We start from the raw sequence: 72,089 nt of genomic DNA, 5'->3' as shown, positions 1-72,089 counted from the left end.
AATAAGACATCATTCTAATCTAACCAGTGGTAACACTAGGAAAAAATCAATCAAGAGAAACATATGGTCAATCAGGGGCCCAGAGAGAAGTTTGCTAGTCTGTCCTGTGTTTTTCAGAGATGGGGAATGGGGCGTAGAGAGAGGCATCAGTCATTGTTTAACAGCTCTGGGAACAGGGAGCTCTGATTTGTAATGCTTGCTGATTTCTGTGGTGCAAATACTCCCTGTGGCTGATTTCAAGCTACCAACATGACATAACTGAACATCAAGGTGGGGAGATGGGCACAGTCCACTCTCACAGGTTGGCCCAAGGCAGTTCTGGCGCACGTCTGTGGGAGGGAACACTGACGTGTGAAGACCTGAATAGTTCAGCTATCAGAACGGTGTTCTTTGTAGTGGGTGGGGATGGTGCACCTCCATAGGGTCATTGTTTCCAAAAGATGCTCTTTGAGACATAAATCTTCCAAGATCACTTGGGCAGTACTAGACTTAATTCAGCCAGAACAGCTGCATTTTTTATCTCTCTTACTCTTTGTCTAAAGAAGTTCTGAAAACCACTGTTTTTGTTGTTGTTGTTGTTGTTGTGTGTGTGTTTTTTGTTTGTTTTTTATATTTTAGGCACCCTTCCAGAATATAGTATTCACTGTGCAATTAAAAAAAAGTATTTGCTTATAATGGAGACTTTTAAAATAGGAAAAATATTTAATTCCTTGAATACAGAATGCAATTATATGATTTGTATAGATTGTTTATCCATGAAGGTCTGAAAAACTGTGAATCGATAACACATTTTATTTTTTGTTGTTGTTCTCTGAAGTCAGAAACAAAACAGTGATCCGTTGTGGTGAATGCAAGGTAAAGACACTGTAAATCTTTTCTGGGTGAGATACAGACATTAAGGCTATAAAACACTAACAACATTTTTCAATTAGAAAGAAAGAATCGTGCATTTTAGGAAGATTTTTCTACCACTGTATCTACATAAACCACCATTTCTAAATAGGACTTTCCATAAACTCGAGAAATAAAAAACATCAATTTTCTCCCTGGTCAGTTTGGCTCAGTGGTTGGAGTGTTGGCCCGTGGACTGAAGGGTCGTGGGTTCGATTATTGGTCAAGGGCACGTACCTGGGTTGCAGGTTCAATCCCCAGCCCCAATTGGGATTGTGCAGGAGGTGACCAATCTATATCTGTCTCACATTAATGTTTCTCTCTTTCTTTTTCTTCCTTCCCTCCCTCCCTTCCACTCTATCTCTAGCTAAACAGCAATGGAAAAACAACTTCTGGTGAGAATTAACAAAAGAAAAAAAGAAAGAAGGAAGGAAGGAAGAAAAGAAGGAAGTAAGGGAGGGAGGGAAAGAAAAAAAAAGAAAGGCAAGAAGACATCGATTTCTGGGCATTCTCTGGGCTATTCATTTTAATAGTGATGAGAGACATGCATTTGAACACAGTATGGATACAGTACACTTTGTCCAATGCCTACTCTCAGTATCTGACTAGCGTACTTGGAGGAGTCTATGAAATGTCTGACCATAAAATTGTCAACATTGCAAGAGGCTTTTTCTTGCCCAATTTAAGCTCACTAGATAATTGATTTGAACTTGGTTTTATGGATAAATAAGTATCTTCATCCAAATGCTAAACAATTATTTTTCTTTATTTCACATTCCACATCACCAGCAAAATCCTAATTTCTTAAATAGTCATCATAGATACAATCTAAGCTTATATGTATAGTCCAGTATGATGTTTTTTTCTTCCCCTTTCCTTCCAAGTCTCATATTTTTATTCTTCCTACCTCTTAAATCAGGGGTTTTTGAATTTCTGTTGTCCATGAGCCCCTAAAACTGCATGCAAAACCTTCTATATGTGTGCATATTCTCCTTGGAAAAGGGTGGTTTTCATAATTTTTATAAAGACTGTGCACTGCAAAACAATGAAAAACTGCTCCATTAGACGTTGCTTTCCTCTTGCCCCACTGGTGTGGCTCGTGGATTGAGCATCCTCCCGTGGACTGAGGGGTCCTGGTTCTATTTCTGGTCAGGGCATATGCCCGGGTTGCAAGCTTGATCCCCTGTAGGGGGAGTGCAAGAGGCAACTGGTAGATGTTTCACACATTGATGTTTCTTTCTCTCCCTTCCTCTCTCTCTAAAAGATCAAGAAAAAAATACGTTTTAAAAAAAGTTGCTTTCCTCTCAATATTCCCTTGCGAGCAATATTCTTTTCATTTTCTGCCGTCTCTGCTGACGCTCCACTACTATGATTTTCGGTGACCTAGAGGATCAAGTTCATATTCTTTAGCCCAGTTTGGCCTCGACTGACCTCTGAGTCCTAGTCGCCAGCATATTCCCATCTACAGTCAGCATCCAGTCAACCAAACTGCTGACTGTTCTCTCAGGACAGCATGCTCATCTCTCCCACTGCTCTGTCTTGGACATACCAGTAGCCTGGAAAGTCATTTTCCCTTTCCTTTTGTGTTGCTAAAAGAGTTTTATTTTATTTTCAAGATCTAAATGAGTTGCTCCCCATTCTCCTGCAATACGTATGCCCCTACCACAGGGCTTGAATGCAATCATAGATGAACTTATCTTTCTTCATTTCTACATAGGTGAGGGGGAGGAGCTGTGTTAGTTTTTTCCAGCACCAGTGACGGTAGTGCAATGGCAGGTATTCAATAAATGTTTATATAATGAAAAATATATCATCTTTATCTGTCTAGGAGATAGAGCATCCTTGTATAGAGGAAACCTCAACAGAACATACCTGTAATATCACCATTTTCCCTATACACATATATACTTTAAATAATGTTATGTAAATGCTCCACAACGTGAAATATTAAAAGACATTTATTCACACAGTATTGTATTTTTTTTTATCCTTACCCGAGGACATTTTTCCATTTTTTGTTCAGATAGAATGGGAGGGAGAGAGAGGAAGAGAGAGAGAGAGAAACATCGATGTGAAAGGGACACATCGAGTGGTTGCCACCCACACGACCAACCAGGGCCCGGGACAAACTGCAACTGAGGTACATGCCCTTAGCGGGAACCGAACAACCTGGGACTCTCTGGACCTCAGGCGACGCTCTAACCACTGAGCCAAACCAGCCAAGATGAGTACTGTATTTTCAAAGAGTTTGCCTTTAACTCGTTGACAAGCTGACAAAAATCCGAAGAAAAAAGGAATTGTTATAAGGGGATGTGTATAAGGTGATATTTCCTAACTTGGCATAAGAATTGGTATAAGAGTTATGTTATATTGGTATAACATAAGAGTCGTTTTATGCAAGAAATAACATTTCAGAAATGTCAAAATAAAAAAATTAGAGGAGACTTGGAAGTGATCTGAGAGACCTCATGAAACTGTTTATAAAGAAGATGAGAATGATTAATATTGCAGGAGGATACAATGCAATTCAATGGGAAAAGGATAATCTTTTCAACAAAGGTGCTGGGACACCTGGATATCCAGATGCAAAAGAACGCAGATGACCCTCACCACACATCATGCACAAAAATAACTTTGAATGGATCAAATATCCAAATGTGATAACTAAAACTACCAAATTCTTAGAAGAAAATATAGGGCCAAATCTTTATGGCCTTGGATTTGGCAGTGGTTTCTTGGATATAACATCAAATGTACAAACAACAAAAGAAAAAGTAGACTAATTGAACTAATCAAAATTTAAAACTTTTGTGCATCAGAGGACACTATCAAGGAAGTGAAAAGGGTCAGCTGGTGTGGCTCAGTGGTTGAGCATTGACCCATGCACCAAGAGGTTGCAGGTTTGATTCCTGGTCAGGGCACATGCCCAAGTTGTGGGCCCGATCCCCAGTGCAAGGCATGCAGGAGGTGGCCAATCGATGTTCTCTTTCATCGATGTTTCTATCTCTCTCTCCCTCTTCCTTCCTCTGTCTCTAAAATCAATAAAGGAAAAAAAAATTTTTTAAAAAGAAAGTGAAAAGGCCCACAGAATAGGAAAGAATATCTGCAAATCATGTATCTGATAAGAGTCTAGTAGTCAAAATATATAAAGAACTCTTATAACACAACACAAAAAATGTCATCCATGTCATAACAAAATGGCATTGAATGAAACTACGTCAATTCAAGGACCTGCTGTCTAGTAGATCACTTTTTTTTTTTTATCCTCACCCGAGGACATTTTTCCATTTTTTGTTCAGGTAGAGTGGGAGGGAGAGAGAGGAAGAGAGAGAGAGAGAAACATCGATGTGAAAGGGACACATCAAGTGGTTGCCACCCGCACGACCCAACCAGGATCGAGGACAAACTGCAACCAAGGTACGCACCTTAGCGGGAACCGAACCCGGGTCTCTCTGGACCACAGGCCAACACTCTAACCGCTGAGCCAAACGGGCCAGGGCTAGTATATCATTTCTTTATCCTCTAAATTACTTTTCTAAAATCAAAAAAACCAATAAAGTTTCATGATACACGAAGGTAGACTAGTCATTTCTACAAGTATTTTTATGTTAGAACTCAAAAGCCCTAAAAATGTAAGGAACAGGCTTCACAGCGACCTGTTGGTTTCCCACGCAGACCCCTTTACCCACGGCTACGCCCAGCTGCACGTCCCCTGGATGGTCTGAGTGTCGGCTGACCAGGCTCACTGCTTCCCTTCTCTTTAAAATGTTCCTGTGCCCTACAGAAGCCACAGAATCCATCCTGCATCCAGGAGATTATCCCCCTGCCCTCCTCCCTAATAGCACCAGACTTCCTGCCTCAGGGTGAGACCTCAACTCTGTGATGCGACTCATGCTCTGGAGACACCGGAGACACTGCGGACCAGGCTGAAGGTGGGCTCCACCCTCCTGCCGAGCTCCGCCTCCTGTCCAACCTGCTCACCTCCCCTGCTCCTCAGAGCACACCTCTGCAAAAGCTCTCAGCAACGGGACCCAAGACAGAAGGAAACCAGTTCTCCCCTCAGAAATGTTTTAGGAATAATAATAATTATTTATGAAATATTATTATTTTTTAATATTTATTTATTTTATTCTCACCCAAGGACATTTTGTTCAGATAGAGTGGGAGGGAGAGAGAGAGAGAGAAACATCGACGTGAAAGGGACACATCGAGTGGCTGCCACCCGCACGACCCAACCAGGGCCGGGACAAACTGCAACTGAGCTACGTGCCCTTAGTGGGAACCGAACCCAGGTGTCTCGGGACCGCAGGCCAATGCTCTAACTGCTGAGCCAAACTGGCCAGGGCTGAAATATTATTTTTAAAATATACTATTCCCAGCATGCTCTTTTGCTTTGAGGTAATTTTGCTAGATTTTAAGGTGTGAACTAGAATCACAGAAACTCTGAATCAGAATTAAATAGGCCAGCAGGAAAGCGTAAGTAATGAAATTCACTTGCCCTAGAATCAAACTTTTCGCATGCCAAACCAGACTTGCTGTCGCTGCCTTCAGGTCTCGCCCGGGGTTCCTCCGACCCTCTCAGGCTGTGTTTGCTGAGCTGATGCCTCTTCTTCAGAGATCAGCTGGTTACTTCAGAAACCCTGAGGTTAGATGATTAGGTTGTTCTTTTTATTGACTGTTTAGATAAAGAGGGAGAGGGAGATAAAAACATCAATGTGAGAGAGAAATGTCCATCGGGTGCGCCCTGCACGCCCCTTACTGAGGATCAAGCCCGAAACCCAGGCGTGTTCCCTGACCAGGAATCAAACTGGGACCTCTTAGTCCATGGGACGATGCTCAATCCACTGAGCCACACCAGCCCTGGGCAAGGTGTTCTTTTTATGTGTACCTTGTATTTACCATAATCCTCAAATTCACCATACTCCATGGTGATTTCCTGCTCACTCCCTTCACCCTGCATACTCTGTAGATTTTCTGAATGGGAGGCAAGGGCCTGTGGTTCTTTATGCTGTTCCCCATTGCTCAGTATTTATGTGTTGCATGAGTGCATCCTGTACGACTATCAAATGAATATGATACTGTACCATTAGTGAAATAATCTGGCTTCAGCATGTAAATTAAATGGTATAGTTCATCTTCAATTACAAGTAATATACCAAACTTGTTATTGACATCTGAAAAAAAGGGGACACTATAGCTGAAAAAACTTATGAGTGACTGAACCAACAATTAAATATCACATAAATATAATTTTCAAGGTGTTTCACTTCAACAATAAAGTGTTCAGGTTATGCTGAATAAAAAAATATACATTCAATTCAAACACATATTGATTATGCACTTAATATTTCACCAGCATGTTCTTCAATTACATGGGAAATGGGGCTTATTAATGAAAAAAATTGTAAGTAACACAAGATAAAATGCAAGTTAATGTGAAGAATACATGGCACAAGCAAGTACTTGATGGGATCGACGGGTTCGGTTGAGTGAGTGGAGAGTGGCTTTTTCAGCTAAACACGGGGATATAGGGAAGCACGAATTTGACATATTCAGGAAATCATAAGAAAACTGGTCTGGCCCTGGCCGGTGGCTCAGTCGGTTGGAACGTTGTTCCATATACCAAAAGGTTATGCATTTGAACCCAGTTGTGGGTTCGATTCTTAGGGCACATACCTCGGCTGTGGTTTGATTCCTGTTCGGGCACGTAGGGAAGGCAAGCAATGGATGTTCTCTCTCACATAGATATGTGTCTCTCTCCCTTCCTCTCTTTCTAAAAAAATAAAATAAATCAATAAAAAAACATATCCTTGGGTGAGGATTAAAAAGGAAAGTTGGTCTGATAGAAGTGGAGGGCGTGTGTTAGGGAATGGGATCCACTTAGATAGGACAGTAAAGTTAGATTACTTGATGGAGTAGCTGAGGATGGCTGTAAAATTGATTTAATGGACAAGATTCTTGAGAAAGGAAGTAGCGTGTGTATTCAGAACAAAGTGTTTTCAGAGCAAAACTTGTGGTAGCATGTCAGATGGGATGGGGAAATTCAAGGTAAATCTGAAAAGTAGGAGCTATTATATTAAGGTTAAAATTGGCCAAAAAAGAAATGATTGATGAAATTGTGAAAGTAGGGTTATATGATGAAGTTTTATATATGTGCAAGTAAATAAATAAGCTTTCGTCCACACAGCACTAGAAAATTCTGTCCAATATTTAAAATTATATAATAAATCGATGGAGACTCTGTGTAAATCTTGTGTTTTCTGAATTCTCCTCCTCAGGAGAACTACAAGGTGCTTGTCATAGTTGAGATTCAAATGAATTTAAGTCCTAAAGGCCCAAAACTAGAAAAAATAAAAGTCTCAAGGAAGAAAAGCCAGTAGAACGAGTTCTTTGAGGAAAAGCAGAACAGGTCTCCCTCGAAGTCTGAAGGCCACAGAACATGACACAACAGAAACGGGGACAGTCAGGAGCCAGGCTGAGGTCGGAGACCAGGGAAGTCACGTCAGGAAATAACTGCTCTGAAGAGCAGCAGCGTCTTGAAGGGGGCTGGGCGTGTGGGCTGGTTTAAAGGCAAAAAGTCTCTTGGCTCCACAGATCTAACAACAAATGTTTCTAGAGGGAAAAAAAAAGAGAAAAGATGATTAAAAAGGATTATGTTAGTCCTTTAGAAACAGAGAACACAGAACAAAATTTACCAGATCTGCTCAAAATCCTGATAGACGGAGTTACGTCCATCTGTCCATTTCCACTTATAGAATTAGCTTTAGTGCTTCTACATTATTACCATCATAAAAGGTGTAACAATAGTAAGAAAATATAAAATTGAAGTGAAAACTTCATTTTAATTTTAAGAAAGGTATTGTTCTCACTCACTGACAATCTTGGGAACTAGAGATTTGTAATATGTACATGTTACAAATATGCAGTTGCTTCTTTTGGGTCATTTGCCCAAAGAACCAATACGTACTTTAAATTAATGACAGGAAAATACCGTGAGGCAATTTTGACAACTGCTTGTATCAGGACCATCCATCTTTCAAAAATGAGGAAACAATATTTAATATACTTAGGTAGCAGGGTTTGGTCTTCTCGTGACCCTGGGAGGTGCGAATAAAATTTGCACATGGGTGTATCACCTGGGGTTCAGTACAAGAAACAGAATAAGCTCCAGGTACTTGAAGTAGACAGAAATGTAATACAGGCAATTAAAAGCTTACAAAATAATTGGAAAGGCTGGAGATTGAGGCTCTAGGGTGGGGATTCGGGAATGTTTTCAGAACACTACAGAAATGACATATTGGGAATTACTACTCTGCTTCAGTCGGAAAGGTGAGGAACCCAGAAGTCACTATTACAGAATGTTTTCACTGTCCTTCCTACAAGGGACCAGAGAACCCTTGAACTTGGATGCTGGAACCTATCACACAAAACTCTTATCTTCACAATCTCACTTATTAGCAAAAAACAATGCAAGCAGCAGGAAGATGACCTGCACTTGACTTCTGCTTTCCAAATCTCAGCAAGTGCACCTAATTGGCTGAACCCAATTTGCATTTGGAACTTGAGTAGCACAGGAATCTGGGAAATGCAGTTTTTAGCTTTCCAGCCTCTGCAGTGCAGAAATGCACACTCTATAGAGGCGAATGGTTGCCCGTTGGCCACATCCACCATACTGCCATTCGGAGACTAGAAATTTCTTATCCAAGGTCACAGAACTAGCGAGAGCTAGAGCAACACACTTGAATTGAACGATGTTGGCCCCTTGCCAGCGCTCTTTCCACTACATCAGTCTACAGTACTGATTACTCTCTGAAGACGTTTGCCAAAGGAGACATATTTTCAAATCTTGTGCTAATTATACTTTTCACTGAACCATTAATTCAGGCATCTGTGAATATTGTTACCTTTTAGTCTTATGTCAAATCTAGTTCTTCTTCCAAACTCAGACTTAATCTTATTTTACAGTGCTTACAGTTAAACCAACATTGCAAGGGTTTAATACCTTAGAGTATTTTTCTCAGCAGGCTTGCTGCTTAATCCATTTAATGTCAGAACAACACAAACCTTCTTATTAAAAGGGGGAAAGGACATGATTAGAGACTGCATTAGTGGCTTTCTTTCTGCTGGATAACATCTGCCAATATGGCAATATTTGTACCTTATGGTTATTTTAATTTGTGTTTTCTGCTAACCATATACAGAAAAACATTAAAAAAGGAAAGACATGGGATGTTAAATCCTGTTGAATTTAAACATACATAAAAGAAAAATAGAAGAATGAAAATTTTCTTAGAGAAATCTTCCTAAGTTTGTACTTTAATATTAAAAATATGAACTATGTAAATAAAATATTTGGATACATGAAAAAAAGTTAATGTGTCAGTAATCTCATTAATATCAATTAAGTCATAACTTTAATTCCAAATGCTTTTTAAAGATTCTTTGTGAACACATTATATGCACATTCAATTATCTAAGTACAGAAATTCCTTATCTGTACATTAAGTGAAGAACATAAATTAATGCATTTCTGCTTAGACTTATCAATACTATGTTACAATTAAAGAAGTTAAATTCATGTTACTGCATAAAAAATCCAGTTCCTGCTGATGTTAACATTTGACTCTGAACTGTTCAAGAAATCGTTAGAAAGAGTCAAAGTTTGTATTTAAATCTTTCATATACTTTTCATATACAACCTAAAGCACTCTAGCAAGATTCAGATTGGTGTTTTTCTTCAAATCGGTGTATGTTGACTCTTTGTGTTTGTTTGTGTTTGTTTGTTTGTTTTGGTGGTGGAGCGGCCGTGGTGGTGACGTGCTTCAAAGGATCATGTAAAACGTTGACATAAATCTGTGTGCTCATGAACTCTTAGTTTAAATAAATAAATATGGGGAAATACAGTAACTTACAAATATTCGAAAACCCTGAATTATTTACATTATAAAATAATCTATTTTGTATGTCTTTAAATGTCAATGCACTCCAAAGTATGTATCTGATTTCCATGCTTTTTATTCCCCCTAGAAACACACCTTAACTGATTCTTTATGTACAGACTCAGGCAGGATGGATTCAACCCAAAGAAAGAACTGAAAGAATTGAAACAAAACGGTCCAAAACCTGGGGATAAACTGAACCCTTCTAGTCCCTTTCCGCCAGGACTCCTGCCTCTGCACAGGCAGATGGGAAGTCAATCTGTTTTCAGGCAGGAAAGCAGCTCAACTGAAGCTTGAAGTTTTACAGGGGAAATTCTTCTACCCTGCTTTGGGAGGGAAGGGTGGGGAACAGGACACTCCACCCTTAGCTACATCCCCTTGATTAATTATGTAACCAGATCTCTTTTATCATTATCAACTTACCAATCCGGTAATGGCAGATTTTCCCAATGCTTAGGACAGAGTTTAATCAAAGAGGGTCCTAAGACCCTTACTTATAATACTTGTTTTGCATGGCAATGTGAACAGATTTAACTAGGGGTGCAAGTTAACATTTCCCCCAAAGATTTTTAGAAAGCTACTATTTTAGCATGTGTGCCTTACAGATATAAATCCAGGTTACGGATGCATTATAAAGTCTTATACAAGTCAAGGAGTATATGCAAGAAAGTGCATAAAGAAGAAATTTCAAATTTATAAGTATAAGAATAAGTGAAAAATGTTTGTAAGGTACTAGAAACTATTAGCATTTTAGTATATATAACTGACAGGTGAATACAACAAAATAAATATTTTGTGGTTAGCACAACCCAGCTAAATTCTTGAAATGTACTACTAATTACTCGTACATTCCTTAGCCACAGATGCTGAAAATGGGGGTTCAGGCTTCTAAGTTTGTTCTCAACCTGGAGGAGTACAGAAATTTCACTTGAGTCTTCTTTCACTTATCATCCACCTGTTTCCTGGAATGTCAAGGGTTAGAGCAAGTCCTGAAGCTTTACTGTATGCAAGGGCTGGGTGATGAACGTATCAGACCTGGCCTAGCCTCTCCCTGAAACAGTTATCAGGCTTCAGATAATTATTTTGTCTCTGAATTTTAAACTTGAGGGTAAATAGCTATTTGTTTTCGCACTTATTTTCTCTTTTTATTGGGAAAATTTTCAACATATAAAAAAGTTTAAAGAATAATACCATAAATACCTGTAAACCCTTCACAATTGTGTATGAATGTAAAAATGTACATGTGTGTGTATGTGTGTGTGTGGGTGTGTGTGTGTATCTTTTGCTAGACCATTCTTAAGTTGCCAATACCAGGATATTTCATATTTAAATGTCGCAACATGCACAGAAGATTTTTCTTCTATATGACCACAATACAATTATTACCTCCCAAAATCCTGATATCCAGGCCACAACCTATATCAACTAAATCAAAATCTCTGGAAGCCATGAGTATTTTTTAAAGCTCCCAGGTGATTACAATGTACACAAATAGTTTAGAACCACTGTCTACAGATTGACTAAATTCAAGTTAAAGATATTCAAGAATACATTGCTTTTATTGTTTAATGTGCATAAGAATGTGCTAGCTTTTTAAAGTTTAACAGATCTAAATTATAGATTTTAATGCACTGTCACAATAATGTACCTTTTCTTAAGTTTTTTTATTACATTAATATAATTTTCTTTTTACTATTTTTAGTATAAATGTATTTGATCTTTATTTCAGTTTCTTCTATATCATGATTTAAAATACATAAAATATGAATTGTTATATAGATCCCAAATACCTGTATCTCTAAAGCTAAATGGCTTTTAACAAAAATTTTATACATAAATGTTATTTGAGAAAATGTTTAATAAATCATTTTATCTTAGCATGTGAACATAAATCTTCTTCATAACATTTCTCATAATCAAATTTCACATTTATAAGAATAAAGAGTCCAGCAAGCAAAAATCAAAATCTAAGCCTAATAATGTTAATATTTTGACAGATTATATTCTCTCATATGTTAAAAATCTTTGTTTCTTACAACAAAGCACTATCGCTGAGTAAATAAATAAATATAAAAATAATTTGACTAATAACAAAGTATTCCTACATTAAAATTTTTTTTTTTTTCTGTATTGATTTTGGAGAGAGAGGAAAGGAGAGGGAGAGAGAGATAGAAACACATAGATGAGAGAGAACATCGATTGGCCACCTCCTGCATGCCCCCCACTGGGGATCAGGCCCACAACCTGGGCATGTGCCCTGACCGGGAATCGAACTGGTGACCTCTTGGTGCATGAGTTGATGCTCAATCACTAAGCCACACCAGCCAGGCCATCATTCTCACATCGTATTTATTGTAGTTTCCGTCTCAGTGTTGAGATTAGCATTAGCCTAAATGGTATTTCCAAAAGTCTTTAACACCTACTAATTACTTGTTTTTGGCTTCTGACTACAACATTGTTACAGAATATCCAAACAAAAAAAGAAGGCATTAAGCATTTAGAAATAGCCCTTAGGGATGTATGTTTGTTCTTTAAGATTAGAGTCAAAACAAATGATGTGTAAACTGACTATTTTAAAGAAATGAATCAAACCAGTCAGGGTGAGATAAATTATATACTTTTGACTGGACTAGAAGGCACAAGACCTGAATTCTAGGCAATGATGAGCAGGCCACTTGATCTCTCTGGTCTGAGGTGTCTCATCTGTTAAGGGAAGGGCTTAGCCATGCTGAACATTCCGAAGCTTTTCCAGTTCACAACACTCTTAGTGTCGCAGCAATTTTTCATGGGTCACATGCTGAAAGAAACACGTAACAGTTCTATTTATTAACTAGTTATGTCAAAACCTAGTATGTATGTCTATACTAACAACTTAGTAGCTGTTTAAAAAAATAATACACATACATGAAAAATTTCTTAAAAATTTCATTCTTAATAGTATGTGCATGTCTAGTGGGCACTTTATAACTTCTCAGACCCTGGAATTGGACTGGAAACCACTACCCTCATTTCCTGCTTCACGGTCTTTGTGTTTTACAACAGCAGCTTACAATGGCGTCACAAAGGTATGACATCTTCAAAAGGAATGAATGCGATTTAATGCTGAGGTTCTGAACTACCTGGAACTAATGGTTTGCATGGTCTTCAGCGGAGGTCATTGGGTTGGCCTTGATAAATTGAAATATCCCATGATGATGCCCCTTTGAGTCTGTTGTGGTGCCCTTGGGGCGCCTTGTACACAGTTTGTAAAGCACAGGATATACTCACTAAAATATTTGCTATGTCTATAATTTGTGATCTAAGATGTAAAAGTAGAATATGAGTGAAACAGGGCATTCTGAGGGCCTGGGGTAAGGAGCTGCAGGACTGAAGAGGAGATAGAAATTGAGATAAATGTTCTATCTGCATGGACTGCCCTTCCCTCCCCACTTCACCTACAAAATGCCTGCCCACGCCTCAGAACTCAGCCCACGCTTGTTCGGGGCAACCTCCCCTAACCAAGCCAAATTCACCTGTGACACACTCTCAGGTACTCGTTTTCAGTTGCAATTATACATTTATTTGTATACTCAATTAATTAATTCTTGTGTCCCTTATTGAAATGTAAGCTCTAAGAGGGGAGGGATATGTCTGATTCTACCACTGTTTCCAGTGTCTGGCATATTATAGTAGCAAAAAGACCTGAATAAAATGAATGAATGCATGTATGTGAAAGAATAGGTTTAGCATTCATTTTGATTATTTTTCTGCATTCTAGAACAGCTACTATTTATAATAGCATTCCTAAAACTTATTTCTTTTTCTCATAACATTTAGCATGGAAAAGAAACCCAGAGACAGAATGCATCTGAAGATTCAGAAAGTAATCTCACCTCAACTAAATAAAAGGATAGCGTGGCTTTGGATAAGTCAGTCCAGTATTCATAAAGTCTGATAGGCAAATTAATTGTTATAAGAAAAACCATGCTACTACATGAAAACGGCTAATAGAAAATGTAAAAGCCTTAGCAGTGACCACAAGGCACACTTCGAGAGCCATGCTCAATAATGGTGATATTAGGAGTAGAAAGTAACAGTTTCTAAAAGTGGCAACTCATTCTCTTTGATGACGTGATTCTACAAAGACTAATTTTATTGATATACTAAGCAAAATGGTGTCACTATTCAAATAAAATGAATTCTAAAACTCGTACCATGATTCTATTTTTAGAATACTTAACTAAGATTGGACTGTGACAAAGCGAGATATAATTCTGAATAATGAAAATAATCCTGAAGTCAAACAGAAAATAAGAGTATGGCAGACGAACAAAACAAGATAGTGATTGTACCAAGTAACTGAAAACCTTTAAAAAGGTGGACATTCAAAAAATAAAAATAAAAAAAATCACTGATTTAAGATCAATCCATGGGATTCAGTATATTTGCTATAACCTTTTTCTGAAAAGGAAGTTAAAGCTACAGAATCAATAAATTAGGTGTTGATATGCATTTTCCACTCAAAGTTCCCATGCTAGAAGGGAATAATTTGTTTACACTTTATACCTTTTAGGCAGATAGCTATGGATATGCATATAAAGATGATGAAATAAAAGAGAAGGTAAGATGGAGCTGTTTGTGACCCTGAAATTGATAATCCATAAACAGCGATCTCCTCTGTGTGCACTGACTTCCTTGGGCAGCTGCTCCATCTTTGCCTTAAACCGAAAGCTGGCTCTCTCTGGGACTACCATTTCCTAGCATTTGGGAAGTTCTCCCAAACAGTGCCTAATATTTTCCCTTACCACACATCCAGGACACCACACATTGATGTCCACCTGGTTCTCGGTTGCCACTTCCCAGATGACTATTACTTGTTAGTCTCGTAAAAGCTAAAATATAAAACAAAACCATCACCCACAAAACACACCTGTTTTTTTGTAGCTCATGCTGTAATACCCTCACATCTCCTCCATCTTTCTGATCTTCAATTACCAGTCTGCTACATTTCACCCACCACCGTCCTTTTCTCCAGCTTCAACTTTATGTACATTTGACTCACCTGGGAGATCTTGTTCAAGTTAGACTCTGACTCGGTAAGGACACTCAGAGATTCTTTTTTTTTTTTTTTGCATTATCTTCAGATAGAGCGGGAGAGAGGGAGGAAAAGAGAGAGAGAAACATCGATGTGAGAGAGACACATTGAGTGGCTGCCACTAACACAACCCCAACCGGGGCCAGGGACAAACTGCAACTGAGGTACATGCCGTTAGTGGGAACCGAACCCGGGACTCTCTGGTTCACGAGCCCACGCTCTAACCGCTGAGCCAAACCGGCCAGGGCTCAGAGATTCTTATAACTCCCATGAGAAGCTGTGGACCACTTTCAAGAGCAGAGCAGTAGATGAGCTATTTCTGCTACTATGCTTGTGCTTTGGTACCTATTCCCTCCTGTTTTTAATATCTGTGGTTCCTTTATTGCGCCTCGTCTTTCTTACACAGCAAAGCTCAATTTCTCTCCTCTCTCTCAACTGCCTAAGTATCACCCATTAAAAAAAAAAATTAAAAACAGAACAAAACAAAAAAACAGCCAATTTAACTCTTTATGCCCCCTAGCTACTATCGTAGGTCTTTCTCTTTCACAGCCAAACTTTTCAAAAAAAAGAAATTGTGTTTGCCAATGTCATTTCATTTCCACTTCAATCTGAATTGCAGGTCCATTAGCCCACCAACATAGTGTCACAAAAGCCACCAATGATGCCAGATTGAGAAGTCAAAAAAAGACATTTCCAGTTCTTATCTTATTTGAACCTCCCAACAGCATTCAATACTGTTAACTACTCCTGACATTTTTCTACCTTATCCTCTGACATTATGCTCCCCTTATTCTCCTGTCCCCATCCTAGCAACTCTTTTTTCCAGTCAGTTTTGCAGGACCATCATCTCCTATCCAGCTATTAGATATTACATATTAAAGTTCTTTGGGGCCCAGTCCTTATTTTCTAGTATATATATTCACATCCTATAACTTTCATGCTCTGGTCACCTAAATGCAAATGGCTTCTGAATTTATCTCCAGCTTATACATCTTCTTTGAGTTACAAACCTGTATATGATGTGGTCTACTTGATCTCTTCTTTTAGATGTTTCAAAGGTACCTCAAACCAAAGAGATCCAAAGCTAAAATAACCATTTCTCACCAACACGTGCCATTATCACATAGCCAGATACATAGTCCAGAAAATGTATGTTTTGGACATATTCTCTTCCTCACTCTCATATATCCACTCCATCTTCCAAGACCTCCCTAATATCTTTGGAATCTATTCAATTTTCTTCATGTCCACATTCACCTCCACCATAGTATCAATAACTGCCATCTCTTGGCTGGGTTACTGCAAATGATTTCCTAAGGAGTATTCCTTTCATCCATTCCACTCGGCTCCTCCCAGATATGGTGTTATTTTTTTAAAGACCTGTATGATCATGTGTGTCCTTCTCCCCTGATCATACTGAACTTGTTTTAGTCCCTTGTACCTGCTAGCCTCCCGCCTCCTAAAGGGCATTGTTTGTTTCTGGGGCTTGGAATGCTCTTCCCCCTTTCCTTCTAGCTAAGCCTATGTTGTCCTTCACACCTCATCTTAATCATCGATTTTGGGGGAAAGCCTCTTTTCACCTCAATGAGTAAGTCCAATTTATCTACTAGAAAAATCATATTGAATCATGTATTTCTCCATTGCAGTATTCCCCAAGAGTATGGTCAATTTCTGTGTTTGTTCACCACTGCCTCTCTAGTACTAGCACAACTCCTGGCACACTGGAGTTACCACCCAAAACATCTCTTGATTTAATTAATGTGCAGAGGTGATAATTTCGGTTGAGGAATCCCAAATGGTACGGTATTTAGCTGGGCACGCTCTCTCTGATATCATTGAAGAATAAGGCAAAAGGAGATGAATTATGAACACTGCAAAGATCAAAATTTAAAGTTTTTGCTGGAATATTTAGATATACGTTCTAGAGGAGTTGAAGATGATTCATAGGTTGATTTGGAGAATGGCGGAGCCAATGAAAAAGTTTCAGCTGAAGAAAATGAGTTTAATTTATTGATGCACTGAATCCGAGGTAACAAATGTACTAGATGGAAATGGCTTAAAGACATTTTAAAAGTTAGGAATGGATATGGTGTGAACCTGGATGCCCTTTTACTCCTGACAAGCAAACATACTCTTCTGTGTTCATTATCTTGGTTGACAGCACAGTCAGAAATCTCGGAGCCATTTAAGATCGCTCTCTTCCTCTGTTTCCTTATTCCTTCCCATCATCTATGCTTTCTGTCTTTTCTCCACCCCACTGACACTTCCGTGGACGTACACCCGCATTACTTCAACAACTCCCTAACGACTCTCCCTGCAAAGCCTTGATTTCGGTAATCCAGTTCGCACTTTCTTTCCAGAGTAACTTTTCCACGACACCAGAATGTCATTTTCCCGCTAAACATCTTTAAAAAGCTTTTGTTGCCTACAGAATAAAATCTAGGCCTTTTATCCAGGCCTTATGATGTGATCCTAAAATTCCTGAACGTCACTTCCAGTTCCTCTGTCCAGCTCTATCAGACTACTAATCCCCCAATGTCTCCTGCTTCCCTCCCTCTTTCTTGCTTCCTTCCTTCCAATCTAGTTGAAATCTAAGAAAAGCAAAAGTTATTCTGGCTGGGTGAAAATTATTATTTAGTATAAAGACAAAAAAAAAAAAAAAGCCAAGGCAACCCCTAGCCTTTAAATCCAGCTCAGATGTGGCCTTCGGAAGCCTTCCCCTCCAGGAGAAATGTGGAGCCCCTCTGGTTGTCTGCCAGCTACTGTGATGAATCCTCAGCTAAAAGTTAGGTGAGTCACTGCCTCTCACGCAGGGGAAGGTAAGGTCCCCCCTTGGCACGTCTATTAGATAGTGTAGCTAAAAGACTTTGGCTACGCACAATTTGTAGTCATACCCTTTTCTGGGCTGGAACTCTGGACATAAAAACACCCTTGACCTCAAGAAGATGGCTACTGCGGGCCGTCGTTACGTCTGTCGTCATCACGTATCGGGAGGGTGGGGCCCTCAAGGGAACTAATACAGGGCGGGGCCGACGAGGACGGGGCGGGGCTATAAGGGACTGGGCGGGGCTATAGGGAGCGGGGCGGGGCCGGAGAGGGTCGGGGGCGCTTCTGCTATTCAGCTGGTGCGCGCGGCGGTGCGAGGCGGTGCGGGAAGGTCCACTTGACGCTCGGTCCGGGAGCGTGCCCTGGACCACCATCTCGGACCAAGGGCAGCTGCATAGCCCAGCGGACGCCAGTGGCACCCGGAGTGGCGGCCAGAACCCGAGATCTACGGGCGGCAAACGCCCGAGGTTTGGGGAAGCCCCTGGAGCGGCGCAGCGGCGCCTCCCTAAACCAAGGGGCCGCGGCGACGGTCACGGGGCGCGGCGCCACCGCGCGCGACCCAGGCTGGGATTCCAAACAGGCGGCTCAGACTCCTCCTCCCCCGGGACGGCTCACCTGCGGGCAGCGCCGCTCCGCCTCCGCCGCTGTAGAAGGCACCTGCGCCGCCTCGCTCACCGGTCTCCGCCCGTCGCCGCCCTCCCCCTCCTCCGGCGCCAGGCCCGGGCAGCGCACCTGGACGCGCGGGGTTGCGGGGCCCGAGGCTCAGAGGGTGCAGCGTCTTCCCACCGCCCGGGAGGACGCCGGTAGAGTGAGCGCGGCTTCGTGGAACCCGGCGCCCGCCGCCGTCGTCCGTGCCGCCGCGGGTCCCGGAGACCGGGCGGTCGGTGCCCGCGCCCGGGGAGGAGTCGCCGGCGCCTGGGCACCATGAACGGCAGCAGCGCCAACATCACCTACGCCAGTCGCAAGCGGCGGAAGCCCGTGCAGAAAACGTGAGTGTCCGGAGCGCGTCTCCGCCGCGAGTTTGGACGCTCAGGCACGCGGGTGCGGGAGGCGCCCCCACCCTGTCCCCAAATCCCGCAGTCTGGGGATTAGGTCCATTCCTGACACAGTGGAATCGAGATTCGGGGCCGGGTCGAGACACTCAGGCCTTGGATTTTTACATTTTTAATCATTGCATTTTTAAAATCGTCCCAGTCCCGGCCACAGGCACCCTCTCACACCCCCTCCCATTTGCAGCTGTTTTCTCTCCCGTGGTCCTAATTTGTTGACAGGTCAGGTCTGCCTGCGGGGCTGGTGGATTAGTTAACATAACCCGACTTGAAATCCCCTTCCACTTTTAATACCCTCTTAGGTTAGGTTAGAGGACGGTCATAATTCTCGTTCCTGGCAGGGCAAGGTGTTTCAGAGAGCTGAGCACCACCACCTGCAAGAAGGGGCTGAGTGCCTCCGAAGGTATTTTTTGGAAGTGATTTTGTAGTACTCAACGTGACCATATCGGTAAAATATAGAGAGATGGTAGCAGGTATGAGTGAGTGCAGTGGGCAAGATAAATAGTGGGGGAATTTGTTTTTTGAGCTACCTTTTTGGAGAGCTTATCACTTTTGTGGTAGTTTTAGGCTCTGCAAGGTAAAAGATTTGAAACTGGAAATTAGTGAAATGGACATTTTCATTCTTGGTAACTTTCCCTAATTCCTTTTCCCTCCTACTCCAAAGTTTTGTCAATTCTAATAGAGTGATTACAAACAGATTTTTTGTTTGTTTGTTTGTTTGTTTTGGTGGGATATTTGAGTAAGAGGGCAAATACTTTCAAATAATTATTATTTTTTTCACAAAAACAAATCCATGCTTGAGACAGATTTACTTTGGTGAGTCTGCTGTATTCATGTGTTTATTTCTGGCCATTATCTCTGAGTTACTTTGCTTTATATTTTTCAAGTTTTCCCAGACAATTTTAAGAATACGTTAAAGGTTTATTCAGAGCCAATCAGAAGTATGCACTCTGCTTAAAACTTAATTTAGGTCACAAATTCAAATCAGAAAAATAAAAGTTCAAGATTGATATTTAAAATCACTAACTGGTTAAAAGTTTCATTGTTCTGGAGTTTTAAATTCCTTTTAGAATTTCAGTCTGAAGATCATAGTTCTTCAGATCTAGATTTAGCATTAACAGAGGATGAAGATATAAATATATATAATATAAATCGAACGATTATAATTTGGAAGTCTTACATTAGGAGTGTGTCTGACATTAGTAATACTGCCGAGTAAGCAATTTTCTGTCTTGGCAGTTCTGTGACATTGATTTGGAAACTTGGATTTTGTAGAGTGATTTTCTTATATGGAGATGTATTTGTCTACTTTGACTTTGTTCTTGAAGGGTAAAATTGAGAGGCATCCCAAATGCCCGTTTTATGTATTTATTGCACACGTAGGATAATTTATAATGTAGGTATCATAGGTTTTATGTGTATAATCATAAGTGAAGATCTCCCTAATGGATTTTTAAGTTACTGTGTTCCTGTCAGTAACATAGTAACTTAAGAACCTAAGATGACTTAAAAAGAAAAAAGGCAAATGCCATATTTTTGTATTCACTGTAAAGTTTAACATTTTGAGTTTTTAGTTAACATCTCATTAAAGATATTCCTTTTAAGCATATTATATTTTCCTTTTATTTATGTCAGATGTGCTTTTTATTATCTTAATATTTTAGTATACTTCCTAAGACTTTAATATGTTTGCATTTAATAATCTCTTGCAATACAGTGTTGCTGAAGTATTTCCACACCACCCTTGTTTTATTTTATTAAGTTAGTATAGATGTTTGTCAGATCTTTATTGAGCACCATGCATTACTTCTGGTCATATGAATGCTTTAAAATGTCACTGCATTTGGGAAGTAAGAAAAGCCTACTGCTGGCATTTACAAAATCACAGGAAATTGTTTACAAATTATTTTTACCAGAATGAAAAATGGTTAGCTTTATAGTACAGTGAATCAAAGTTCATTTTAGGAATGTGACCATTAAACCTAATACTAAGTTTAATATAGTTTTTTTAGTTAAATTAGTAGTTTGTAGCTAATGAGGTGTAAAATATGCCAACATTGTCAAAAAAAAAAAAAATACATCTTGTTTGAGCTGAAAATACTATTGAGTTTTAACTTTGATCCTTTAAGAGAAAAGCCATTTTAATTTACTTAAAGAGAAAATATGGTATAAAATTAGTATAGGATTATTGATAAGATGCCCATTTAAATATACAATTCCATAAAATTTAGGCATCAGTACATGACAATTTTAACCTGAGGCTCTTCCATTCAACCTTCAATTGAATTAATTGAACAAGATAAACTCCCTCTAGTGGCAAGTCTAACATTGAAATTTATCTTTAGTTGTAGGAAATATATCTTAAACGTGTTCATTTTAATCCCACTGAAGTAGATTGTACATAGACGATGCTCAGTAAATATTTCCTTTCTTTTCTGAGCAATGAGAGTTAGGAAATTAAAGGATCTGAAGCAATCTTGCGTCTGATCTGTGTTCCTCCCTACCTTCAGGAAGACATTTTCATGGTAACCTTAGGCATAGATTCAACTATAACATTCCTTAACATGTTGTTCCTTCTTAACCCTGCTCAAACCAAGCAAAAAAAAAATTTGTTTAACTTAAATTTTGTTCTTGTTTTATTTTTTCCGGAGGTGATGACGTGTTTGTCAATTTGTTTAGTTATGTTCTCTCATGGAGATAAATGAAAAGTGTGTACCATTAAGTAGAAGCTGTTTTTCTCTAGTGATAATAACTGGAAGTTTTTTTCATACAGAAAAAGTTTTAGTGGCATATCAATTACTGTATTTCTAGTAACTGACTGTTGGCAAAAATAGGTGCTGAGTAATGACGTCTACCCTTAAAAGTGCTGTCAGCAGTAATGGTGATCAATCCATCAAGAAGCCTCCGTACTGGAAATCACTTGTGAGCTTTAGCCAGTCCTTTTCACTTTAACAAACTTGTAATGTTAATTTAGTACAAAAGCATTGTCTTCCTTGCTGCTTTTGCTAAAATTGCTGTTCATTCTATTTAAATCTCAGGAACCTCATTTATATAATACCTACTTAGGAGAATAAAATTATGCAATGTTTTCCTGAAAGTGTTCCATGTAAATGTAGTTTGATACCATTTTCCAAAGGGCCTCTAAAAAAGGATAAGTCTTTTCAGTTACATAATTATTTCTCCACCATCATTTTTCTTTCCAATAGCTGTATTTAGATAGCTTATACATAGTGACTGTAGAGGCTCTTACACATTGGAACTGTGAAATGAATAAGTGAAAATGTTTATCAGTAACATTTATAAAGAACTGGCAAAAAGAGGAAACAGTGAGATGTAAATGAAAAGAGTACTAGGTCTAAACTAAAAGATAAGGTCTAGTTTTCTTGTTTTTGTAGATCTGGGTAAATCCTTGACTAATATATCAGGATAATCAAAACCTGCAACTAAAATGCCACTCTCACAATTAAAATGAGCAGAACTGTAAAGACGGCTAACGATAGAAATGAAACAGAAGCATAAATTCTATCCTTTAAATAATTTTAGCTTACATTATCCCAGAACAATCAATTCTCCTGTGAAACAGTAAGAGGCAGTATATGATTATGTTCTCAATTCTGGGTATGGCTGAAATGTGTTACTTCACTAGTGAATAAACTGACATAGTACATGCTTATTTATGTAAATAATTAAGACAATTACCTAGACATAAGTACCAAGCAAATCTTTAACAGTACTTTTATACTTTTACACTTTTGTAAAATTGATTTTTTTTCTATATAGTGGTTTAACATAACAAAAAACTACTGTTAGTACTTACCATGATACAAATGTGCACTGTGCTCTGTATACATAATTTTTCCCAGCTTCATGATAGTATTCTGAAAGGTAATATTTCAGTTTTATAGACAGGGAGCTGAAGTTCAGATTCAAAATTGTCTGGTAGGAAATGAAAGAGCTGAGTTTGAATATTGGTTCCCCAAACTTACATTTTTTACCTACTTCACGGTACTATGCAGGTGAATAAGTTCAATAGTACATGTGGTACATTTATATCCCAGGTATTTCCTTATTGTCCACTGTTCTCAAATAGTTAACTTGATGAATTAAGTTACTATTTCCCATACATGAGTTCCATACTTAAATTCATATTTGCAGTCTTACCCTTCCCTCTAAGAGTCTTTTCCTCCTATCTTAATGATTTGCTCCCTCCCTTGCCATCTTTAAAACATGGCTTTTAATGGCTGCATAGTACTCCATTCTCTTAGTGTTACATAATTTAACTATTTTTCTAATTGGGGAGGGTTCTGTTTTTCCCAACTTTTAAATGTTTTAGCTAGTTTTTCAGAGAACACCTTTGAGTTAAGTGACTTTGTATGTGAAATCTTAGTTATTTCCTTAGGAAAAATTCCTATACATGGAATTTTGGGGTGCAAAGGTATGCATACTCTTAAGGTTGAGCCAGATATGCTCTGAAACATAGTGTCAAGTTGCTCTGCAAAAAGTTTACATTCCCATTGGTAGTTTGTCCTTGTATTTTTGCTTAAAAATATTAATTTTGACAATTGACTTTCATAGACCAACAGTAATGGGGTCGGTAATTGTTGGGATTGTGTGTGTATAGGGTAGTAGTGTGGTGTTGGAAGATTTTTCTACTTAAGATGCTCTTTACATATTGATTTGTTTTGTCTCATGTTTTTTAGTCATTTTCACTTTGCATCTTAATTGTTTTTGATTGATTGCTTTAAAAAATATTCCTATTAAATACTACATGCACATGTATATGCTGTCTTCAGTTTAACATGCTTGGGGTCATTTGTTTATTATGATAGCTAGAATTATTAGTGCTAATTCATCTTTCCTTTACCTTTCCTCATCCTCCCAATATAATGTTATCACAGTTTTAGATTAAATCTCCTTTCAGTGTTGCATAATTTTTTAAACTAGAAGCATTGTTTACTGCTCAGCTATGTAATGTGCTATGATTACACGTTCCTTCTGTTCTGTGTTGTCACTGATTTCTTTTCTACCTTTTTTCCATCTTCATATATATTTGCATCTGGGTCTTGCTGTCTCTTAGGTTTAATGGAGACAGACTTTGTGTTTCTGTCTCTTGTTTTCCTTGTGATTCTCTAAAAGAGAAGACTACTTGCAGAAAGCTATGTACTCTGACATCGTGAAATCAGAAGTGACTCACCTGTGTTTAAGACCTGGTTGAGATGCCGTATCTCCATGACACCTCCCCTCGTTACTCTACCTGAGCTTTTACTTTCCTGGACTCTTGAGCATCACTTGTTTGGCACCTACATTGTTGAGCAATACATTAGGTTTGATTTTGTCTTGTTACAGAATGCATCTCCTCCTGGTACAAAAGATCTCCTTAAAGTTAGGCCTGTCTGCTGTGTTTGTATCTACCAGAGCGTTCCAGTATTGGGCACATAGTAGGTATTGGAGAGCTATTCATTCATTTTAGCAATTGACCACTACTTAAGACTTGTCTGCTAATGTTTCAGTGATTTTGGTATAGTAGGTACATTTTATGTGGGTGTAAAGGAAAATTGTAAAAATAAAGTACATTCATAGAAGAGGAAAGGGATACATTCTTAATAGTTTTTTTTTGTTCAGAATTATGGAAGTAACAGTGATTTCTAGGCATATTTTATGTTCCAGGTTTTCACTGTTAAAGTCCGTGCTAGAGACTACATGCTGTCTGTTTGTACCTCATCGCCTCTTCTTAGGTAAAGAGGGATCGGGACTGACCCATCACAGTTGTGGAGCCAGCAGCGGGAGGATGGCCATAGGGTTCTGACTCATTACAAGTGACGTCCCGCCAGGATTCTCAGAAGTTGTGAATGTTTTTGCCTCATATGGGGAAGCAGAATGTCCAGCTGTATTCAGCCTCACAATGAAATTTAATGTTAATTTGTGCCATAGATTACCTTTCCAATATTATAGTAAGCATGTAATTTGTGACTGTACACATTCAGCATTTATATTCAGAGGTAAACAAGTATGCACTGAGACCATGGGGAGGAAATGAGGAATGCGCAGGTTTAAGAGTTGGGCTTAATTGGGTGTAGTTGGTATGGTGGAGAGATTTATTGAGGAATACTTCAATTTCCTAGCTGTTGGATGGAGAGTGGTATCATAGTAGATGCAGAGAAGGAGGTGCCTGAATTCTCAGAAATATGAACAAGAGGACATCCAGGTACAGGCAGTGGAAATAAAGATAAACAAGTTATTGGTAAGTAGCTTGAAGCAGTGGGAGTGGATTAAATCACCCAGAGGAAAAAACTGATAAAGCAGACACAGTGCTGTGATAGGTAATCTCTCATTAGAAAACGTTACTTTATTCTCATAGGATCACTGAAACTGTATCTTTGCATGTCATTTGAGATTTTTATGATAAATGTCGTCTAAAAATATAAGTACAGTTACAGAAACTTAAACTGGGTTGCTAAATTTTTCAACTTGGTTTCAAACACTGGGCGCAAGTGATGAGCCTAACAGACATTTTAGACCGAGATATGAAAAATTAAGGCTTTAAAGATAACATTCAAGCTGGCGTTGGACACGCCATTGGGCCTGTCACCACCAGTACTTCTAGCGTGCCGGGCTCCTGAAACAGGAGGATGGCGTGCAGTCAGCCGGAGTCTTGATTTCACAACAATTTTAGTTACAGGTTGGGACAAGATTTTTGAGGTTAAGGTTTAAAAAATAATTTTTTTCTTTGCTTGATCAACATCTTGCAGTCTATTTCTGCAGACTTCTGAACGCCGGATGTCCAAATCCACTCTTACTGGGACATTTATTTATATTTCAAATATAGCCTTGTATTTAAATAGATGCTTGGCAGTATATTTTGGCATAGATTTAAAGACCAAACAAAAGTAAAAGTACTAGCATAAGCCAAGTCAGGTGTAATTGATGTAAGATTTCTATTTTTAGTTATTCTGTACATCTTCAATATGTATGGGTAAGTATGAGACATTTTCACAAAAATAGTTCTGAATATTTTTCACAAAGTCAGTGAAAAATTATGTCAGAACTACTACTTTAGCTTTAACAACATTCAGTTTGAGATGCCAAGTCCATTGGGTACTTCTCAATCCTTAACTTATTTAATTCCTCTAGTTAAATTATAGAATTGAACTTTATCCTATAATCTCCAAAATAGTCTACCCTGTTTCTTTTTCCTTCTGTCTCATCATTCCCCCTCTGTCATCTCTGCCTGCACTGCCTCCTCAACCTTACACCTCAGTGTTGGTATTACTCAGGTGTGTGCTCCAATCTCTTCTCTCTGTTTGATTCATCTTGCATTGGGAAATGTAGTTGTTATCTTCAGCTGCAAACTCTGGTCATTTGCAACCTGTCCTTCCTCAGTGTTTTCCTCTCCCTTACTTCCTATTCCTAAGTTGGTTGGCAAGTGAGTTTAATTCAGTGAACATCTGAGTCTGGGTATGTACCCTGCTTTGTGATGGGCACAAAGTACTGGGTTTACATGCCCCAGGCTAGTCTAGACTTACTATCCTTACTGTTACTACCTTCCATCAGGTTCCTATCATTTCTCTGCTGCACATTCTGATCAGCAGACATTAATTGAGAGTTCACTCTGTGCCAAGTACTATGCCGAGCAATAGGGATACAGAGATGATTTAAGTTTTCATAATAAGAGCAACAAATAAGTGTATGCAATATGGATTACATAACGCTTGACTTGGGAAATGTGAATTCACGGTAAATATTCCATTGTGTGCATAATACTACGTTAGGGCTGTGGACAAGTCTGCACTGTGTACAGAAGCAGTCTCTTCCTTGGCCTGGCCGGTTTGGCTCAGTGGTTAGAGCGTCAGCCTGCGGTCCAGAGAGACAGAAGCAGTCTCCTCTGGTGCAGGGGGAATACTGCAGGGAGCCTGCACAGGTCAGGGGGCAGTACTACTTGGAGGAAGACCTTTCAGCCTCTTTCTTTACTGTTGTTATTTCTCCCTGTGTCCTATCAGCTTGTCTTGCTTCAGTGTTTGTTTTCCTCTTCCCAATGTTTTATAATCTTAACGGAAAAGCTACAAAGAGTGCAGGGCTGGATTTGATTTTTAATTTACGGGAGATGTTATCTGCACAGAATAGACCCTAATGGAATGGTTGTGTAAAACATTTGCATAGTGGTGTGGGTGGAATCTATTGTGAGTGGGTCTGGGAAGACTTGACAAAATCAACACTAGTGATCTAACTGGGCAGGGCTTTGAAGCTGGGGAGACAGCAGGGAGTAGCAGGTCTGAAGCACCCAAGCACACGTTGGTGACTGTGGGTCATTTCTTAGCTCTGGAGTGTAATGGGCAAGGAAGGCTCTGGCTGGAAACAGTGCGGCCAGGGGAACAGTTAGGGGCCACAGAAAGAGCAAGAAGCAGTTTGTTTGCTAGAACCAGGAACGTGGACTGTGTGGAGCTACTGAAAGGTTTGAATCAGGAGTGACCTGGATTTACATTTGAGAAGGAAGTGTTAGCCTCAGTGAGACCTGCCCTGTGTTCCGTCCTCCCCATCACCAGACTCAGCCTAGGAAAAACACGAGACTGGTCCTGAGAATCCCAGCTGAAGCTTAAGGTGACTCCAGGCACCAAGGTCCAACTTCGTACCATTTCTGTGAGGAAAGTGGCTGCATCCTCTGCCTTGAACATTTTTTTCATCAGACACCCACAGGGCTCACTCTTTTGTTACATTCATGTCCGTGCGGAAGCATCACATCAGGGGGACCTACCCTGCTGTCAGACCAGCCCCCCGTCACTCCTTAGTTCCTTACCTTCTTTTCTTCGTACACTTACCAGCCCGAGAAGCTGTACGTTTTTGTCAGTATGTATCCTCCCCTGGAATGGACGCTGCATGAGAAAGGAGCTTTAGTGGGGTTGTTCACTGCTAGTGTTCTGTGCGTGGCAGGTGGCGGGTGGTCAGTTTTTGTTGGAAGAATGTGGGCCCAGCCAGCTCGCTCTTCTCCTCTCTCTACCCTGCACCCCTGCTTCAGACGGGCCTTCTGCCAGCTCACCGCTCCTCAGCCATGTCTCCCGAAACCCTGCTCCTCTTTCGGGATGCATCTCCTATACCACCTGTTCTGTAAAAGTATCCTTTCAAGTAGTTGCTCCTGGTCCTTAGCTCCCATAACCCTTTTCGAAGCTGCAGGGAAAGAGTGTTCTCCTGGCCTGCCCAGGACGTGATAGGTAAATATTTGTCAAGTAAAGATTTGTGTTAACAAGTGGTTGATGCATAGGGAATTACTCAATGAGGTAGACATGCATTATGAGTAAAAGCTGAAATTCAGTGGATTAATGGGAGAAATGTAGTAATTAGGTGCAACTTGAATTTAATTATAAATGCAGTATGATTAAGGGAAAATAGCTAGAGAAACAGTCATCATTTAATTATACAGTTACCCAAAGAGTCTGGAGATAGTATTATGGACTGATTTTGTATATATGCCATTTTACCAATTTATTAATCTTTTTTTTTTTTTTTTGTAGAGATAGCATGAATTACAATAGAAACAATATAGGCAAGTTCTGAAGGAATTACTTGTTAGGGACATTGTAAAAAACATTAAAATTCCATATTTACTTTTTATCTTCTTGCATAAAGTGTTATTGTTCCACATATAACATTGAAAACATTAGAAATGTTTTGATTGCATCAAATTAGTAGCACTAGACTCAAAACAATTCTTGCTTCTTAAGGATACTATCATTTGAATTGTTAAAAATGTCTTTGTTTTCGCAATAAAACTGGGGAAAAGTCTTTGTTATAAGAACACTCTACATAATTATTTTTCTGTCAAATGGAAAGGTGCAGAGACATGAACTAATGATTACTTTGTTTGGTTTTTGAATAACTTCTCTATTTATATTTCAGCATGAGTGTCTGATGATCTGTAAATTCACTTTACATTTCTGCTATGAGTTTCTGGCCAAGGCCTTTGTGTGAAGTAGTCCAACTTCTCATTTGTAAACTCAAGTTCCACTCCTAACCATACGTGCCTTTTCTTGCAGATGAAAATCAGACTAAATGTTGGGGTTTCATTGAATTTTCTAACTGCGGCACAAACTACGGATGCTAATAAAGTAGAATTATAAAAGCAAAATTTGCCAATAATCACAGTTAATCTCTAATATTTGTCATTCAACAAATATAAATAGCGAAAGTCAAAGGTTTTTTTGTTTTACTGTTGGAGGACCCCATTCGATGGTGTTAGGACTATCTGGAGGTGCCAGAGGGCTTTGAGAAGTTGTCACTGACAGGATGAAATTGTTCAGGATAAGAAGCTGGGGTGACAAATGTACGTTTTTTATTTCGGATTGCTCTTATTTATCTACAACATAAATTATGCCAAGATGCCTCTGGAAGGTTGAAAAGGAAGATGATTTTCACACAATTTATTACAGATTTCTCTTTTTTTCTTTCCATAGCAAATGGTTGGGTTTAAAGAGGAAAAAATCCTAGTAGATTTGTTAATTGGGAATCACTGTACCACAAATGTAAGAATTATATGACGTTTGAAGTATATAAGATGCACTTAGTGTTTTCTTATCACGGGTTCATAAGCTTTTAATAAAAACGTTATGAAGAATTTTACCCATTCCCTTGTTTTGTGTAAGATATAAAAGGCGTATTTTGAAAAGATTTATGTAAACTGAAAGATTTCAGATGTTTATGTTATGAGAGAGATATTTGAGGAGATGCTCCAAGCAGTAGACATTTTTGCTTTATATATTTTTGAGTATTTCACGGCATCTTGTTTGTTTTTTCCAGCATCAAGCCCATCCCAGCTGAAGGAATCAAGTCAAATCCTTCCAAGCGACACAGAGACCGACTCAATACAGAGCTGGACCGCTTGGCGAACCTGCTGCCTTTCCCACAAGATGTTATTAATAAGCTGGACAAACTCTCCGTCCTGAGGCTCAGCGTCAGTTACCTGAGAGCCAAGAGCTTCTTTGATGGTGAGGCAGAAGGGTTTAATTCTTCTGTAATCACTGATAAAATGCTTATGTTGAATTTAGCTGTTTCTGCTTCTGTGTTGAAAACTGCAAAAATTAGCCATATGTGAAAAAGTTTTGTTTATTGCTGGATAGTAAAACTTAAGTAGCAAAGCCAGATATCTGATACTCCCAAAAGTCACTTTTCCAGATTTTTTCATCAAACAGATGCTGCCACTGAGTGATAATGTGGTGTCATTCTTTGAAAATTACAGATTTGGAACGTGTGCTCATATGCAGTACGTCAATTTCCAGTTCCACTTCTCTTTCCAATTTACTTTTTAAAAATCTCCTTTTTTTTAAATGGAAAGAATAAAACATTAACTACTATGGGTTTCCTTCAGTATATTTTTATAGGTAATGTCATTTCATTTATCCTTTTAAAGTTATATATACTTCTGCTTTATAATTACTGTATGTTCATCTAGGAAAATGTAATTAAAATTTTTCAACTGAAAAGGGCATTTCATTCATTATAGGAGTCCATGGAATTGGACTGCAGTCTCCACTGTACTACTACAAACTATCTGACTAACTAAACCAGTTGGCATCCCTGTACCTCAGTTTACCCAGCTGTGCAGTTAGGGATTTGAGCTGGGTGATATTTGTTACCTTTTAATCATACAGTATTTCCTATTCATGAAGCATTTTTAATGGAAGTTTTTGTTTGAAAATGGCTCTGTGTGTCTTATTTAAAACCATTTCTTGATTTCTTTTTATCTGTTTATTATGTCAAATAGTTTTTTTTTTTTTTTTCAGGAAATATACAGTCTTTTTAAGTATGTTATTTTACCAGCAGTAGTAAAGAAATGATGATAATGTCTCAGTGGCCTGTGTCAGTGCTTCTCACACTTCAGATCACATGGGGGCGTGTTAAGGTGAAGGTTTTTATGCAGTAGGTTTAGGTGTGGCCAGAGATTTTGCATTTCTAACATGCTGCTCATGCTGTTGCCCTAGACACATTTAGAGATACTTGAATCTGGAATTTGTGTTTAGAATATTGGGAAACACTTATTTCCCTTTAGGTTTATATTTAGTTGGTTTGATGTGTTTAGTCTGAGCATCTTTTTATTTTTTGTGTGCTTGCTATATGTTCTTTATTTTGGATAAAAACTATATGGTTTAATAGTTGTGATCTGGGCAATAAACACTGGTTTGAGGGTAATAATTTACTAATTTCAGGGTTCATAGGAGACACTTAAATTTTCTCTGATCCAATGAAAGGTCTTTGACTTTTCAGTTTCCCATCTATATCAGATGCTTCATCTTCTAGCTGAGTTATGTGACATTCATCAGGGTGTGGGTGTGTGTGTGTTTGAGTGTTTATCAGCTACATAGCCATTTTATGATAGCACTGGAACTGGAACCCAGGTTTCTAGATTCCCTATATTGTTTTTCTGACCATGTCTCAATTACTTCTCTTTTCTGGGAACCATTTACATAGCAAAAACCTGAGAATTTTCCCCTAGGTCCATAGCACTCAAAGTATAGTCTGCAGACAAGCAGCATTAGCGTCACCTGGAAACAAATGCCAGCTCTGGGGTCCATCCCAGATCCAGGGCATCACAAACTCTGGCGTTAGGGCTAGACCAGCATGTTAAAATTCAGGAACCCCTGTGCTTGACTGCAACCCGAGGCCACACCCAGCCTCATGGAATGCTGTCCTGATCCGCAGCATTTATTCACTTGCTGTGCTTGCTGCTTGACCCTGCTTGGAGTCCCATGAGATGTAAGATGTGGTCTCTGCCCTTGGCGTTAGAGTTAACAGCTAGAAGCCATGGAGGCATTAGTCCTTGACTCTGGTAAAGATGTGCATATTCGTGTGAGTCATTTTGCCTTTGCACTTCCTGCCGCTCTAAAACAAACTGTATTAAAAAGAGAATAAAAAAATGTATAGTTTTTCCCTGTTTAGAAGTAGTGGAGCAGAACTGAAGCTGCTTAGTGAGTGTAGCCATTGTGCCATTTAATACTAATATAATTACTGCTGCTCTCTAGGCTGTGGGTGTATACGTACACATATACATACATATGCACATTAATTATATTCATATTTAGTATAAACATTTATATACATTTTTTTAATGATTAGACCTGTGTGTCCTGTTCAGCACCTCAAGTAAAGGAGTTCCAAAGAATGTTGTAGTTTAGCTGGCTCATTATGGAGTTCTTAGTTGTTACAAAGTATTTTCTTACCTCTTCCTTAATGAGTTTGTTTATTTTTTATTCTGGTCTGGTGTTTGACAGTAGGCTCTTACTCCCCTATTTGCATCATCCTTTATCATTTGTATTATCTTGAATTTTAGGTCCTTTGCAATACTGGTTTTTGAACTTCAGTGTGTTTCAGAATAACCTGAAGAACTTGATACAAATGCGTATTCCGAGGCATGCGCCTTTATGCAGATTCTGCGTGGGTTCTGGGTAGGACCCAGGAATCTGTAGTTTTAATAAAAATCCTAGGTGAGTCTGAGGCAGTGATTTAATCTGGGCTTGATTATACCCTGAATTACTTTTCCCCAAAACATTGTTTACTTTGCCTTCAGAAAGACAAATCCAAATGTACAAAATTTTAGGAAGACTGTAAATGTGTTTGCTTGGATCTCAGTGAGGTACGTTCTCCAAGTAGTTTCTTGGGTTGGGCAAATACAAGAACAAAGTTAGATGGGAAGGTGGGGAAATACACAGTGGAAAGGGCCCCTAAAGTCTTACCCAGGCCATCATTGGTCTAGAACAGCAATGCAATCTTTTGAGAACACAGAGTAAAAATTTTAAGGTAATCTTTATGACCTGAAGACATACTGAATGCAAACTGTGGACAGTAATTAGGATTTTCGTGTGCTAAAACCACTATTAGGGAAACAGTATAGTGGAGTTAAGGGAAGCGCTAAGTGAATAACAGGATGCAAACAGGGGGTGTGTGAATTCCTGCGGAAAGAACAATATAAACGAGTAATCATACAATCTTGTTAGAAAGGAAACTCAAGTTTTACTGTAACAATAGATATTTTTCCAAGAAAATACATCTATTTATTGCAAGTTTAAATAATCCAACTTGAATGGATCTTCTTAAACTTTGGAGCCATGACTATCCTGCTTAAGCAACACTTTAAAGTTTTTAAGTACAACACTAATATTTATACATATTTAATTAAAACATTCTAAGATATAACTTTGATGTTCTTGAACAGGAGAAGTGCTTGACCAAGACAACCATTTTTCAGTTATGTAAAGCTTCGAAGGAGTTTCTTTGACACTATTAAATTAAAATTATCTTATAATAAATTTTGTAATTTGAGATTGTGTTTTATTCTAAACACTCTGCAGGTTGTGAATTCATAAAGAAGAAACATTTCTGTCCTCTAATAGCTCAAGGCCTGGTGTCTCAGAAACTGACATATAGCATATGAAATCCTTTAAAAATGCACATTAAATATTTGTAATGCAACATTTAAGGAGCATTTTCAAGGGAGGTAAAATGCTCCTTAAATGCCACTTAATGAATGTTAGTTATTATTAGTTTGAGTTTCAACTAAAGACATAATTGAAGGGGGCTTGGAATATTTAATCCTTGGAAACTCTTGAATTATATATTCTAGACTGTAAAGCTCAGAGAATTGTTTTTCAGTTCATACTCTGTTTATGCTACAGATGAAATGATTGTTATGAAAGATTTTATAATATAGTGCTTTATTTTAGGGGGTGCACTTAAATATGCCATATATTGTCTATTTCTTGCACTAGAATGGAAGTTCCTTGAGAGTATCTTCAACACTTGAAGCAAGGCCTGCCCCATAGTAGGCATTCAGTAAATATGTACTGACTTATATCTGAAAGACAAGGTAAAATGCATAATGAATATTCTAGATGATGTGTTTAGAAATATATTTCTGGGGCTTGTTTAAGATACACATTTTGTATTATTTCCAGCTAATCTTTCTGTTAATAGCCAATTTGTCATTATTGGGTGTATCGATTATTTTATTCTCTCCCTATAAATGTGCAGATGCAAGAAGAAATTTGTTTATTGAATTGTTGCGGTCAGAAATTTTGTACACGGTCTCTGATTGGCTGGGTCAGACAGTGAAGCCCGTAGGAGTATTAGAGGGCTCCAGTGTCCGGGCTCTGGACGTCTTTTCTGAACCGACCAGTGTCACTTACATCCTTTCTCGGTGCTGCAGGCTGCCCTCTGTGCTCTGCAGCCAGACTCGTTGCTCCTTTGCCATCGCTTTATATTTGTCATCTTGTTCCTGGGCCACTGCACCTTTTCTTCTTCGCTGGATGTTCCTTTTGTACTTCCCAGCAGCCTGCCAATCTTGCTACATTTTTAATTTTTGTCAGCATCTGCGGGATGTACAAATAAGGACTCTGGATTAAAAGACACAAAACACCCCTTTGGAAATTTGAGAGGAAAAAAATTCCAGAAAAAGGTGATAGTTTATTTATCACTTCTGCACGGTGGACCCACTTGGACACGTTTTAGGATCAATAATATATTAATAACAGAAGTAAGAGATTTAAAATAGCACAAGCGGCCGAAGTTCTATTCCGTTTTCCTCAGTAGCACTGCTCGTTCATGTTACCTTCCCTTCTTTACTGCTTTTTAAAATTTTTTTAAAGACTTCTGTAAATGATTGTATCTCAAGTATTTCTGGAGAGCCTTTTCTGTTTTTAGCAAATAACAGAAATCCAAAGTTGCTGTTCTCTAATGTTGACAATTATACGTGGTCAAGTGCGGAGCTTCACCTCTCAAGATAGATTAAATCAAACGAGGGGGGAGCCCGCAGACAGCTAAGTGGGCAGGTGGAGTTGTGACCCGACGACGAGTGTGTGCACTGACGTGTGTGCACTGATGAGTGTGTGCACTGATGAGTGTGTACTCTGACGTGCTGGAGATAGAAAGGGGAGAAGGTCCTAAATCCTTAACCTTTTTACCAGATTTCAGAAGGTTAAGATGATACTATCCTTTTGTAATTAATGATAATAATAAAGTACAACATAAAAAGAAGAGACAAATCATAAAATGAGTATTAAACTCAAAGACCATGTTACCTCTGAGTGAAAACATTTACTAAGTTTAAATAACTTAATGACTGTGATCAATGATCTTTTATAAGGGAGGGTAGTGTGTGGGTGGGTACAATCCAGCCTTTGAAACTGGTTGATCTTAAGAGAACTGCTTGTTCCCTCCTGCGCTGCGTCTCTTAGCGCCAGGCTCAAACAGTGGGCATTGGCTTGTTCACCAAGCTGAGTAAGTACAGTCATGTTTTATTCTGAGTAAGAGGAATTTGAGCATATAAAAATTTGCATTAGATTTCATGATCTCCTTTTAAAATACTTATGTAATTATTGTGTTTAAATTATTCTCCTTTTGGACAGCAACCCCCAGAATTAAAATGTTTGGAATAACTAATCCATGCTCTCTGCTGAAACACAAATATCTAATGAGGTAAAAAGTCAGAAAAGTTTTCTTTCTATGAGACAGTAGTTGGGGTCAATGGCATGTAGTATTTGATAACTTAGTAAAATATTCATAGTAAGTATTGCATCCTTTAAAATATAATCATTAACATCTTCCATGCTGTCTGAATCATGGGTTATTCTGTAAGACTTATTAAATATTGAGTTGCTTTGTGGAAAGGAAAAAGTTTTTCTTTCTGCAAGAAACAAAAGGATGCTGTTATGTAAGTTCCTTTAAGCCTGACAAAAGTTTGGGGATCTGAATTTCTAATTCCAAAATCCTGCATTTGCAAATATTATGAAATAGTTTTCAGAGAACTATTTTGAAAACTAGGTAATATAGGGGAAAATTGGAGTCTTGGGTCATTAAACATCTTTATAGTAATCACCATTGTATAAAGTGCAGTAGTATTTGCCTATTAGAATACTTTTATCTCATGAAGTACAACAGTTAACACGACATGATCTAACATTTACTCAACCTCACTGTTTGCCATGGATCTTGGTTGACTTTATTTTAAATTGAAAATTATATGTGTGCTCTTCTTAGTCTTCCTTTGGTAGGTGTTTTAACAGTTCATTTTCAGTTCATTAGGTTTTTATTTTTTATTTATTATTAATATTTTTTTAATCCTCACCTGAGGACATTTTTGCATTTATCTTCAGATAGATAGAAGGGGAGGGAAAGAGGGAGGAAGAGAGAGAGAGAGAAACATTGATGTGAGAGAGATACATCAACTGGTTGCCACCTACACAACCCCAACCAGGGCGGGGGACAAACTGCAACTGACGTACATGCCCTTGGCCAGAACCCGGAACCGAACCCGGGTCTCTCTGGTCCGTGGGCTGACGCTCTTAACCACTGAGCCAAACCGGCCAGAGCGGGTTTTTAAAAGAGAGCTATTGTGTTTATTCATCTTCAGCTTGTGTTTCTCTGGATTTCAATCTCGTTCTGGTATCTGTGTCACAAGAACATTATCTTGAAAAACAAATATATATGTATGTATAAATGCCAAGAAAGAGCTTGAACAAGCAGTAAAAATGAAGTAAAAAGCCCCTTTGACGGTTGATATTTTATAAAGTTAAATGGGTTTGTGTCTGTCACTATACAAAGTTAGGACAGGGTCATTGACTGTATTTCCTTTGCAGTACATTGCATCCCCATAATTTATTTATTTTATAACTGGAAGTTAGTAGCTCTTATTCTCCTAATTCTAGAAATATTCATAGTGTGTTTGTTTGCCTAAAAAGATCACATTTGAAATCATCAAGTAGTGTTCAGTTTCATTTACCCCCAGGGTATTACCCATCTTACATTGTAAATCGGCTACGTATTTTTCCCCCAGGATTCACATTGTAAACATAAAACTCTATAACATTTGTGACACTTTCCTTAACTAAAATTATAAAATTTAGAGATTCTTTGAATTTTAATTTAGTTGAACTTTGTATAATCAAATTAATGCAAATTGAAACTGATTAATAGAAAGACTGGTGTCTTATTGAGTCAGGTTGAAGTGGTAATCAAACCTTGGCTCTTAAAATTTAATAGCATAACATCCTTGGATCAGGAATTTAATCTCTTTTTCATCACATATTCTAACTTACAGTGTTACATTAGAGTCTTGATTCATTGCAGAGGTCATTAGAGTCTATGAATACATTTAATACTTTATGATTTATGTAGGACACTTTCATCTCTGAGTATTTTTGTTTGCTTTGACAAGTATTTTAAAAAAACAGTGACAGATACATATCAAAATTCAAACTAATTCAAACTCATTACATCCTTTATTATATATTTTGCTCTTTCCTGTCTTTTAAATTTACAGCTTTAATGGGTTTTCTCTTTGATCATTACCAAGTGTTTTATGATTCTAGGATCCTTAATTGCTTGACCATGAACAGGTCCAGTTGGTCATAAATTTACTCTTTAGCTTTCCTTTTTTGGGGGAGTGGGGGGTAATATTAAAAGCTGGCCAACTGTAGGCAAATTTTCCTTTTATTTTTTCTAAATACAGGTTTTAAATGTCTATAATTAAATCATTTGGTTTTTTTGTGTGATGCTTTGTGACCTGGTTAATGGAAAATAACGTCTTCGTGGTACAGTATTTTAGAAACTGCGTTCACATAATATAACATCAATCACTTTAAGGTCTATAATGAAACACATTACGACTAATCCTTTTTATTTACTAATCTTTTTATGTGTTATTTTTAAACCCTGCTCTTACAGCCTTTTGCCTTTTTGATCAACCAGTTTTAATCAGCAGCTCAAATTCATTTATTTGTTCATGGCTGAGATTTAGATTTTGGAGTCATTATAATATAGTTGGAATAGTATTTTAAGCCATGGAAAGCGAATAACATTTTCCAGGGGAAAGTATATAGAGTAAGAGGAAAAATATCAAAGATGAGATGTTTTAAGGATAGGCAGAGGTGGGGGAAAGCAAGTGTGTGTGCGTGTGTGTGTGTGCGTGTGTGTGTGTAATATGAAACCATGGTAAGGTGATAATGAGTTCACTTCAAGATGCCTTCATTTGGTGTTTCCAGTTCTTTAATTAGAGGGCCAAAGAGGAAAATTGCACATGAAAGTGTAAGCAAAAATGAAATTTAAGTCCATACAGAAAGATGATACTAGAGGAGGTGATTTCTGGTTCTAGGTTGTCTGTAGAAGCCAGCAGTGTCGGGTGTCAGCAGTGGGGTGCAAGGCATGGAGGTAAGCAGTCAGTTGGATTGACTCAACTTAAAATTGTCTGTATTGAATTCTTCCAGTTCTGCTAGCCTTAAATGTGCCCACATGATGTGGGGGTACCTTTTATGGTCAGTTTTAGAGAATATTAGTGCCAACTGGATTCTTGACTTGAGGTCTCTAGTCTGTCTCTAGACAGCCTTCCCTCCCTTTATTTCAAGTGTGGCACAGGGAGCGAACCCCTGTGACCAAAGCCCTGGCAGGCAGGAGACATGCAGGAGAGTTCAGTTAACTAATCTGGTGGCCTTAGAGACGACCTTTAGCCTCGCTATTCCACGTTGTCCTCAGCCTCTTGGCGTGGCCAGTAAGAATACTTGCCTGCCTGGTGTTTACGTTGGTAGTGGATTTGTCCTATAACTAAGAGATTTATAAAGGAAATTTTTTTTTTTTTTTTTTTTTTTTTTTTTTTTTTTTATCCTCACCCGAGGATATTTTTCCATTTTTTGTACAGATGGAGTGGGAGGGAGAGAGAGGAAGGGAGAGAGAGAGAGAAACATCGACGTGAAGGGACACATCGAGTGGCTGCCACCCGCACGACCAACCAGGGCCGGGGACAAACTGCAACCGAAGTACGTGCCCTTAGCGGGAACCGAACCCGGGTCTCTCCGGACCGCAGGCCGACGCTCTAACCGCTGAGCCAAACCGGCCAGGGCTATAAAGGAAATTTTACAATTAAAATTATTATATACCTGGTAATGATTTCTTGCAGAATACTGATATTTCACTTTTCTTAATGGGGAACTTTGTAGTTGAGCATGGATGCCCTTAATGGAACTGGTATTAATATCATCTGAGAATCCCCTTGTTGAATTAATTTTGTATTTTGATTTAGAGAGCTAATTTACGAACAAGCTATTTTCAGCCTTTTTACATAGTATGTGATAATTTCTTTCCCCCCATCTCTTTCAGAAGTGGCACGCACCCCCCTCCAGACACTTAGCTCAGGGAGCGTGCTCTGGTGAGGGCAGACACCCTGGACGCAGTGTGCTCGCCACCGGCTGTCTTTGTATACGTCCTGAACTTTCTGTGATTGCTTTGGGTTTCAGCCTTAAAGTGGGGCTTCTGTTCCCATCTCTGTAAAACAGGGATCAACAGTTATTTCCTGAAGACATTCGTATTAGTCAGTGCATGCTTTAGGCCGAGGAATGGCCATTTTAGAGACTGTGAGGGAATGAGATCCAGAACATTTGTAAAGTATTTGCTCAGTCCTGATGTTTTAGGCCACCAGTCCTCAAAGTGTGACGCCTGGTCCTCAGCATCACTTGGGAACTGGTCAGCGGCACGAACAGGGGCCCCAGCCCAGACCTGCAGAATCAGAACGTCTGGAGGTGGGTCCAGGTGACTCATGCCTGTGATGGGTGGAACTCTGCTCCCCAGAAGGCAGTGTTCATGCACTCGTCTGTGTGCAAAGCAAATGCAGCCCATTCCCGAGAGAGAAATTAACTGCCCTTGTTGGTTTCATTAATCCAGGACCTAACACGTGCTCACAGTAGAATTGCATGTAACTAAATGTAAAATGGGAAAAATGTTAACATCTCTGGAAGTCAGTTTCCACTTAATTGAGAGTAGAAATAGGTCTAAAAGTAAGGACTTCTTCAACTTCAGGATTATTTTTTGAAGTTTGCTAAGAAACATAGTAACCAGTTATGTAACCTACATCATTCATAAAGACACAAACTTATATTCACATTTTAAAAACTGAATTTACTTTTTTCTGCCTAGAAATTTCTAATCTGTCAATATCATCAGCAAGTATCTGACCTGTGTAGGCCTAGAAACTTAGAATATGTTTTCTTTAATTTCAGTTTGTTTCTTCTTCCCCTCAAAAGGAGAATACTTCACTTACAAAAGAAAACTTCATGTATTAAAATGAAATATTTATTGTTTGCCCTAAAGTATGTAGAAGAAACTCTTTTTAGGTACACTTAGTATATTTTGGGGGGAATTATTTAGAAATATTCATCTATCCCAGACTAAATAAATATATTTTTCTTATAGTTAAAAAAATACTGCATTATTTATTCCTATATAATTTATAAAAGTTTATATATAGTTGGTTGAATTTTATAATAAGTGATGGCTTTGCTCTCTTTTATGCTTATATCAGTGTGGGAACGGAATTTGACTTTTCCTTCCAGAAGTAATAAAGGGGATGATAAATATTATTATAAAATAAATTGAATTTCTATCAACAATTAGAGATTTAAAAGGCTTGTGCTTTTCCCTGGCAAGACATGTATCATGTCATCATTCCATTTAAATGCAAACTAGTAACAAAATACAGTTCACCACATGCCAACATTTCTTCCTCAAGAATTTCTCTCTTGAACAATTCAGAGCTTGTTTTTTGAAGAGGAATTACTTAGCTGGTAGGGAGAAATGGAAATCTGAGCTCAGATGTATAAGGAAGAAAGTGTCATAATAGAAAATATGGATATGGCTAAATCCATGTGGGACTAAGGCTTGAATTAGTCTGCAATGTGACAATTTAATAATGCTAAATTACAAATTGTAATTTGAATTCCATCATCAGCAAAATTTTTACTGTGTCATTTACTGATCTCTCAGTGGAGAAATAGTTGAAATAGTTTGACAGTTTATTATCTTAATGTTCCACCGAACATTCAATGTCACATCTTGACACTTTGGAGGACGTGTGGTCCCACAGATGGGATTTTAACCACTGTCCCTTCAGAGCAGCAAATGCTCCTCAAGCAGCAGACTCAGGTGACAACTTTTCCCAATGGTTACATTTTGTTTCTGTGAACTAGCATGTATTTAATCCCAGTGGTGTAATGTTAAAGGTGTCCTGTGCACCTGATTAGGCATATACTTTTCATGTACTGTTTTGAAGCACTTTCCTATCATTGCCGTAGATACGTCGTAGGCATCACAGCAGTGCTCTTGGATCCTCGCTAATGCTCTGTTCAGAGATGAGAAGAGGCTGTTTTCCTGGTGTGCACTTAGCGTCAGCTTTCCGTTATGGTTTGAGGGTGTGTAAACTGTGAGTTACAGGTCCCAGGTATTATCAACCAGGTACTCTACTTGTTATTTTAATCCTCACAAGAATTTGTCTCCAGAGGTATCACTGTCCTCATTTAAAGATGAAGAAAGCAAAGGTCAAAGATTGTTAGCAGGAGAGAAGTCTGGTAGGTGTGGTTACTAATAGCACGCACACTTAGGGCCAGGCTACCTGGGCTTTTAATCCAGTCTCTGCCACTTAAAGCTCTATGACCTTGGGAAAGTTTCTTAACCTCCCTAAGTCTCAGTTTCCTAATATACTGAAAGGTCAAGAATGTCCAGTCTCATAGGACTATTATGAAGATTAAATAAGATGTAATACATGGAAACTGCTTGGCACACAGTGTGTGCTCAGTGGGTATCCCACATTATTACTAAGGCAGTTACGGAAGATCACACAGACTCCAGGAAGAAGCACTGGTGACAGTCCTAGGTCACCTTCTTACTCTGCTGTTGCTTTCTGATCAAGGCAAGAAATGTCTGTGTAAAAGTGAGCAGTAGTAATTAATACAGCGTCCAGTAATTTTAAGAAGGGAGATGTAGTAGGTATGATATCAAGGAAGAGAGATCAAACTTCGTGAAAGGCATAAATTACATAGCTTGGGCTGAGAAGCCGGGACATAAAATAAGTTTTCTAAAAAGTTACATTGTGTCAAGCCAGTGTGGCTCACTGGTTGAGCGTCGACCCATGCACCAAGAGGTCGCCGGTTCGATTCCCGGTCAGGACACATGCCCAGGTTGTGGGCCAAATCCCCATTGGGGGGCATGCAGAAGGCAGCCAATGTTCTCTCTCATCGATGTTTCTAGCTCTCTCTCCCTCTTACTTCCTCTCTCTCTAAAAAAAAATCAATAAAGGAAAAAAATAAATAAAAAGTCACATTGTATTTATTTATTTATTTATTTATTTATTTATTTATTTAGTTAATCCTCACCCAAGGATTTTTTTTCATTGTTTTTTGGAGAGAGAGAGAGAGACAACGTTGATGTGAGAGACACACATTGATGGTTGCCTCCCACATGCACCCTGACCAGGGCCAGGCATCCATCGAACCTGCAACCCAGGTATGTACCGTTGACCAGAGATCGAACCCGCGACCCTTCGGTGCACGAGCTGAAGCTCTGACCACTGAACGACACCAGCCAGGGCACACTGTATATTTTTAGATGAGAATGGGAAGGGAGTTCACCCTCCCTGGACTCATCTTTGCACAATATTTACTTAAATCCTTTACTCATAGCCTTAAACATGAGAGCAACAGAAATATTTGTTTATTTTTGGAAGAACCCTCCAGTGATCCTTCCCCAAAATGCATTTGTCACTTTTCCTACTTAAGCAGTACTTATACATGTTAAATATATTTCCAACATTTAGAATTGTAGGCATTGTTGTTTAGAATGAGTTTGTTCTTTTTATTTTTTCTCAGAGTTCCTGTAATACTTTAATTAAATCTCATTCTGGTACTTAATATTCTTGACATTCTTTTCTAGTTCTTTATTTCCATAGCTTAGATTCCCTACTTAAGGGCAGTCTGTCTAATGTCTAATTACATTGGGTAATATCCCCAATACAAAGCCAGATACAAATTGTAAATTACTCTGAGTTGAATGGTCTCTTTCATGTCTTATTCATCTTCTCAGTGGCCCAATAACTCTAGTTGGAACTGACATCAATTCCATTAATTAAAAATTAATTTTAAAAGATTCTTACTAAGATAATTTAGACAGAGTAAGTTTGACACTGTTAATATCTATCCATTTTTGAGATCACTTTTCTTGTTTTATAATGTAAGGGTTTTGATTTTGTTGTCATTTTATAGCAAATCTTACTGATCTTCAGAATAATCTTACATTGTGCCGCATACTGGAAATTTTGGAAAAGTAGTAGAGTGGAGTTAACCCTGACATTGTGAGTTTTTAATGCATTTAAGCAAATTTGGCCATTAGAAAACAAGCTGCAACAATGAAACTTACAGAATAGAAAAGGAGAAAAGTCCTTTCTTCTGGTTTTCAATGAGAAAGATTAAGCATTTCCTTTGGTCTCGATTAACTGTTAGATCAATTAATTTACCTCAAACTATTTTTTTGGCCTAAGGAAATCTGTTCTCTGGCCTTTTGAAATGGTTATATTCTGAGGCCAGACTTTTGGCCTCTTCTTTCAAAGAGATATATTTCAAGTTCTGCGCAGGCAAGAACTTGGCATAAGATCCCAGCGTGACACATGCACTTGATGATTTACCAGAATATCTACTTCAAACAAGAAACGGTTTTATATGCGATGCTTTGCTCAGACTGAGAGAAAAGCTGGTTCTTCGTAAGTCTCCAGTTTTTCCCCAAGCCCCATTTTCTCTCTCACATAAGAGTCCAATGGAATAAGAAATCTTAAAGTCAGTTTTGTTTAATGGTTTCTCTTATTTAAATATCACAGGTTAAGAGAATAGAAAAATGGAAAGAGATTGTGGCTGTATCTGAAAGGTGTACTTGGTCACTAGTCAGTCCATGAGCTCTGGGAAACAGGCTGGTCGTGAAAGCTTCCATTGATTGAACGCTTGAGCTGCCGTGTGGCAGGAGCTTCATGTGTGTTCTCATTATTCTTCACAACAGTCTTGCAGGATGGTTGGTGGTTGGTTGGTGTCAATGACCACTTCACATATTAGGAGACAGGCTGCAGGAGCTCACACATTAAATGGCACAGCTAAGATTTGAACTTCCTCCCCCAGATACCAACATTCACGTGCTTTTAAGTAAGAATATTTGAGAGTGCTTGGAAAAATTCTAAACTAAATGGCAGTTATTATTTCTGTTCAGCTGTGTTGCTTCCCAGACTACAAATACACACACACGCACACAGACGCGCGCATGTACACGGGAGCATGCACACACGGTGGATGAGATGGGAGGGGAGGAGAGAGCATTACTTATGCCACCTCCAGCGATCATCCCACCAGGCCATCAGCCTTTCCTTCATATGTATCATCCTCAAGCAGTGAGAAGAGAGGAACGAAGGAGAAGCCACTTACAAGATGTCTGATACTTGGAATTAAACATAAAAATTAATGTACAAATCTTTTTTGTGGATAACTTTAATACACTCTAGTGGGACAAAGAATATAGACTCCAGCAAATGGAAAAACACATGTTCTCGGACAGAATGATTCAACATCATAAATATGATAATGTTTCATGAGTTGATTTATAGATTTAACATGTGCCCAATAATAATACTAAGCGGTTTTTTACCCTAAAACTAAAGATGACGATTCTAAACTTAATGGAAATATATTTCTTAATAAGGCGTATGTGGTTGGTTCTTTCTCCTCACCACCAGTAGTTGACTCATGTTTAGTTAAATGTATAGCGGTATTAGAATTGTGTATAGGTCGTTTTCTGAGGAGCCTTATTTTCACAGGTACGTAGATGGGAGAGGAAGGCGTATTTATAGCAGCGCCATGCAGTTCTTTGAAACTCCGAAGTTAGATGCCAGAAATCATGTAGTGAACTCATCAAAAATTACTTTTAAGAATTTGTCGTCTGACTTGGAAATTGCCCACTGGCAAAGGGTTATTTACTGTCATGACAGTGTCAGTAGACGCCAGTAGTTCCAGTTGTTCTCTCTCTGGTGTATCTTCTGTCAGAGCCCTTGGAAGCCACTGATTTTAAAAACTGCTGATTGCGTCATTGTTTTTCCCTTTTTTCTTCCATAGTTGCATTAAAATCCCCCCCAGCTGACAGAAGTGGAGTCCAGGATAACGGCAGAACAAAATTTGGGGAAGGCCTGAACTTTGATGAAGGAGAGTTCTTATTACAGGTACATTTTAGTAAATACATAGTTCCTTATCGTTAGGGTGACAGCTGGCAACGGGGAATGCAGTCCCTGGGTGCTCGTTTCCCGTTGGTGCTGCCTGCACTCATCTCTACAGCAGCTGTGCGTGGGGGCCACGCGGGGGTGGGGCAGCGGGACTTCATCATTCAGCCACTCTGAGAAGATTTCTTTTTCGAAGCAATAAAAGTCACAACTTGCATTGAAGTCAGTACTTATGAGTGACAACACTGTTAGTCACATTACTAATTTTATGACTTCTTTCTCTACAGGCTCTGAATGGCTTTGTGTTGGTTGTCACTACAGATGCTCTGGTCTTTTATGTTTCTTCTACTATACAAGACTACCTAGGGTTTCAGCAGGTAAGTGTTTTTAGGTCATTAATTTTTTTTTTAAATTAACTTTCTACTTTTTATGTATCTTGTACTTTAGGGACACAATCAATAATTGGTATATAAAAAATATCAATGAAAATATATACTATAGAATAAAAAGCATTCCTTTTTAGCTAGTGTATTTTTATGCTAGTAATAATTTACTACATTATAATTTCCTTAAATGTGTATGGGATTTATGGATATTGTGTTTCTTCTTCCACTTACTAAGGAACACTTACATAAAAGAAACGTCCAGGTTTGAAAAGGGGCAGGAAAGAGGATGTTGCCATCTAATGAGCAGGACATATGATAAATGCGAAATGAATGAGGTGATATATAAAGGTATGAACAAAACACCATGGCTCATACCTTTAATTCTGGCTTTTGGAGATTATGGAAGTTTTCCTGAAGGAAATAGTATTTAAGCTAACTTAAAGAAAGCAGAGGGTTCAGATGGCTTGACAGTTGTGGAGGGAACACAGAGAAGAAAAGATAGAAGCACTAGAAGCAGTAGCCTGGACGTCCTTAAAGGAGGTGGCTGTGCCTGGGGTGTTCGGTGTTGCTGATGAATAGTGAGTACGTGGATGGTAAGGAAGGGGCCGGCTGTATCTGAGGGATTCGTCAGGGCTCTTGAATGCTAGCTATACTTATGCATCAGTAGGTCCTGCAGTCTAGCCTGCATAAGACTCACCTGAAGAACTTGATACAATCTTAGAAAATCTTTAGGCCTCAACCCCGGTGTTGTGACTCAGTAGATCCGAGTGGGCCCATGAATTTGCACTTCTGACAAGCTCACAGGTGACGTCAAGGCCGCTGGTTTGAGGAGCACTGTTGGCACTATTACGTAAGCTAATCTGTGATCCGTGCACAGTGGAAGCCACGAAAGGTGTGTGTTGAAGGGAATGTGTATGCTTCAGCCTGTGTTGCAGATGAGAACTCTGGCCGTTGGGTAATGCCTGCCATAGGGTGGTCACGCTAGAAGGTCAGGTTCCTAGGGAGATTTCTCTAGATGGCTAAAGCAGTGGGGTCTGGCTACTACCGCAATTTCTGAGGGTATTCCTAAAGATAATTTGCTGGCCCAGAGTAAGAATTGCTTTCAGACTTTTAAATTATAAAGAAAAGACACTAATGTCTATGGAAAGACCTATTTGAAACTTAATTACTTAGTTATCTTAATTATTGTTTGAAAATGTGATTCCTAACAGTCAAGAAATCAAAGAGATTGACTATTTCCCAATCTATTTTTTTCCTCATGTGTACACATTAGCCTAGATGTTCTTTAAGAAAACACGTGTCTGACATGGGTGGTGGTTTAGGCCCCATTGAACTGGAGTCACTCCTCAGGGGTGATGACGTGGATACAGTGGATCACCGCCAACCATTCTTTTTAGGTGCTTAGGATGGAATAAAATAGAATACTCCGTGTTATCACATGAAGTGTTTTGTGAAACATTTTTCCATGTGTGTATATGCACACATGTGATGCATGGAAAATGTATTCAGTACCACGAGCTGCAGTAAAAAAAGGTTTGGAAAATGCTGGTCAAGGGCTCAGCACTGTGGCAAATGCTGAGAGGCCAGTGGCGGAGGGAGGGTTCTGGAACTGGTAAAGGCATATCCCACACCCTAGAGTCCACTTGGAGCAATTCAGTCAACAGAAAACTGTTAAAGAACAGTGGAGAAAATACACAGTGAATACTATCTAGCTTAGAGAAGTCACAGACAACTGAGCGTTCAGATAAGGTTTCATGCGGAAAAAAAGTAGGACTTAAAAGATCAAAAAGGGATAAAAATAAGTAAAATTTAATATGTTGCAATTAAGGAGTGGAGAGGTGACTTATTTGACTGAAAAACATTCATGTGGCAAATAACTTTCGGCTTACCAGTTACAGTGCTAGCCCCTAGCTTTTCCTGTCGTGACCAGAGAGCTTTGCGATCCATCTGATTCAGTCATCACCACTAACGAGTGCTCACTAAGCGAGCTAGGTTCTGAAGGTGCTTGAGTAGGTCATGTTTGTTTTTTAAATCAGCACTATTGTTTTCTTTTCTTGTATTTGTTCTCCTTAGTCTGATGTCATACATCAAAGTGTGTATGAACTTATCCATACCGAAGACCGAGCTGAATTTCAGCGTCAGTTGCACTGGGCATTAAAACCTTCACAGTGTACAGACTCTGGACAAAGAATCGATGGTAAGAATATTTATCAAAGATAGCTTTAGGTCCTGGACAGTTTGCTCAGCGGTTAGAGCATTGGCCTGTGGACTAGAGAGACCCGGGTTCGGTTCCCGCTAGGGGCGTGAGCCTCGGTTGCAGTTTGTCCCCGGCCCTGGTTGGGGTTGTGTGGGTGGCAGCCTAGTCGATGTGTCTCTCTCACATCGATGTTTCTCTCTCTCTTCCCCCATCTCTCCCTCCCGCTCTGTCTGAGGATGGATACGGAAATGACCTCGGGTGAGGATGAAAAAAAAAAGATAGCTTTGGGTCCTGGCGGGGTGGCTCAGTTGGTTAGAGCGTTTCCCCATATGCCAAGGTTGTGGGCTCGATCCCCGGTCAGAGCACATACAAGAATCAGCGAATGCATAACTAAGTAGAACAGCAAAACGATGTTTCTCTGTCTCTCTTTCTCTAAAATCAGTAAATACATTTTCAAAAGATAGCTTTGGTGTTTTTAACATAATTCTCTGAAAGGAAGCAGAGAGCCTGTAGGGGCATAGAACTCCCTGGTGTAGGTAGGAAAAGTGGCGGAAAGCCACGTGTCTGTGGCTGCTGCAGGTCACAGAGACTAGTGAGCTAAGGAATATTGTTTTTTCCTCCAAAAATTGAATTATTTTATTATTTATCTTATTAATATATTTTTGGTTAATTTGCACCCAGGAATATTTTTTCCATTGATTTTTGTTTGTTTTAGAGAGAGTGGAAGGTAGTTATGGGGGTAGAGGGATGGAGAGAGAGAAACATTGATGTGAGAGAAACACATCGACTGGTTGCCTCCCGCATGGGCCCCGACCAGGGCCAGGGATCAAACCTGCAGCCCAGGTGTGTGCCCTTGACAGGGGATCAAACCTGAGACCCTTCGGTGTGTGGGCTGATGCTGTAACCACTGACTCACACCAGTCAGAGCTGTTTTGCTAATTTATTTTAATTACATTTTATTTTTATAATGATTTTGTTTGATATAAAAATGAATACATCTAAAAAATATTGTGACAGCTTTGATGACTGTCAAGTGGAAAAGTGTTGCCACGCTCAGGAACACGCTTCATAAAACTCCTCGTTGTGAAGGATGGGAAGGAATGTACAAAGTTGATGCCGGTGCGGGTGTGAATTATTCTGTGTGTAAAAGGCCCAAAACAAAAAAAGCAAACTAGCATATTCAAGTATTTTTTAAAAAACACTTTTCCAATGCCAAGAGTGTTTTCAGAAGTTCATAGAAGTGTTAAAAAGAAAAAAAAAATGGTGTTAAAAGTATAGAAGTTGTTGGCAGTGATTGGTCAATGGAAAAAAAAACAAAACTGAGTAGGTCAAGTTCTATGAGGTAATAAAAGTGACACTAAGTTTTAGTTTCATTAGCTCCCCTTCTGAAAATGATTATCTTTTTGCATTTTGCATACAGACTCCAATTTAGAAATGAACACAAACTTCAACTGTCCAAACGCTTAATTTTATAGCAAAATGGAAAATAAATGTGTGTTGCTGTTATTTCTCCAGAAGCTAATGGCCTCGCCCAGCCCGTGGTCTACTATAACCCGGACCAGCTGCCTCCGGAAAGCTCCGCGTTCATGGAGAGGTGCTTCATATGTCGACTGCGGTGTCTGCTGGACAACTCCTCCGGCTTTCTGGTGAGCGGCAGCTCTTAGGTCCTGGCATTTACTAGCAGTCTAGGGAAATAAAATAGATGAGCCGAAACCAATATCCTTTGGTTATATTTGCATTTGGCTTTAAAAATCTGTTTCATCAAATTATTTTAGGAAAATAACTTTTTAAATATAATTGCATCTTTTCTATGACCCCAAGATCCTATCCTTTAGGGATACAGTCACAAAGGTTGAGGGAAATAACATAGAAGCTTCTATTTTGCCTAGTTTTAGGACTTTTTAGGTATATGATAAAGAACTATGTAGCCCTTCTTTAATAGAAGAATCTTCTTCAGATGTAATGCCTGCTAGACAGAGAAATTATCCTGGCCTTCTCCACATGGCTAGGATAACTGCCATGTAAAAACGTGGATGTACATTCGTGATTGCAGAATCATCGTGTGGTCTGAACACCTGGGTAGGATCACCACAGAGCAGTTTAGGCAGGATGCTGAGAGTGTGTGCAGATGGTCTGTCTTCTTCGTCATCGTCCTCTGTAACCTTAAGAGATGCACCCCCCCAAGTGTGCTAAATAAGTTTGGAAGAAAATGGGTTTTCTTACTGCAGGACTTCTCAGAGCCTTTACAAAAGGGTTACATATGCTGTGATCCCCAATGGAGAGGATCACTGAACCCTTTGTTAGAAGGTCTAGTTCCGTTCATCTTACAGCTCTTCCTCGAATTGCAGTATTTGGCTTCCTAGGCTGCCTCACACATAAAAGAGGCATGAAAATCTTTGTCTAACATCACCCTGTTTTTTATTTAGAAAATAAGGGCAGCATAGCTATCCCAAAGTGGACCAGCACAGGAGACAGAGACTACAAGGCATGTGTTGCATTACTTTTGTGAATTATCAGGAATTAGAAATAATCAAATCTTAAACATGAGCAAACAATGATTTTTGTTTGTGTGTTTATTTCTGAAGATAATTTTGCTGACCTAGAGTTAGAATTGCTTTGAGATAATTTCCTTAGTACTGATGATCAGTGAGCATGTATTTTTTGAAATGGAGTCTGAGTGTAATTGTGTCTTTTCTTTGTTGTGCTGTTATCAATGCTGATATTAGAATTATCCCTTGGCCTGGTTACTGTTTTAAACAACTAAATTGATCATGCTCATGCTTAAATTGTCTTTGTTTCCTCTGTCTTCTGTATTATTCTTTATCTTTAATAGAGCTCTGCATTCTTTGTGATTTTATGAGTCCTTTTAATGCTTTAATAAAATTGCATTTTATCTCTATACAAAAGATTACCAGGAGCTATGAAACATACCATGAACTGTGGAATAATAGCTGTGCGTGTTTATAAATTAAATGTACTTGATCACCATTCAGTCGGGAAATATATATTGAGTGCACAGTGTGCAAGGAGCTGAGCGAGGCGCCATGAGGGACATGTGCACACTTAGAAAGTAATACAGGTATTCTTGTCGTGACCATTAAAACGCCAGGAGTGGTTCACCTCTCTGTCCCTTTAGGCTAGTCCTCATAGTACATTTTGGGATTGTTTTAATGGGCTTCCTGTGGACAGAGGAATGAAAAAGTAGCCGTTGTAAGCCTCAAGGACCTTAGATGTCATGGATGTGACCATGACTGAGCCATTTTAAAAGGAATGATTTTAAACTGTTGATTGTAATGAACTGTTTTTGGGGTTTTTTTTTTTTTTGAGGCAATGAATTTCCAAGGGAAGTTGAAGTATCTTCACGGCCAGAACAAGAAAGGGAAGGATGGATCGGTGCTCCCCCCTCAGTTAGCTCTGTTTGCCATAGCTACTCCACTGCAGCCGCCATCCATACTGGAAATCCGAACCAAAAATTTCATCTTTAGAACAAAACACAAACTAGACTTTACACCTACTGGTTGTGATGCCAAGTAAGTAAAACTTCTTCAGTTTTATTTTTATCAAATGTATGTGTTGTGCAATGTAGATCTCTCTTAGCATGTAAAACATATCGTGTACATTCTAATACTGTATATTATTATAATAGCAATTTCATACTCTTTTAGTCTTTCTTTTAAAATAATTCATACGGTTCACAAAATCATCCTATTATTTTATAATTTTTTTTGCAGTACTTGCTCCAGTTTCTGTATCATAAAGATGATGTGCTTAATTAGTAAGACTGTTAGTTTTATATTTCTAAATTATACGAATGTTTTAATTTTTAGCCCTAGAAGTATAGTAACTTTCAGAGAATTATGGCATATGATATTAAGCATCCATATATTAAAATATATCACTGCTTTTCTCCTTTCTAATATGGTAATACAGAGAGGTTTGAAAAGCCCTGCCCCTCAAAATAGGAGTTCAAACATTCTAGATTTTTATTAAAGATTTTGTTTTTCCTACATAATCGACTGTTAGATTTATCCTTAACCATACTAACTTTCGTGGCTTTATTCAGGAGAATAAAATAGTCTAGAGCTGAAATTTACAACCATAAGCAAAAGCAGTTACATAGACTTGGTTAATTTTTTCTACTGGCTAATGTAAAAATTCTGGATGTCAAGTAAAAACCTATTGCAGAAAATAGCGTTGGCTGATGAAAGTATGTTGCCCACTTCATTTATGCTAAATTTTAATTTTATTCCTTGACCTTTCTGTTTTTTCAACAGAGGAAAACTCGTCCTGGGCTATACGGAAGCAGAGCTGTGCACGCGAGGGTCAGGGTACCAGTTTATTCACGCGGCCGATATGCTGTACTGCGCCGAGTACCACATCCGGAGTAAGCTGTAGCTCCTTGCGAACATGTCGTCAGAAAGGCACAGACTCTAGTGCATGTTTCGGATTACTACATAATGTAACGTGGTTAAGGAAACTGGATAACCTGTTACTGTGTATCACACTTTTATGATTAACCTGAGTTACCCTCTTGGCCCATTAACTGCTCCATAGCTGCCACACTGCAATCTGTAGTAGTTTACTGTAGAAAGGACCATGTTTTGCTCAGGAGTTTGGTTTTTGGTGTTTTTTTTTTTTTGGATGGTATCATTATTCATTCAAAATTTATATCAGTATAGATTAAATTTGTAGGAAACATTTCCTATTTAAATTTAAAACAATTTTTATCTTTTTTTCCCCAAAAACTATAGTCTCTATAATTTCATGTGTTACTAGAATTGTCTGTTACTTAGCCTTTTGAATGATAAATGTAGTCTGAAGTAGGAAAAATAACAACTCCAAAGAACTATTTTCATGCATTTTAACATACTGTTAAAAAGCTGTCAAGATATTTATCATCTTCAGTGATGAATGGAATATGTCAGGGGAGCTGTGTCTCCGAGATTCTCTTTAATATGTTGATTTGAGGTTTGATAATTGTTTTTATTTTAGTGATTAAGACTGGAGAGAGTGGCATGGTGGTGTTCAGGCTTCTTACCAAAGACAATCGGTGGACCTGGGTCCAGTCCAATGCACGCTTGGTTTACAAAAATGGAAGACCGGATTACATCATCGCCACTCAGAGGCCTCTGACGTAAGCACGCAGACTTAGAATGTTTGCTCTTAGGCTTTTTTGTATGTTTTATTTTAATAACACTTTGGTTTATTTTAATAACACTTTGGTTTATACATGCTTTTACTGGAAAATTTACTCTGCAAATGAAAACTATAAAATTTAAAAATTACGTATAGAAAGAAAAGACATAGGCGAGGACAGTGAGGAGATAGAGCTGAGAAACGTGCCGGAGCCACTAACTATGTAGAGCTGTGGAGGAGAATAACAAGAAAATGTCAGGGTTTTAGCCAGAGTGTGTGCAGGACAGGTGAAAAGCTAGTGCCATCTGTAAAATAAAAATGTAGCAATGCTTTGTTTAACACATGTTTTCTTGTTTTGAACCGGCAACCCAGGCCCCGTTGGTCTGACGCTCCAACCGCTGAGCCATACCAGCCAGGGCTTAAGTTTCCTATAGATTCTGGAAATCAGGATTTTGTCAAATATGTGCATTGTAAATGTTCTTTAGAGGACTAAAAATTAAGATCAGTTTTTCTCCTTATGTCTATTTAAAGCCCTACAATATTTATGAAGCAGCGCCTCTAGCCATACCAGTAGTGCCACGAAATTTTGTTTATATTTTATTTTAGTGTGTGGTAGGAATCATCAACATCCCAAATCATCCATGGTGAGTGTGCATTAATGGATTAGGGCACATTTTTAGATTAAAACAAACACTTGTCTACTATTTTATCTACTTTTTTAAAAGTTGGATATGCAACATTTATTAAAAGGCCGGTTTTGCTCAATGCTTGGAGCATCGGCTCACAGACCAGTGAATCGCGGGTTTGATTCCAGCCAAGGGCCACGTACATTGGTTGCGGTTCGTCCCTGGCCCTGGTCAGGGTCACATGCAGGAGGCAACCTGTGGATGTGTCCCTCTCACATCGATGTCTCTCTCTCCCCCTCTATCTGAAGATAAATAGAAAAATATCCTCTGGTGAGGATTTAAAAAAAAAAAGGCCACTTTTTCTTCACTGCATTTTGATCAGATGATGTCTGTGGTTCTGTTTCTGGATCTGTTATGTTCCATTGGTCTAGTTGTCTATTTTTTTTTACCAGCAGCACATTGTTTTAATTACGCTGTAATAAATCTTGATATCTGAGTGTATGCCCTCCATTTTGTTTAGGACTTTTTGTTCTTAAAGATTGCCTTGCGTTTCTTGACCCCTTTATATTGTCAGATTCCCACCAGAAAATCTAAAGGGATTCCCATGTGATCCCAAATATCCCAAATCTGTATTTGGAATTACCCTGAAACTATAGCTCATTTTGGAAGAATTAACATCTTTATAATACTTAATATTCCAGCCCATGAACATTTGTATGTACATAACACTTAGGGGTGCAAGGTTATGTATTATTTACCTGGTTATTTACCTGTGTCTTTATCTCAATAATGGGTTGTATTTTTTCTTACATGAGTCTTATACTTCTTTTATTAATTTTATTCCTAGATGTGTTACAGTGCTGTTTTAATTTTCATGTTGTGCATTATGCTAATCTTTTTCTTTTTAGCTTCTGAGTTTTGTGTTTTATATAGAGATGCCTTCCCACTCGGATTCCCAAATTCTACAGTTTATTTTTATATTTGCATTTTTATTACATATAACAATTTAATGGCACTAGTCATCAGGAAAATGTATGTCAAAATAAAGTTTTTGTTCCCTGCTGTCGTTACAGTGTATTTTGTTTACTGTTTTTGATTTTAGAGATGAAGAAGGAACAGAGCATCTAAAAAAACGAAACTTGAAGTTGCCTTTTATGTTTGCCACTGGAGAAGCTGTGTTGTACGAGATAACCAACCTCTTTTCTTCCATAATGGATCCTTTACCAGCAAGGACTAAAAATGATGCTAGTGGAAGAGATTCTGCTACCCAGTCAACTCTAAGTAAGGATTCTCCCCATCCCAGTTCTCTCTTTAATGCCATCATGCAACAAGACGAGTCTGTTTATCTCTGTCCTGCTTCAAATAGCACACCTTTTGAAAGAAAAATTTTTAATGAATCTGGGGACAACAGCAATAATTGGCAAGACTCTATTGCACCGATAGGAAGTGATATCCTGAAACATGAGCAAATCGGTCAGCCTCAGGAAATGAACCCGACGCTCTCTGAAGGCCACGTAGGGCTCCTCCCAGAGAGCAAAAACAGTGACTTGTACAGCATTATGAAACACCTAGGCGTGGATTTTGAAGATATTACACACATGCAGCAGAACGAGGAATTCTTTAGAACTGACTTTTCTGGTGAGGATGACTTCAGAGACATTGACATAACAAATGAAATCCTGACATTCGTCCAGGATTCTTTAAACAAGCCCACCTTCGAGTATCCAGGTTACCAGCAGCAGCTGTCCACGGTGCTGACCTCCAGCTGTGTGGTCCAGGAGCACCTCCAGCTAGAGCCGCAGCACCGGCACAGCCTCGCAGTTGCGGAGCAGCAGCAGCAGCTCTGCCAGAAGATGAAGCACATGCAAGTCAACGGCATGTTTGCAAATTGGAGCCCCAACCAGTCCGTGCCTTTCAGCTGTTCTCAGCAAGACCTACAGCAGTATAATGTCTTTGCAGACTTACCTGGGACCAACCCAGAGTTTCCCTACAAAGCTGAGATGGAGACCATGCCTTACACCCAGAACTTGATGCCCTGTAACCAGTCTGTGCTACCACAGCAGTCCAAGGAGACACCGTTAGACTTTCCCATGGGGAATTTTGAACCATCCCCATACCCTGCTACTGCTTCTAATTTAGAAGATTTTGTCACATGTTTACAAGCTCCTGAAAACCAAAAACTGAATCCACAGTCAACCCTAGTGTCTCCGCAGACGTGTTATGCGGGGGCTGTGTCCATGTACCCATGTCAGCTGGAAGCTCAGCAGAGCAGTGTGGCTGCGATGCAGTACAACCCCACCGTGCCGGGCCCACAGGCGTTTTTACCCCAGGTAATGCCCTTCAGCCACATGCACCCTTTCGGTGATTCTCCTTACAGTATCAGCACCCGAGTTTATGCATGGTTACGTCAGGACTGACCTGATCTAGTATTTACAGCATTTATGTCGGAGCATTTCTAATTATTCTGTGACTTTCATGAGCCAGTACTTTTCCAGTAGGTTTTGCGCACAAGTGTATCATATTTACCTGAATTGTAAGGGAGAAAGAAAGGGCTGAAGCAACGAGAATATGGCCGTAAGTTACCAGGTGAAATTAGTTTAGGATAGATATTTTGGTTCATCTTTCTTGATTCTTTAAAATGACACGCCTTTTAAAAATTCAAACTTCAAAAATATATTTGAATTTTAATAAATAATTTTCTCTGCTTTTAAGCCAATGTCAGCTCTATATTAAAACACTACATAGGTGTGTTTCTTTGCATGCCTTTGCCCCCAACAATCCCTGGAATTTAGCCCTTGTTTTTCTGACAGCTGGATGTCTGTCATGGGACTGGAGGTTGATACTGTTACTGTCACTGTTTAAATGTGTCATCAGAACCCTCCTAGCAGCAAGCACACTTTAAATCGAAAAACAGTCACTTAAAAAAACAAACCTGATTTTATCTGCTCTCTTTGGCCACCCAGGAATTTAGCATGTTTGCATATATGCTTTTCCATTAGAAAATAGTTCATTTAAAAATGTATTTCAAAGTTTAGTTTTGAAGAAAATCCTGACTGAAATGAACGGCATTGGTGTCTGTGTACTGTGTGTCAGAGTACGGTCATTGAATAGTGTCTCTAGAGTACGGTCATTGAATAGTGTCACTAGAGTATGGTCATTGAATAGTGTTACTTGAATTTTGATCCCTAATTGTTCTTTTACACATTTGATTTACTCTGATTGTATATGAGCTAAGAAAAAAAGGCAGTGAAAGTTTTTCTTATTCTCATTCCTGACATCCTTCAATCATATTAAAATTTAATATTCAGTTACTGACTATTTTACTACAATGCAGTAAAGTTAAGCATGGGTAGATTTATATATTCTGGAGTACAAAGTGTAGAAAACTTATTTATGTAACATTACACTTTGAACAGGGCTTGCATTAGCTCATGAGTTCTTAACAGTGATGCCTTCACTATTTTGTGTTACTTCTTTATGAAAAATGAGAATTCTGGAGACCTGTCTCCCCCCCCTGCAGAGTAGCCACTCGACAGGTGGCTACTCCCAGATGAGCTTAAGTGTAAAATAGACACCAATTTTGGAGATTTGACTTAAAAAAAGAATGTGAAGCACCATTTTTTGTTGATTTCATGTTGAAATGATAAATTTCGGCTACATTAGGTTAAATTACATATGCAGCTCACATATTTCTATTCAGCACTGCTCGAGACAGTGTATTTAAAGAGAATCGCTGGCACATTTAATGACCTGAGAGGAATTTAAGACCCAACATTCTCCAGGCAAATAACATGACCCTCCATTGGAATAGTTGCCATTAGTTGAAGATCTAGATTATGTGCTTTTTACTATATGTTTTGGAGGATCTTTGAAGAAATCAACATTTTGATTACTAAAGCCTAATGTTACTTACCTAGGAATTAAGGGTATGATTTTCATCTGTTTGAAGGTTTCTGCAGCTCTCGCTAGGTGTACACTCTAAAGCCTCCGTAAAATGCTGCAGAACTATCTCAGTGTCTTCCTCTTTACCCCCTGTAGCAGTTACAGAAACCAGACTAATTTCATTGGAAGATGGCAAGAAAGAGCATTTTATTTTAATAACTTGATTCTGTAATTAGGATAGTAATTATAGTGGTACTTAATAATTAAAAGGATAGTACAAATAAGACATTGGTTTAGGAGATCATACCCATGGTATAATATTTAGTAGTAGGTATAAACCTCCAGCAAATTAGAACTAGCCTCTTCTGGAAAAGTCTTAGGTCATCTGCCATTCCAATACAGTCATCTCCAAATGTAATACATTCCTTGGTCCCTAGAATTTCAGATAAAATCTGGTCAAGGCAAACTTACTTATTACAGAGAATACACAGGGTGTGGCAAAAGGTAGGGAAAATAACACTGTACTCACAACTGTAAACCTACTTTGCCATACCTTGTACGACTGTGATTTGTGACTGCTACACTTTGATTCATCAATTTCTATCAGAATTGAAGGCCTACTCTCCTGATATATGGAATGCCAAATCGGAAGTGACAGTTATATTACTCTTCTGTATAATCTATTGGAGAATCCAAAAGGTTTTAAATGCACTGATATGCAAGATGTCCCCCAAAAATGTATACAGGGTGGCTGTAGATTGTTACATTTTGAAAATGAAATGTATTTTAATAAACACTGGCTTTATTAAGTGTGTATACCTTTTTTGAGGACACCCTATATATGTGCTCAGTATATTTTCATTGAATAATTTAAAATTTAGCAGCAATAAAGTAATTTGAAGTTTAACATGTAGGGTCAGTATTTTAAAATACATTTTAATATACTATTTAATGGCTTAAGATACTTGCAAGATCCATTTTAATAAATCGCATTGCTGTCTTTGTTTTCAGTTTCAGAATGGAGTTTTAAATGAAATCTATCCAGCCAAGTTAAATACTATAAATAACACTCAGACTACCACACATCTTCAGTCTCTTCATCGTCCATCAGAAGCCAGACCTTTTCCTGATTTGACAGCCGGTAGATTCCTGTAATTCCAAGCCCAGTTTTTACCTTGGTTCACATTAGTTGGCGAAAGATTACAGTTACTGAAACTGTCAGTGTTGGACCTCAGCAAGTTCGCATGGAGGCATTGATGTATGTTGTCCTCGCTGTTAATACCAAACCACGTTGTAACGTTTTTTGAAGAGGAGTTAAAAATGTAACAAAATTACATTTACTATAGTCCTTCAAATAGAAAGTGTGCAACCACAGCCTGGAGAGAGACCATCCACATTTCACATCCTGAGCACCACAAACTGTGAAAAATGTATTCATGGGAACTGTAAGGCCTTCTTAAATAAGAACATTTTCTCCATTGGTATTATTTCTGTTGGAATAAAAGAGAAATGCTTTAAGTTTTCAACAAGTTACCAAATTATTTCTCATGTATTTAGGGCTGCGTCTATCTCAGATGTTAAAATAAGTTGTTTGGTGCTTTTCTTCTTCTTTGTTAATGTAAGTGCCTCACAGTTTTTTCTACCTATAACACTGTAGGATGTATATTTTATATAAAATATACTTTTAAAAAAATTAATAGCATTCTATGCACAAATATTATTTGCATTTCTTAAATTCAGTCATTTTTATTAATACAGGCATGTTATAACTGCACTACCCACCTACTTCTTCAGGTAAAGAACTAATAATGATTTGAAAAGATAATTATTTATTATATAATCTAGTTGCTTCTAGACTTTAAATGTGCCTTACGTTGCAAAAATTTGAAAGTAAAATGTCTTTTCAAATTATTTCTTAATTATATTATATGAATGTGAATATTAAGACAGCAGCACTAAAATTTCAACAGTGTTTTCAGAAGAAAGAGATATACCACCTTTTCCCTCCACTAAAATCTCCACCCTGGTAGTTGGTCGTTGCAGTACGAAAATCCGCTGCTAAAGGCAACCACGTGTTACCAGCCTGCAATGGAGAGCGGACGCTTGGCTCCTGCGCCGTTCGATAAATTAAAGCACCCCTCCCATGTGTACAGGTTCCTTACAAACTGTTTTAGATCTGTAATCTTTTAAGATAATAGTATGTTGACTTTATAAATTTCACTTAGTACAGTGGAAATTGTTTTTCTCATATTTGAGAAGTGTTAAGATTGAATATAGCAATGTTTGGTGCAAAGTATTGTCATGCGTGAAATGAATGGTGCATTGTGTGCTTTATAATGAACAAATTTATTGGTAAAATATTTTGAATTTTTCATTTAAAAATAGTCCATATTTCATATGCACATAAATAGTTGTTTGGGTTTTACGTATCAGTCTTAAGAAATCGAATAGTGAATGCAACTGCTTTTAAGTTGGTATTGTGAAAAAGACAACCGTGCACTTCTGTTACTTTCAAACACTGGGCTGTTTCTATGATACAGACACCTTTATTATCAGCAAGGCAAATTTAGTCACCCTAAATCACTGCTGTCATCAGATGATTGAGAAAACGTGCCACCATCTGCCACTCAACTGTGACGTCTGACGGGCGTATGACATGTTTCGCATATATTCTATAAAAACATGGAATCCCAGGCTGAGATTCAGGATTCAAATACATTTTTCTTTCTTTTTTTGTAAGTTAATGTACATAAAAGTGGCTTCAGACAATATGTATGTCAGTTTTATGCATTTTCACTCAGAATTTTGAATCTGTAGAATCAATGTAAGTGTTGAAAACAACAAATTTGCCTAAAACATTTCATAATGTTCCAGCCTGAGCTGTCACGAAAGATTTAGACCAGTGGTCTACATTGATAATCCGTTTTTACATTTAAACTTTTCATTAAAAGTCTTCCTATAAACCATTTTTGTTAGTCTTTCCTCATGTCACTGGATAAATCGTTTAGTGGAAAACAGGCTTTTTAAATTGTATGACAACAATTAGTCACGCACTTACAAAATGAAAGCAATATTGTGCATTTTTATCTCTATAAAATAACTAAAACTTCTCTGAGAAGCACAAAATCACATTAAACCAAATGCTCCTTTGTCTGCATTGCTCAGTATGCCAAAACAAAGCGAGAAAGCTCTGTGTGCTGCTACGCTGAGGGATTTATTTCTAGATGGTGTGCACGTCTGAGGACATGGGCATGTCTGCTTTGAGCTTGTCCTGTACAAGTGTTCTCACAGCATCTGAAGACGTCCCAGTGTCCCGAAGAGGCATGAAGCTTTCAGTCATTACTATGCACAGGCCTAGTGTTTTCCAGTATTACTAACTTTGAGGTAAATGTTTTCATGACTTTTCTCTTTCCTTCTAAACGTTACTGCTTTACATATGCCATGCATACGTGTTTGTTTAAAATATGATTTATAATATCCTTACTATTATCAAACAAAATTGTATATAATAATATATATGGTAATAAAATAATCAAGTATTGATATGTTTTCATGTAAATTCTTTCTGGTTCATATAAAGGACAGTTGTATTTATAGTACAGTATTATAACTATGTTAAAGTCCGTCTATAATATTTAAGGATATGTTAAGGAATCCATAAATTTCTTACAGAGTTCTGCCCCTGGATATATTGGCATTGATCTAAATATAAAAACACATTCCAGTAATATTATAATTTAAAATGCTTCTGAAATGGATGATTCTAGCCTTAACCCATGTTAGTTATATTTTGTGCTTCAATTAGAAAATACTGCCCACCACCTACACTCTCTAAAATACAAATAGAACATCAAGCCTTTGGTGTTCAAGTCATAACTGCCAATCACTTGCCAAGAATTCTGTAATTAAAATTCTCTCAAAAAAAATTTTGTGAGAAAAACTGTTATTCTAGCAGCAATTATTTTTGTTTGATGCATATCCTTTATAATCAGATATTTTTCTCAGCAGCCTAATATAAACAGAGCAAGTTAGCATCAGACTGAATTCTAAACATTTCAGAAAAATTAATACTGAGTCTTTTGTCAGTTGAAAATCCAGAGAATCAGATTGCTGATCTCTTCTTTTATTCAAACGGCCTCTGTCGGCACGAGGGACCTTCGCTTGCTGCCTTCACTACGCCTGCCGAGCACCGATCCAGGATGTTCGCTGCCTCCAGGACTAGGCAATGCTCCCAAGTTTTCTCCCAACGTAGGCAGGTGACCTTGCTTCCAGGTTTGCTAATAAAATTCAGACCATCAAATAAAAATCCACAACATCCTAAGTAGGTGTGTCTGTGCCTTCAGCTCAACAACACCGCTACCCTTGGTCGGTTAGGCTCACCTCCAGTGTAGGAGGAGGCAAGGTCCCCCTAACTCCAGACTCGCCCTCCTTTCCAGTTCTCGTGCACTTACCTCTGCATTTCCCTTGTCCAGGGCCTTTCTCTCCCCTTCTCGGCAGCCCTGGAAAAAAATTAGTCCCTCTTGCATCTCTTTTCTTACTAAAGTACTTTTTAGCTCCTGTCTCTCAAACAGTTTTTGATCTCCTGAAATCTGGGTTTGTTTTCTACCGTCTGTGTATTTATTCTGTTGAAGCTGACTTAACTCCGTTCTTACCATAGGCTGATTCTCTATGACCCTGGAAACAAATTTCACCCTCATTGAACTTTTTTTTTTCCATTGAGCTTCCATGATATTAGTTGTCCTGCACCCTTTCCCTGTCTTTGTTAGCTAGTCCCCCCCTCCCCTCCTCCCCGCTACCTAGCAACTGGCTTAGTTATGACCATTTGTGGTTCTTTCTCTACATACTCGTCCTGTGGAACTCATCTCTTCTGCAGTTGCTGCCTTTATGATGAATCCCCTCAAAATCTTTTCTCTTACCTGTTTAAAAACGTGAGATAGCCCTGGCTGGTTTTCCCAGTGGTTAGAACATTGGCCTGCAGTCCAAAGAGTCACAGGTTCAATTCCAGTCAAGAGCACGTACCTCACTTGCAGTTGGTCCCCAGCCTTGGTCGGCATCATGTGGGAGGCAACCAATCAATGTGTCTCACATCAATGCTTCTCTCCCTCCCTCCCACTCTATCTGAAGATAAATGAGAAAATATCCTCTAGTGAGGATTAAAAAAACAAGTGAGATAAAAAGATACCTTATCTCTGACGTTTATGGAGCATTCTTTTTCTTTGAAAGCATAGCAAAGCTAAGCACAGACTCTGGAGTTAGCTACTGGCTTCAACATATACAGGATATGAATGATCGGGAAGGTTTCTTACCCTCTCTGAGCTCAAGTTTCTTTTACTACAAAATAAGGATAATGGTAATACCTGCCTCACTGGATTGTTGGATAATAAATAATTTATGTAAAAACATTTAGTGCCCAGTGACCAAAACTGGAACAATTTGAGCAATAAAATAAAAAGATAGCTTTAGATTACAGCCCAAGTAGTGAAATGAATATCCATGAGTTCATTCTGAAGTAATTAAATGATTGCATAAACGAGGGCGAAGGGGCATCTCTTCCTTACAAAATGCCAAATAATATTTGTAGATACTATGTCCCCTGATAGAGGGATCTTAATAAACCTCCCCCAGAGCGTGGGTTAGACTTAGCAACTTGCTTCCAAAGGATAGAACATGGGAAAAATAAGAGTGCACAGTAGAGATCGGGCAAGTGCTACTTTAACCAAGTGATCAGGGGTAACTAATATCACCACATAATCATGACGGCATGCCCTCCCTAATATGACGTTATGACAAGCATACTTCAACTCTATGTGTGTTCTCAAAAACATAACCCCAACCTAATCATGAGAAGAGGGCGGACAAATCTAAACTGGGGGATGTTCCACAAAATTCCTGAGAGTATTCTTTAAAGTGTCAAAGCCATGAAAAACAAGTAGAGAGACTGAGGCATTGTCACAGATCAGAGGAGACTAAGGAACATGATGACTAAAGACAATGTAGTATCCTAGATTACATCCTATAAAGGGCATTAGGGGAAAACTGCAGAAATCTGAATAAATTTAGTGTAATAGTATTGTACAATGTTAATGTCCAGATGTTGACCAGTGTACCGTGGTTATGTAAGATGTTTAATTACAGGGCCCTGCATGAGGGGAATACATTCCCTATATCAACAACTTCTATGTAAATCTGAAATTATTTAAAAATTATTTAAAAATTATCTTATATACTTTGCACCCGGATTAAAAAGATTATTAATATTGTTAAAATGTCCTTACTATCTAAAGTAATATACAGATTCAGTGCAATCCTTATTAAAATACTAATGGCATTCTCAGAATTAGAACAACTAATCCTAAAATGTATATGAAACCACAGAAGACCCCAAATAGGGAAAGCAATCTTGAGAAAGAAGAACAAAGTGGGAGGTATCTTGCTCCCTGATGTCAAACTATACTACAAAATTACTATAATTAAAATAGTATAGTAACTGGTAAACAAACAGATACATAGATCAATGGAATCAAATAGACAGGCCAGAAATAAATCACTGCTTTTATGGTCAATTAATCTGACAAAAAAGCCAAGGATATACAGTGGAGGAAGACAATTTTTCACTAAGTGGTGTTGGCAAAACAGGGTGGATACATGCAAAAAAAGAAAAAGAAATTGGACCACTTTCCTACACTGTATACAAAAAATAAGCACAAAATGGACTTAAAAGTTAGACCTGAAATTATAAAAGTCCTAGAAGAAAATGTAGGTAATAAAGTCATTGACATTGCTCCTAGCAGTATCTATCTCTTTGTGCAAAGGGAAAAAATAAATAAACAAATGGGACAAAGTTTTTGCACAGAGAAAGAAATCATCAGCAAAATGAAAAGACAACCTACTGAATGAGAGACGATATTCACAAATGATACAGTCAATAAGGGGTTAACTTTCAAAACAGATAGAACTTACAACTAAACACCAAAAAAAAAAAAAAAAAATCGAACTGAAAAATGGGCAGAGAGCCTGAATAGACATTTCTCCCAAAGAGGACAGATAGCCAATAGACTTATGAAAAGATGCTCAACGTCACTAATCATCAGGGAAATGCAAATTAAAGTCCCAGTGAGATACACACCTCACAGAATAGCTGTCCTCACTAAATCAGCAAACAACAAGGTCTGGCAAGGTTGTAGAGAAAAGGGAACCCTCGTACACTGTTATTGGTGGGATTGTAAATGAGTGCAGCCACTGTAGAAACCAGTATGGAGATTTCTCAAAAAATTAAAAATAGAACTGCCACGTGATCCAGCAGTTCCACTGGGTATTTATCCGAAGAAAACAAAAACACTAATTTGAAAAGATAAGTACACTCCTATGTTCATTGCAGCATTACTAGTAATAATAGACAAGACATGGAAACAGCCTAGATATCCATCAATAGATGAATGGATAAAGCAGATGTGGTATATATATACTATGGAATATTATTCAGCAATTTAAAAAAAAGTCTTGCCATTTGTGAAATGTCAGAAAAAGACAAATACTGTATGATTGCACTTTTATGTGGAATCTAAAAATCAAACAAACAAAAACCACACACACAAAATCAATGAATATAAAAGAAACAGACCCATAGTGAGCAAGTTGATAGTTATCAAAGGGGAGGGGAAGAGGGGACAGGGATTAAAAAAAAAATCATGTTTAAATAAAAAAAGTTAGTTGATAGTTACATAGCAATAAATACCTGCCTTTATACTATTTCCCTGACAGCTAAACAACCTCTTTTCAGTTGGAGGTAAATCTGTGTGCTGACACCAATCCTCAGTGTTTACTGTTGATTTGATGAGTATCTTGGTTTTTAGTCTACAAGTCAATGGTCCTTTTCACTTTGATCTCCTGACATCATCCTTTTCAATTACCTTGTTTCCATAGCTCCTATTCATGAACCATAATAACCTATTTTCTAGGCCAGCTAAGTCAGCCACACCTCAGACTCTGAGCACTGGTAACTGCCTTACTTCCATCAACCTGAAATTTCCTCTTCTCTTCGCAACCACTTCTTTCTACTTTCCCCATCATTTCACCTTTGGTCACCTAGCTCTTCACCCTCACTGTGATCTCTGGGTTCTGAGCAGACATTGTTCTCAGGTCTAGACCTTAATATCAGGATTTCAGCAATATTTAAAAAAATATATATCCTGTTTTTATTGATTTTTTAGAGAGAGGGAGAGAGAGAGGGATAGAAACATCGATGTGAGAGAGAAAGGTGGATCAGCTGCCTCCTGCACATCCCCTGCCGGGGATCGAGCTCGAAACACGGGCATGTGCTCTGACCCGGGACCTCTCAGTCCACGGGACGCCACTCAGTCCACTGAGCCACACGGCCAGGTTCAGCAACATTTGTGCATATATTCTGGAATTGCCACCTTCCTTATTGGTAACCACCACTCTAATCCATAGCCCTGGACAAACACTTTCTCATAAGCAGTTTTGCCAGAAAAAGTGACACAAGTGAAATAATGAGCCTCACCACAAACTGTCACTGTGTGTGTGTGTCAGAGACACGCCTGCCCCAGCATCCTCACCTCTTCCTTAGCCAGAGAACCCTAACTTGACTCTGGTCAGCCTGCAGTACACACTAGAGATGAGGACCTTGACGCCAGAGGCAAAGTGGCCTGTTCAGGTCACACGGGCAGCGGTGGAGACAGAATCTAGGTTCTGCACCTCTGGGTGAGCGCTTTCAGAGTCGGTCTTCTGACAGCCACCATGCAGATGCTTTGCGATGCTGCTCAATTCAGCTTATCTCACTGACTCACTATACTTCCACGAGGTACTATATACTAATATACTAATACTATATACTAAATATACTAATCACAATTTTATACACCGTGAAACTGTATTTTTGTTTTTTATCCTCACCCGAGGACATTTTTCCATTTTTTGTTCAGATAGAGTGGGAAGGAGAGAGAGAGAAACATCGACATGAAAGGGACACATCAAGTGGTTGCCACCTACACGACCCAGCCAGGGCCAGGGACAAACCGCAACCAAGGTATGTGCCCTTAGTGGGAACCGAACCCAGTTCTCTCTGGACCGCAGGCCGGCGCTCCAACCACTGAGCCAAACCGGCCAGGGCATGAAACTCTATTTTAAAAACTAATCAAACTGCCCTGGCCGGTTTGGCTCAGCGGTTAGAGCGTCGGCCTGCGGTCAGGAGAGACCCGGGTTCGGTTCCCGCTAAGGGCACGTACTTCGGTTGCAGTTTGTCCCCAGCCCTGGTTGGGTCGTGCGGGTGGCAGCCACTCGATGTGTCCCTTTCATGTCGATGTTTCTCTCTCTCTCTTTCTCTTCCTCTCTCTCCCTCCCACTCTATCTGTACAAAAGATGGAAAAATGTCCTCGGGTGAGGATTAAAAAATAATAATAATAATAAAAACTAATCAAACTGATGGTTGTAGTAGGCAGAATAATGGCCCCTCTAAACATGTCCATATTCTAATTCCCAGATTAGATGGCAGGAGGGTCTTCACAGGTGTCATTCAGGTAAGGACCTTGAGATTGGAAAGTGATCCTCGATTCTGTCAGCGACCCACTGTAATCACCAGCGTCCTAGTAAGGGGAAGGCAAGAGGGTCAGAGTCAGAGAAGGGGATTTAACAGAAGCAGAGGTCGTAGAGACAGCTCCATTGCTCTGAATATGCTCCCTGCTGGCTTTGAGGACAGGGCCCCAGGCAGCCTGGCCACGCTGGGAACTCAGGCACGACTTCTCCTAGAGCCTTCGGAAGGGGCACAGCCCTGCCAACGCCTCCTTTTAGTACCTCGGACCTTCAATACTGTGAGAGAATACATTTGTGTTGTTGTAAGCCATTCGTTTGCGGTGACACGTTACAGCAGCAGCCGGAAACTGATACAGTGCTTGGGGATTTCAAGGGAGGCATTTGGGGAGAAAACACTCCTCCATTCGAATCGTTTCTAAAGAACAGAAAAGCCGTTCCCGGTACCTATCCCTGGCATTCCTGTGAGGGAGGACCAGGAAAGTCTGGGGTACTCCCCATCCTCCCTCATTACCCTCGGCTACATCTGGGCCTGCAAAAGACCCCCCCCCCCATTTTATGAGATGACAGTGGTGCCCGCTGGGCTGCGGTCTGGTCCTGGCATGACAGAGAAATGTGGGGGAACACAGCCAAGTCACATTGCACTTTGCCTTTTCCAGATGTTTAGGTTATGTCAGAAGCCAGGAAATACATGGCTTACAGCCTGGCATGTGCTTCTGAAGAAAGGTCTTGATAAATGTGTCTGGTCTTTGCAAATAACCCTAAAATAATTTTTTTTTTTTTTTCAGGAAAAACAAAACAAAACTGATTCCTAGAAGAAAAGGGGCTTTGCTACAGGAAGTTCGACATTCCATAAGCAATGTCAGTAATATATTTTTAAGTGTGTGTTCCGCACTTTAAATTAACCACACTATCTGAGGATGCTTTTTGCAGCAACGCATCTGAATGCACGTGTATGCAAGAAAAGAATGTTTTACCTGCACTGTGATGTTATCACCCAGTGGGTTCCACCGAAAGACCATTAAAAGAGAGTCCGTGACCCAGAACTGTCAGGAAAGCTTTTCTTTCCCGAGCACAGTGCAGCATACATTTGTTCGTGGCTCTATTTGCACCACAGTTCACATCTGTGACGAGAATTGATTCTGACTACTACCCTGTAAGGTGCGTCCTTATGGAAAAGGAAGAATCCAAGAAGATTGTTCCGCACCACATAGCTAGTAACGCGTGGTATCCAAGACTGCATTCAGGTCGTCTGCCTTCCAAGTGCAAACATTTTTTGGTATTTTCAGGATGGTCTTCCGTAGGCTGCAGCAAGAGCTGGATCAGTGGTTCAACTACACACATCAAGCAGCTATTGTGGGAGACATTTTGCATGGCATCCATTTTGCTAAAATCTGCTCTGCCATCTCCTGCCCCAAGGCAGGATATCTCTGCATTCTGCATTTCTTTATCTCTGCATACAATGTTTCTGCATTCCTTTAAGTAACCATTTACTCAGCCAGTTATGCTCTGTTTATCATTTGTTCCACCCGGGATATTTATGTGATATTTACCTGAAATTGCTTCAGGGTGGTTACCACAAACTTATTGCTTGGCAACAAATGTTCTTGTTTTTCTGCTTCTTGCCCTATATATACTGTGGATCTCCCCAGAATAAACGAGACTTGATCAGAGCCCTGTCTTGTCTCCATTTCTTGTGTCTCTTGTCCCTCCTCATCCTCACTCCCCCTCTAGAGTCCTCGTTGCTCGACCTGCGGGACGGGTCAAGCTACAATCTCCCTTAAAGTTCAGATGCTGAGCTGGGGGGCATGGCAGGATAACTACTATTCAAGGTAGTCATTAGTTACTATTAAGGAATTATTAGTCTTACAGGAAAGGAAATTGAGACTAGATTGTGAGATAATTAGTGTTTGTTCCACCTGACCTGCTCCTCATTTGTCTAGTAAGTTAATGTAACCTGATTTAAGAACAATTTGCTCATTTGACTGACCGGTCTTTTAGGGTGTTTCTCTCCCTGATTCAAGTAAGATATGCAATTAATGTCTCTTCCTGAACATTCATCATCAGCTAGGATATTCCAGTGGCTCTTTGCTCTCGACAGAATTTCATCTGTCCTGGAGAATGAATGTGTACTTCTACCCGGAGGGCATTTACACAGTTTATTCTTACTCTTGTGTATGCATCAAAGAAATATCCTTAACCGCAAACTGAACATTTAAAAAGTTATAAGGCTACCCCAGTTTAAAGCAAAAATTTGAGAACACTTAGATAGTAACTTCCCATGTTGTGCTTGATTTTACAAACCACAGCATTTAAAAATTCATTTACAAATCAAGTTATTGGAAGAAAGAGGTGAAGGTATTCAGAAGTACAAATTGGTGGTTACAAAATAGTCACAGGGATGTAAAATACAGCACAGGGAATATAGTCAATAATAGTTTAATAACTATGGATGGTTCCAGGTGGGTACTGGAAATATCCAGAGGACCACTTTGTAACGTATATGATTGTCTAACCACTACGCTGTACTTCTGAAACCAATACAAAATAATATGGAAAGTGAAATGTAAGTGAAAATATACCAAACAGGTTTATAGTATAGAAAGGAGCTTTGACTTCTGATTCTCTCTCATGTTCTAGTCTACATTTTCACTCACCCTTTGTGATTTTGAGGAAGCGATACTTCCATTTTATACTTGTTTGAAGTACATATACCAGAATGGTGGCTGTGGGTATACAAGAGCTTAGAGTTGATGTCTCCTGTTGTCATTCTCCACAAGGAGGTGATTTCAATCTCACTAGCACATTGGGTCAGTGTCTTCAGAAACTACATGTTTTTTCAATGTGTGTTTTATGAAATAGTAGTCACACGTGAGGTTAACATGTGAATCTGATAATCAAATATGTTTGGGAAACACTTGAGATAGAGAGGTTCATCAGCTTCCTTTATTTAGTACAGATCACAAAGGTATAACTGTCTATCATGCTTTTCCAAGAAATGCAACTGGTATGAAATGTTTTCCAAACTTCCTTGACCCCAGAAACATTTTCAGAGCTTATCACATGGTGTTAGTGTTCAGAGGAGAATACTTTGAGGAAATCTGATTTAGGGTATAAAGTCCCAGGTTCTTCTCTTAGATTGTTTCTATGGCTGAGAGTCCTTATTTTATCCACGTGATCTGGGACACCTGTGATACTACAGCTTCACACTGCACTTAGGTATCATTTCTCTGCCTACGCAGTTTCCTCAATCTAGCCTGTTGCTGTGTGAAGAGTTTAATGTTATTTCCACACCTGAAGTGCTCACTGTATGGACGGTCTCCTCTCCACCGCTTACACACGCTCAGTGTTTCTTTTGATCAAGCGTGACCCACAAACACTTATCGTAGTTTAGCCATATATATATATATTTTTGTCCATTTGCAGAAAGAGTTTTACTGAGTTTGGGTTTGGTGTTTGGACCTTAGTTTTTGTTGAGGGGTCCTAGGCAAAGCAGTCCTATGAGATATATTATGGTATTTACGGTAGGGATTGCATTTAAGTCCTTCAGAAAAGATCCAGATGCTTGGGTTTTTTTCTTCTCTCTCTTTTTTTTTTAGTGTTAGAACTAGAAAAACAGCATGCTTTTGAATCACACTGTAATCGACTCTCTTCATTCTGGACACCAGAAGCTTAAAGCAGAGCAGGGCGTGGCGGGAGCAGCGGTGTCTTCCCCTACAGCCCACCCGGCTGTACTTTCACCCCTTACTTGCATTAACCTCCCACTGTAACTGATTCGTTCTCCAGTCGTGTTATGCTGATATTTATTATACGCATGCTAGATGCTTTTATTTCATGTGCTCCCGTTTGAATCCAATTCATTTTTTTTTTTTCCTTTTTGGAATGATTTGCAAAAGAGAACAACAACAACAACAAAAAGAATGTCAAAGAAGGAGAAACAATAGTTCTGGTTCCAGTTCAGATGACTAGAAGTGGTGGTGGACCCTGGGAAGCAAGTTTCATTTGATGTGAACCCTTACTAGGAATGTATCTGCTGAGGTGGACTCCCCATGGTCAACCAAGGGCCTGGATTTTATGAATAGTGAGATCTAGGGGCCGTTTTCGGACAGGGCGCCTCATGTGCCTGTATACTGGGGAGAACCTTGGACTGAACCGCAGCCTCCTGCACTCTACCCACTTGTTGATGCTCCGAGCCAACCACTGCAGGGAGACCCTGGTTTCCTCTTTCTACCAAAGGAATGAGACCTGCCCTGTCCAATCAGACTGCACAATCAGGACACCTCATTTACATGAAGTGGACCTAATTGAGAACAGGGGTAGGAACTGTCCCTGTAAGAGGTGGCCTTGCCTTTGTCACAGTGGAACGCAAGGCAGGCTACTACCTGAATCTGTCTCCTGGGCGGCAGCTCCTTTTGCTCAAATACATGCTTTTGCTTCTTTATTACAGTCTGAAGTTAACTTTGCTGCACACTGTGGGGCTGGGAGCGCACTAACGTGCAGAGTTCAATGTGGAGCACCCGTCAACAAAATTCAAGGTGGCTGCTGTTTTTCTGGCTTTATGATGGTGCTAGTGTACACTAGAGGATCAAGGTCTTTAGATCTCCTAATTGTCCCAGTTAAAAACCATTGAGTGTGTAAAGGTTTGACATAAACTCTCCACATAGGTCGGGGAGGTCAACCAAAACGGCGACAGGAGAGGCCCCTGCATTCCTCACCTCGGACACGTGTCTACCGCTCCACACAGAGCAGCTACCTCGGGAAGAAATCCAGAAACCAGCGAATGACTCCTACGCGGCAGGTGAGGGAGAAAATACCCACTGGAACATAGGTAGGAGAGGCCGAGACCTGCTTTGACATAAACCCCTTTCTTAGCACAGCATTTAGTACCCCGAATTGTAAGACTCCCAAATGAGGGACAGGCCCCCCAAAATATCTAGTCCTCAAAGCCAACAAGGCCCGTGTGCATGGGACTACACAGACAAAGGAGCAGTTGTGAAGGGGCCCAGGTACTTGCCCATAGGGTCTCTTCCCCCAGGGCTTCGTGCAGAGGGGACAGGCAAAGATGTCAATCTAGTCTTCCCCAGTAAAAGGTCCATCTGCTCACTTGAAAGCTGCTGCCTATGGGTCAGGCTTCTAATTTAGTGCACCTGTAGGGACTGGCTGCATCCTCCCTAGAGACAGGGAAACGGACAGACACCTCTCCCACTGACTCCCTGTAGCCTGCCGCAAGCCACCAGTATCTCCCTGAAGAAGCTGGTACACACATCTGTGCCCCAGCTTTTGCAGCTGCCACCCTGGGGGTGAGTCCCTGGTATGTCTGGCTCTGATAGCCAACGGGCCCTCCATTCACAAATGCAACAAGACTGTAGCAATTAGGGACCCCCCTGTGCAGAGGAAGCAAAGGGAAAAGAATACTCATCTACCAGTTGCTCCCTGACAGGGATTTATCTACCTCCATTCCCAGCTGCTGCCTGAGTCCCTCTTCCATTCAGCCTGCCT

At 39.1% G+C, this 72,089-nt stretch overlaps 1 protein-coding gene across 1 annotated transcript; it reads left to right on the top strand.

The window, feature by feature from the left end:
- The first annotated feature begins 18,619 nt into the window (after positions 1–18,619).
- On the top strand, positions 18,620–58,696 carry AHR (aryl hydrocarbon receptor). Its single transcript, XM_036247349.1, has 11 exons — positions 18,620–18,719; positions 29,565–29,752; positions 44,717–44,820; positions 45,105–45,194; positions 47,277–47,400; positions 48,916–49,046; positions 50,728–50,930; positions 51,675–51,784; positions 52,393–52,534; positions 54,265–55,492; positions 58,056–58,696. Exons 1-11 carry the CDS (start codon positions 18,655–18,657, stop codon positions 58,197–58,199), a joined length of 2,529 nt encoding a protein of 842 aa, XP_036103242.1. The 5' UTR covers positions 18,620–18,654; the 3' UTR covers positions 58,200–58,696.
- The last annotated feature ends 13,393 nt before the right edge of the window (positions 58,697–72,089 follow it).

This window comes from Molossus molossus, unplaced genomic scaffold, assembly GCF_014108415.1.
Source record: "Molossus molossus isolate mMolMol1 unplaced genomic scaffold, mMolMol1.p scaffold_m16_p_7, whole genome shotgun sequence".
Lineage (NCBI taxonomy): Eukaryota > Metazoa > Chordata > Mammalia > Chiroptera > Molossidae > Molossus > Molossus molossus.
This window is presented reverse-complemented; position numbering and strand designations above follow the sequence as displayed.

Bases quoted from the DNA above. Each gene is read 5' to 3' on its own strand.
- AHR (XM_036247349.1), top strand. From the start codon at position 18,655: ATGAACGGCAGCAGCGCCAACATCACCTACGCCAGTCGCAAGCGGCGG. The intron at 18,720-29,564 runs GTGAGTGTCCGG...TGTTTTTTCCAG, and splicing joins CGGAAGCCCGTGCAGAAAAC to CATCAAGCCCATCCCAGCTG. The intron at 49,047-50,727 runs GTGAGCGGCAGC...TTTTTTTTTGAG, and splicing joins ACAACTCCTCCGGCTTTCTG to GCAATGAATTTCCAAGGGAA.